The sequence below is a fragment of the Lolium rigidum genome, chromosome 2, assembly GCF_022539505.1.
Source record: "Lolium rigidum isolate FL_2022 chromosome 2, APGP_CSIRO_Lrig_0.1, whole genome shotgun sequence".
In the NCBI taxonomy this organism is placed as follows: domain Eukaryota; kingdom Viridiplantae; phylum Streptophyta; class Magnoliopsida; order Poales; family Poaceae; genus Lolium; species Lolium rigidum.
Window position 1 is genome coordinate 262,802,694 of NC_061509.1, and position 72,089 is coordinate 262,874,782.

At 49.8% G+C, this 72,089-nt stretch overlaps 1 protein-coding gene across 1 annotated transcript; it reads right to left on the reverse strand.

Annotated features, from left to right (window-relative positions):
* Positions 1 to 31,586: 31,586 nt before the first annotated feature.
* Positions 31,587 to 35,425, reverse strand: LOC124693360 (probable alpha,alpha-trehalose-phosphate synthase [UDP-forming] 9). Its single transcript, XM_047226839.1, has 3 exons — positions 33,418 to 35,425; positions 32,725 to 32,998; positions 31,587 to 32,239 (listed from the first exon to the last, which is right to left on the reverse strand). The coding sequence occupies exons 1-3, from the start codon at positions 35,346 to 35,348 to the stop codon at positions 31,913 to 31,915; spliced, it is 2,532 nt and encodes an 843-aa protein (XP_047082795.1). The 5' UTR covers positions 35,349 to 35,425; the 3' UTR covers positions 31,587 to 31,912.
* Between the last annotated feature and the right edge of the window lie 36,664 nt (positions 35,426 to 72,089).

Sequence of the window (72,089 nt, forward strand, 5' to 3'; positions counted from 1 at the left end):
TGACATGCACCACGGAGGGACCAAAAATCGTCGGCCATGGTACACCAGCAACCACGGCGCGACTTCAACTTCGTCGGCCATGGCAACTTTTCTTGTAGTGAAAGCGAAATATTTCGGTAAGTCTAGTTTATCTATATTGTATATATTTAGAAACTTTGAATGCATTGAGCCCCCGAGCGTGTCGAAAAATGAGAAGTATATCTCCACTATCTTTATTATATTGCAGCACCGCGAGCCCGTCTCATTAAAAACCTTTCCGGCCCCACTCGGTGCCCCGAAAAGGAAAAGAGTGCGTCTGAAAACTCGCGGGCGTTTCAGTACATTGTATTTTTACAAAGTAGGACTATATTTCGACTCTAGGCGTCGAACCGCCTGAGCTGTGCCACGTTCCAGGGGTTTTCTCGGGAACCCCTGTCTTCTTGTCCTTGATCCTGTACGCTCCTCCGTCGATGACTTCCGTGACGACGTAAGGTCCCAACCATGGTGACTCGAGCTTCTCTGTACTTTGCTGGTTGAGCCGTAGGACCAAATCGCCGACCTGGAAAGATCTCGGCCGCAATCGTCGACTGTGGTAGTTCTTCAGGTCTTGCTTGGTACTTGGTGACTCGTGATAGTACTTCATCTCGAGCTTCATCGAGTGCATCCATATCATCCTCCCGAACTTTTCGTGATGTTTCTTCGTCATACTCTGTTACTCTTGGAGAATCGTGCTCTATTTCAATTGGTAGTACGGCTTCGGCTCCGTGGACGAGGAAGAACGGGGTTTCTTGTGTCGCCGTATTTGGTGTTGTCCGGATGCTCCACAAAACACTTGGCAATTCTTCTGGCCAGGTGTGTCGAGCCTTTTCAAGCGGTCCTAGCAGACGTTTTTTAATGCCATTGCGGATGATACCATTGGCTTTCTCGACTTGACCATTAGTTTGGGGATGTGCAAGCGACGCGAAGTGCAATTTGATGCCTACTTACGCACGAGTACGCCTTGAACTCCTTTGACGTAAAGTTGTTGCCATTGTATGTGACGATGCTGTGAGGTACTCCAAATCGAAAAACGATGCCCTTCACGAACTTTATTGCTGATGCTGCATCTGGTGAATTTATTGGCTTCGCTTCTACCCACTTGGTGAATTTGTCGACGACGAACCAACAGGTACTCATATCCTCCTGGCGAAGCTTTGTGCAACTTGCCTACCATGTCGAGTCCCCATTGGGCAAAGGGCCATGACAATGGTATTGGCATTAGTTCTGCCGCCGGAGAGTGCGGTTTTGCGGCAAATCTCTGGCACGCGTCGCAAGTTCGTACTATCCCTTTTGCATCCTCAATTGCTGTCAACCAGTAGAATCCTGCCCGAAAGACCTTGGCTGCAATAGCTCGACTGCTTGCGTGGTGACCACATATTCCTTCATGCACATCCTTTAGGATTATTCTTCCTTCTTCGGGTGTGACACACCGTTGCAAGACGCCTGAAATACTTCGCTTATATAACTCCCCTTTGACCACTGTGAAAGCTTTGGATCGTCGAATAACTCGCCTTGTTGCAACTGGATCGTCGGGTATTTCCTTCCTGAGGATATACGATATGTACGCTTGCATCCAAGGGACTTCTACCATCATCACAAGTTCTTGGTCCTCTTCGTCCTCCACGGTTTCTTTGAGAGACACCGAAGTTTTTCTTCTTTTGCTTTTTCTGCATCTTCTTCGGCTTCGTTGATCTCTCCGCTATTTCTTCCCAAAATACGCCTGGTGGGATTGCAAGGCACTGCGACCCGATGTTTGCGAGGACGTCGGCTTCATCGTTGCTCAATCTACTGATGTGATTTACCTCGCATCCATCAAACAGCTTCTCAAGCTCATTGTACACCTCCTTGTATGCTATCATGCTATCATTGACTGCATCACATTGGTTCATAACTTGCTGAGCCACCAATTGTGAGTCGCCAAAGATTTTTAGTCGAGTTGCACCGCAAGCTTTCGCCATCTTCATCCCGTGTATGAGGGCTTCGTATTCTGCTTCATTGTTGGATGCGTTTGGGAACGTCATCCGTAGGACATATTTTAGCTTGTCGCCTTCAGGTGATATAAGTATCACTCCTGCGCCAGCTCCTTCTACTCTCTTGGATCCGTCGAAGTTCATGGTCCAAGTTCTCGACAAATCTGGGGGTCCCGTGTTTTGCAGCTCCATCCATTCTGCGATGAAGTCTGGCAAAACTTGCGACTTGATTGCCTTTCTTTTTTCATACGTGATCTCCCGAGGGGAAAGTTCTATTCCCCAAAGGGAGACACGCCCTGTAGCTTCTGGATTGTTCAGTATATTTGAGTGGGGTGCTTCATTGACTACTATTATCGGGTGTGCCGAAAAATAGTGGCGCAACTTTCTTGCTGTTGTAATCACTCCATATGCTAGTTTACGATGCTTCGCGGGTACCGCTGTTTGGAAGGCGATAAAACTTCACTAATGAAATATACCGGCCTTTGCACTCCATGGAGTTTTCCTTCTTCTTCTCTTTCGACAACTAGCACCGTGCTAACCACCTGGGGTGTGGCTGCGATGTACAACAGGAGAGGTTCCTTTTCCTTCGGCGCCACCAGGACTGGTGGTGTCGAGATTGTGCGTTTCAGATCCTCGAAAGCTCTATCGGCTTCTTCGTTCCACTGGAATTTCTCCCCTTGCTTTATCAAGGCGTAGAACGGTAGTGTTTTCTCTCCCAGCCTGGCGACGAATCTACTCAAAGCTGCGACTCGCCCAGTTAATTGATGTATTTCTTTTAACTTGGTTGGCTTCCTCATCGTTACGATGGCTTGTATTTTGTCGGGATTTGCTTCAATCCCTCTTGCTGAAACTAGGAACCCAAGAAGTTCTCCTGCTGGGACGCCAAAAGAGCATTTCGTCGGGTTTAGCTTGAGGCAGAATTTGTCGAGGTTATCAAAAGTTTCCTTGAGATCTTCGATCAGCGTCGTCCCCTTTTTTGACGTTATGACTACATCATCAATGTATACTTGCACATTTTTTCCAATCTGTGTTGCCAAACACTTCTGCATCATCCTTTGATACGTTGCTCCCGCGTTTTTCAAACCAAAAGGCATTGTTTTGTAGCAAAACACTCCGTAAGGTGTGATGAACGCTGTTTTTACTTCATCTTCTTCTTTTAATCTAATCTGGTTATAACCAAATACGCGTCCAGGAAGGAAAGACGTTCGCATCCTGCCGTGGAGTCGATAATTTGGTCGATCCTCGGGAGGGGAAAGTGATCCTTTGGACAATGTTTATTGAGACACGTAAAATCGACGCACATGTGAAGGACTTTAGTGTTTTTCTTCGGCACCAACACTGGATTTGCTACCCATGTGGCCTCTGTATGCAGCTGTTATCACCAGAATTTGACCGAGTCAGAGGTGGGCCGCGATCAAGATGGGCTTGAAGAATATATATAGAAGAAATACGTGAATCGGCCTTACATGCAAAGTTTGGGCTAGTTTGCCCTTGTATCTGTAACATATTAGATGACGTGTCGGTTAAGAGTTAGAGTTTTACCCGTGCACGGTTAGGTGCACACCCACGTTAGAAAGTCCCTTGGACTATAAATATGTATCTAGGGTTTATGGAATAAACAACAACCAACGTTCAACACAAACAAATCTCGGCGCATCGCCAACTCCTTCGTCTCGAGGGTTTCTCCCGGTAAGCACCATGCTGCCTAGATCGCATCTTGCGATCTAGGCAGCACGAGCCTGCCCACGTTGTTCATGCGTTGCTCGTGCTGAAGCCTTTTTTATGGCGAGCAACGTAGTTATCTTAGATGTGTTAGGGTTAGCATTGTTCTTCGAATCACATGCTTTCGTTATGCAACCCTTGCACATCTAGCCGCCCTTACACCTATTCTTAGGTGTAGGGGCGGCACCCCGCTTGATCATAGTTTAGTAGATCTGATCCGTTACGGTTGCTCCTTGTTCTGCAAGGATTAGTTTAACATCCGCGATAGTTAGGCCCTACAAAGGGTTGGAGGATCCAGCGGCGTGTAGGGTGACGTTTGCTAGCCCTAGAAAGGATGTTCCGGGGATCAACCTCGTGTTGGTTTTTAGGCCCTGTCTAGGATCGGCTTACGGTCACCGTGCGCGAGCGCGAGGCCCAATCGTGAGTAGGATGATCCGATTATGCGGTGAAAACCCTAAATCGTAGTAGATCAAGCAGGACCACCATATATTCGGACACCTTGTACGAATCATGGGTGGATCGGCTCTTTGAGCCGATTCACAGGATAACCTGAGAGCCGATCGAGGCTCGTATTTAATGTTTACGTGTATGCCATGCAGGAAACTAAGCGAGGCATCATCCACACCTTCCTGACCAGGTATAGGTCAGGTGGCACGCCCTTGCGATAGCATCGGACGTGCGACCAGGAGGCTTTGCGGGCCGTCGCTCTGAGGGACTAGGGCCAGCCGCAGCCCTAGTTGTTCCCGGCTCTACTGTGTTGCCCGTCTCTGCCCGCCAGGGGGTTTCTGACGTCAACACATTCTGGCACGCCCGGTGGGACAACCTTCGACATCCACCACATCGCCATCTACATCCGAGATGGCGGAAGGCACTCCGGTCAAGTACGAGGATCTGCCTGATGAACTCAAAAAGAAACATGACGAGATCAAGGCAACCCTCGAAGCCGAACTCATCGGCTCCTTTGAGAAGACCCGTCCGCACGGCATCAAGCTCGATAGAAACTCACGTCCGTTGCCTGGCGTCAACATGGTGGACCTCAGCCACTCCATATGCCAGCCAGAGTTCTCCTTTGGTGTCAACATGGCAGGGCTTGCAAGCCGCCATGGCAAAGATGAAGAAGAAAGCAGCCACTCCCGTGGCAAGGATAAAGGGGAGGCCGACCCGCGCGACCGGCCCCAAGATGATGACAGACGGTACCTGACAGAGGAGGAAGTGAGAAGCGTGCGGTATCAACGTCCACTCTCCGAGCATCTCCTCAACACATATGAGCAGCAGTACGACCGACGTCGGCGCTACGACGTAGATGATGAGAGAAATTGTCGGTCTGATGCAGAGGACAGGAGGTACCGTCAGCATGATAGAAACAACGACGGGTACAGTCGTCACGCTGAAGGAAGGTCGAGGGGGCAGGATGACATGGATAGGCACTCGGGACTGTCCTTTCTTCAAACATTGCTCGGGACTCAGGAATGAGCCGATTGCCCACAATCGGCAACTGCCGGAATGCAACCAGAAGAAAAAGGAGGCAGCCAACGTGTCCGTATTCAAGCGCCTAGGGCCTCTCCCGCCACAAAGCAAACGAGCTGAGTCCCCTCGGTTGAAAGATCTCGAAGATTCAGAAGACGAGGGAGAAGAAGAAGACAGGTACCACCGGCCAAGGTGGTGCCCTCGATGGACTCAGCCGTTCCCGGAAGCGCAGGGTTCAGCGATTGCGCGGCCCGGAGGAAGCCGAAAGGTTATACTTGCATACATTGAGGAAGGCAAGGCCTGATCTGGCTGCGAAGGTTCAGCGAACCCTGGATGAAGAGGGTTGTCCACGGAAAATGGAGTGGCGCCCCAAGCAAAGGAAAGCCGATGATGAAACATCGGCTGGCACAAACATGGTGCTCGTTCTTCCGACGAAGCTTAGTGCTCCACGATTACACGATGCACTCAAGGTGGACGACGACAAGCGCACCAACATGATAAAGTCGAGAGATTGGGCTGGTTTTATCTACCGGCCTCGAACGAGTAGCAAGAGCACGTCAATGAGCAAACGTGGCGAGGCTGATCCTTGTGATCGGCCCCAAAAAATTTATGAAGGGACATCACAAAACCTTCACCGAGCAAGCAACGTGGAGGCCGATTCCAGCAATCGGCCAAAATTATCCTCACCATCCATTCTGCCTGGGTTCAACATGTTATCCAACGTAGCCGATACCATCAATTCTCTTGACGGAATCGGCTCGGGGGGCACCCAGGTGGATAAAACACGAGGATATGCAGTAGAAGTGTCTCATCCTTTGGTGATGAGTATTAAAATATGGGGGCCGATGCATAAATCGGCCGTAAAAATTCAAAAAATTCGAAAATTTTTGAGCACAGCCGATGCAGCAGACATCGACTTAAGGATATAAAAGCCGATGCATGGCCATCGACTCAAGAGGTATAACTGTCAGAGGGTCAATGGAGCACGAAGAGAGACTATGATGGGAGAACTCCTCAATGGAGTGGTTCAATGGTTCAATGGCTCGGATCCTCTCTTCAAGAACAATGCCGAGAGCAGCGTGGATGCGCGAGATCGGGCCAAGGGTGGGTTGCCTCGGATCCACCGAAGGAAAGGAGCCGATCTAATCAACAAGGCGCAAGGAGTAGGCTGAAAAGCTCGGGGGCAGCTCACCCTGAAGGTTCTCTGCTCTGGGGAGCCGATTTTGTTGGAATCGGCTGGCTCTGCATTGTGGCGTGAGGTCAATGGCGACATGATTGGCTATTTCGCTACCTTTCTCGCCTTGACTAAGGCTCGGAGGGCCACTAACTTGGGAGGTGCTCTATTTTTGAGAGCCGATTGGAGTTGCATCGGGCGACACTGCATCATGATCTTCTCAGGGAGGAGCTGGGAAGGAAAAGCCGTCGTCTTGTACGAGGTTTGGACCGTGCTGGTGCTGCAAGAAAAGGAAGGAGACTGGTTTCTCAAATTAGCCGATGAACAGTCATCGGCTGTGGGATTGCAAAATACCTCGGTCAAGAAAAAAATAATAATCCGATTCGTTGCTATCGGTCTTGGTGTGGCAAGCGGAAGGATGGAAATTGGATTAATGGAAAGAGAAATTGAAAGAACAATTCTCATTAATTCAAAGGAGCGGCTTTACAAGAAGAGCCGATGGCTCTCAAAAAGAGGGATCTGGTGCCTAGTGCACTGCTACTGCTAGTCCTACTCTACTAGTCGTCGCTGTCCTCATCATCGCCGTCTTCGAGGTCGTCGGCGCTGCTCCCAGGAAGCTCCTCGCCGCTGCTGCCCCAGCCGTTGGCTAGGGCTTCCTCCTCCTCCTCGTCATCATCGTCATCCTCGCTATCCGCCCAGCTGCGGAAGCGCTTCGTTGGAGGATACCCAGCGGAGGAGGAGGAATCTTCTTCCTCCTCCTCATCTTCTCCTTCCTCGTCGTCATCGTCGTCCTCGCTGTCCGCCCACATGCGGGAGCGCTTCTTCGGCGGAAGCCTGGCGGAGGGGAGGCCTTGGTCTTCTCCGCTTCTCCTTCTTTCTTCTCCTTGTCGGAGGAGATGGGGTTCGCCCGGAGCGGGGATCATCCTCTTCCTTGTTCTTCGGCGACGATTGGAGAGAGAGGCCCGAAGCGGAGGAGGAAGAGGAAGACATGGCTGCGAGGGGAAGAGGGTTTTTGGCGTTGGTGGACAGAGCAGAGCAAGGGGATGGAGTGGTGAACCGTTTGGCACAGATAAATAAAGAGAGTGTAGTGGAGATTTAATGCCATGACGGTTCTCGAGGACGTGATGCCGAAATTGACAATTCGTACAGAGAAGCCCAGGAGGCGAGACGTAATGATGGAAGATTCTGCGGCGGTTCCGCTCGCCACGACATGACCCGACGAAAGAAGAGCATAATGATTTTGGAAATGTCATTTCCAAAACCAGGGGGGCATGTGTTATCACCAGAATTTGACCGAGTCAGAGGTGGGCCGCGATCAAGGTGGGCTTGAAGAATATATATAGAAGAAATACGTGAATCGGCCTTACATGCAAAGTTTGGGCTAGTTTGCCCTTGTATCTGTAACATATTAGATGACGTGTCGGTTAAGAGTTAGAGTTTTACCCGTGCACGATTAGGTGCACACCCACGTTAGAAAGTCCCTTGGACTATAAATATGTATCTAGGGTTTATGGAATAAACAACAACCAACGTTCAACACAAACAAATCTCGGCGCATCGCCAACTCCTTCGTCTCGAGGGTTTCTCCGGTAAGCACCATGCTGCCTAGATCGCATCTTGCGATCTAGGCAGCACGAGCCTGCCCACGTTGTTCATGCGTTGCTCGTGCTTGAAGCCTTTTTGATGGCGAGCAACGTAGTTATCTTAGATGTGTTAGGGTTAGCATTGTTCTTCGAATCACATGCTTTCGTTATGCAACCCTTGCACATCTAGCCGCCCTTACACCTATTCTTAGGTGTAGGGGCGGCACCCCGCTTGATCATAGTTTAGTAGATCTGATCCGTTACGGTTGCTCCTTGTTCTGCAAGGATTAGTTTAACATCCGCGATAGTTAGGCCCTACAAAGGGTTGGAGGATCCAGCGGCGTGTAGGGTGACGTTTGCTAGCCCTAGAAAGGATGTTCGGGGATCAACCTCGTGTTGGTTTTTAGGCCCTGTCTAGGATCGGCTTACGGTCACCGTGCGCGAGCGCGAGGCCCAATCGTGAGTAGGATGATCCGATTATGCGGTGAAAACCCTAAATCGTAGTAGATCTCATTAGCTTTATCTTGATCAAGCAGGACCACCATATATTCGGACACCTTGTACGAATCATGGGTGGATCGGCTCTTTGAGCCGATTCACAGGATAACCTGAGAGCCGATCGAGGCTCGTATTTAATGTTTACGTGTATGCCATGCAGGAAACTAAGCGAGGCATCATCCACACCTTCTTGACCAGGTATAGGTCAGGTGGCACGCCCTTGCGATAGCATCGGACGTGTGACCAGGAGGCTTTGCGGGCCGTCGCTCTGAGGGATCGGGGCCAGCCGCGGCCCTAGTTGTTCCCGGCTCTCTCTGTGTTGCCCGTCTCCGCCCGCCGGGGGTTTCGACGTCAACGGCAGCTCTTTGATAAAACCAGCTTCTCTTAGTCGATCGATTTCGACAGACATAGCTTTGCGGTTTGGTTCCGAAAACGTCGCAAAGGTTGTTTGATTGGTCTCGCTAGTGGATCCAAGTTTAGGTGGTGCTCGGCAAGTTCCCTGGGTACACCTGGCATGTCAGCTGGACACCATGCGAAGATTTTCCAGTTCTCACGGAGGAACTCGACGAGCGCGTTTTCCTATGCGAGGTCCATGTCATTTGCGATGGATGTCGTCTTTTTTGGATCTGTCGGGTGAATCTGCACCTCCTTAGAATTTTTCTCAGTGTTGAAAGTTGATTCTTTATTTGGCCTTCCAACGTCTGGCAGTACGTCGTAGTCAGTCATGAGCCTTGATGCCAAATACTCAGCTTGCATCCCGAAAGTTTCTGACAGTCGATGAAAATCCTTGTCACATTTATCGGCTTGGGCGAAGCTTCCTTTGATTGTGATTGGTCCCTTGGGTCCGGGCATCCTCCACAATAGGTACGTGTAATGTGGTACCGCCATAAATCTAGCATATGCTGGTCGTCCCAACAGAGCGTGGTATTGTAACGGGAAATCTACGACTTCAAACTCCAATTTCTCAATTCTGTAATTTTCTCGGGTCCCAAACTGAACGTCGAGATTAATCTTCCCCAACGGATAGCTTGGCTTCTCTGGTGTGATGCCGTGGAATCTCGTGTCTGTTGGTTTCAAGTTTGCTAGGGATATATTCATCTTCCTTAATGTATCTGCGTACATAAGGTTCAGGCTGCTGCCACCATCTATAAACACGCGAGACACGTCAAATCCTGCGATGACCGCTGGTAGTATGAGTGCTGACTGCCCTGGTCGAGGAACTTGCTGCGGATGATCTGCTATGGTGAAGCCAATGTCTTGCCCTGACCAATTAAGGTACTCAACTGTTGGTGGAGGCATTTTCTCTGCCATGAACACCTGTCGCGAGATTACTTTCTGAGTTCTATTGGATGGCCTTCCCTTCTGAATCATCGAGACCGCTCCATTAGAGTTGGGATCAACGTAAGGTGGTGGTGCAGGCGCCGCCGCTATTCTTAGCTGATGTCGATTGTCATCTGTTATCGCGGGAGGAGGTGGCAGGTGAACCTCACTTCTGGGTTCTCGAGGATTTCTTTGCGCTGCCTGAGCATTAGCATGCCCTGCATATCTCAGCATTGCCTGGAAATTTCGACAATCCTTCTGCAGATGTCCCGACTGTCTTTTTCCGTTGCTGTCGAGGAAAAAGTGCATTTGACACGGCCCGTTCATCATTTCTTCGGGAGACACAAAAGTCCTCTGGAACCTTGGCCCGCTATTTTGCCTATTGTGTCGAGATTCATCTCTATTGTCGCCTCGTTGCTCATTACTTCTCTGGTAATCATCTCTGTTGTTTCCTCCTGCACTTGCTCGGAAACCAGCCGAGATTTGACCTGGAGCATCATAACTCGAGTACTGCCGAGGAAATCATCGCCTTGGTTTATAATTTCGACCGCGGTCCTCCTCTGGCGACCTATGCCTTTTGTTGTGGACAGCATCTTCTCCATCTGCCCATCTGTTTGCTATTTCCATTAATGCAGATACTGTCTTTGGATTGGTTCTTCCCAAATCTTCGACAAAATCTCCACGCCTGATCCCTGCGACAAATGCATCTATTGCCCTCTCGTCAGATATATTTTCTGCCGAGTTTTTGATGATGTTCCACCTTTGGATATATTTTCTCATAGGCTCGTCTGGCTTCTATCGACACGCCCGTAACTCTTCTAGAGACGCGGGTTTCTTGCCGGTGGATCGGAAATTCTTGACGAATATGTCCTCAAAGCTATCCCAGCTGTCGATAGACCCTGGAGGAAGCTTTTTGATCCAAGATCGTGCGGCTCCACTTAAATGCACTTGGATGCTTTGCATGGCTGTTGCCCTGGTCCCTCCAGTTAACTTCACCGTCTCGAGGTAATCAACTAGCCAATGCTCTGGATCTTGCAGGCCGTCGAATTTCTTGAAATTATCAGGCAACTTAAATCCCGAAGGGACTCGAGTTTTCGTACTCTCCTTGTGAAGCACGGCAAACCGCACATATCCTCGTCGTTTAATTCTGGGGAATACCGATGTTCCCTTCTGCTTTGCCGTGCTCTGTCTACCCTTGCTTGTGCTGCCGTGTCTCTTGCTCCACTTGTTCCTTCGACATTTGCTGCTACTGTTGCCGCAGGTCGTGGACTATTTTGCCTTGCTGCTCCTTCTGGTGGTGTTGATGCAAACGCCGTTCCCATGGCTTCAGCTCCTGCCACTGCCATGTTGTACAATGCCTCCCTTGGATCTCCTGGAGGTGGCCTAGATGCGAGGATAAAGGCTTGTGTCGCCATATACCCAGCTTCTGGTGTCTTGGGGATAATGTTCCCTCTTGTGTCTATCGACATAAAAACCATGTCGAGATTTTGAACCAAGTACTCTCTTTCTCCTTCAGGTATGTGTTGCAATCTTGACCTTGCTCTGTTCCGAGCTTCTCTGTGGCTATCTCCCGAGGTTCCAGATTGTCGACTTAACTCCGCCCTTCGCCTGCTTGACGCGGAGGCTGCCTCCTTTCTTCTATTTAAAGCTTACGTCTGTTTTTGCAATTCCCTTGCAGCTCGTGCGAGCCTATATTGATATGCTTGCAACTCTGCTGGTGTGGCTGTTGTAGCCATTGGTTCTGAGCCATCCATAGCTTTTGCGGCTCTATCCCATGCTGCCTGCGGAAGCTGAACTCTATCGCGAGACTCAGGGCCGACGTATTTACTGCCTAGACCTTGTCGCAGATTAGAGGGATCAACGTATGGATTTCCCAAATCGTCGAAAGCCTCAGATGTTTCCTCCTGGTCACGGCTTGGCTCTCCGATAACATAAATCTGATGATGCTTTATATTCAGATCTATGTTGGGTTTGGTGACACCATCGTTTAGACTGGTGAAGACCTTGCCCATTGTAGTAGATTTGTCGATGAAGCTGTAGCTGTCGACACTGCTTGAGCCATCGCTTATATAGGAGTCCGCGAGATGACTCAAACGACATGTCGCCGAAGATCTTGGCGAGTTTTTCTCTTGCCCTAGTGCTGATGAAGCGTGACGACGAAGTTTATTCCTCTCCCTGATTCGGTTGACGATGTATAACTTGAAAAATCGGAATCGACCGCCGACGATCCCGACGAAATCGGAATTTCGACACGATACGATCCTTCTTTTCGACGCGAAAGTGAAACCTTCCGAACGTCACCTCCATAGGCTCCTCCAGATGTGTATATGCATCCAAACGGGAGGGTGGGTGAGGAACAAAATCGACAAGACCAGTTGCGATCTGTTTACCTCGATCCATTGCATTGTTTGCGGTTGATGAAGTCGACGATCTTGAACGTGCCATCGAGATCGGATCCTTGACGCCTCTAATTCCCACAGACGGCGCCAATTGACAAGGTATTAACTTATCAATGCCTACGAGTTGTAGACTAGGGTTTAGTTGGAAGTAGAGGGCAAGTAGATCTCGAAGGTTTCAGCCGAAAAGTACTCGACGATTACGAAACTAGGGTTTGAGAAACAATGATTCGTTGATCTCTTTGTCCCTCGACCCCCCCTTATATAGGAGGTGGTGTCGAGGGATTCATATTGTACAGGTTACAGAGTTCGGGTAGGTTTCTAACTCCTCCCGCAAGATTACAAATATTACTTCCTATTACAACTCTAGCTTTTCTTAACATCTTATTCTTCGAGTAGTGGGCCTTCAGTAAACCCCGGGTACTATCTTCGGCAGGCCCATTGGGGATGCCTATGTCAACACCCACACTCTATCTTTACAACCGTAAATTATTTTTATGTTAAGTAATTTTTTCTTACTTCATTAGTCGAGTAGAACATATGAAAAAATAGACTTTTCAAAAAAATTATGTGACATAGAAAAATACGACATAAAATAAGTATGTTTGTCCCTTTTACACTACAATTACTCACACAATGTGTTTTTATGTCTATTTTTTTTTGTTGTGGGTCAATATGAACGTAATTATTTATATAGAAAATATAATATTATGAATGTAACAACCTAAAATTATGTTGGATGCAAAATAAATTTTCTGCACCCTGGAAATAAAATAGCGTTTCTAAGTCGTTTAGGTGTTTTTACACAGTAAAAACAAATATAATGTGTTTTATGTTATTTTTTCCGAGTTAATATGAACATAATTATTTAAATACAAAAACATAAATTTATCTAAGTAACAATGTAAAATTATGTTGGATGCAAAATAAAATTTCTGCACCTTCTTTGACTCCCTGGGTGTAGAATAGTGATTTTACATCCACCCTATATCTTTGCAATTGTGAATAATTTTTTCATCATGTAAATATTGTCTTACTTTATAAGTCGATTAGAACATAACATTAAATAGATATGGTCAAATTTATTTTGTTTACATGTCGTACAAAAATACAACATAAAATACTTATTTTTGGTGTTTTTTACAATGCAATGGCTCATATAATTATTTGAATACAAAACATAATTTTATGTAAGTAACAGAGTAAAATTATGTTGAGCGCAAAATAACTTATATGCACCCTGAAAATCATATAACGTTTATTTATATTTATATTTGTATATGCAGTTATTTACTAATACAAAATGAACATAAAATGATTAATATGTTGCATGTCCATGTGTGTGAGTCACTCCGTTGATTTATTTTAAATATAAAATGGAAAAATTATACGCAAAAAATTCAGTTCATGAAGCCCATCGGTGCTCTTTATTTACTTATAACACCAGTGCCCTATTTCATCTTGTTCTTCGTCTTGTTTCCTCCTTCCCGCACTAATTTTACTCGTAGAATATATATATGGCCAACCTATGGCTATTCTCGAGAAGGCCTTCCACTAGTACTTCTGATCTGGGGGCTTAAGTCACGCCCTGTGTTTTACATGTTACCCATAGCACTTGGCCTACCATCCATACTAAACTTTTATAATTGATTGTAACCCATTTTGTCAATTCATGGTCATACTAATATGTTTTGCTAAACTAAAACTGTTTATTTTATAATAAAAGTTTTAGTTTTTGTATACATCCTTTAAATAAATATAAAACTGCATGTCTTATTTAATTAATTTATGCCACTTGCCTGAATATGGATGTAATTATTTGTATAGAAAACATAATTTTACGATTGTAACAACCTAAAATTATGTTGGATGCAAAATAAATTTTCTGCACCCTGGAAATCAAATAGCGTTTGTAAGTCGTTTAGGTGTTTTTACACTATAATGAAAAATATAATGTGTTTTATGTCATTTTTTGTTCCGAGTTAATATGAACATAATTATTTAAATACAAAAGCATAAATTTATCAAAGTAACAATGTAAAATTATGTTGGATGCAAAATAAATTTTCTGCACCCTATTTGACCACCTAGGTGTAGAATAGTTATTTTACATCCACCCTATATCTTTGCAATTGTAAATAATTTTTTCATCAAGTAAATATTGTCTTACTTTATAAGTCGAGTAGAACATAGATATGGTTCAAGTTTATTTTGTTTACATGCCGTACACAAATACAACATAAAATACTTATTTTTGGTGTCTTTTACACTGCAATGGCTCATATAATGTATTTGTGTGTCGACTTTTTTTGTTCTGATTTAATGCTAACATAATTATTTGAATAGAAAACATAATTTTATGTAAGTAACAAAGTAAAATTATGTTGAGCGCAAAATAACTTATCCACCCTGAAAATCATATAGTGTTTATATATATTTATATTTATATAAGCAGTTATCTAGTAATACAAAATTGACGTAAAATGATTAATATGTGAGTCACTCCGTTAATTTATTTTTAAAATAAAATGGAAAAATGTTATGCAAAAAAGTCAGTTCAACAAGCCCATCTGTGCTCTTTATTTACTTCTACTTCACCTTATTCTTCGTCTTGTTTCCTCCTTCCCGCACTAATGTTACTCGCTGAATATATATATAGCCAACCTACGGCTCTTCTCGAGAAGCCCTTCCACTAGTACTTCTGATCTGGGGGCTTAAGTCACGCCCTGTGTTTTACGTGTTACCCATAGCACTTGGCCTGCCATCCATGGCCCAGAGGCGATTCAAAACAAATTTAATAATTATACTAAACTTTTATAATTGATTGTAACCCATTTTTCAATTCATGGGAATACTAATATGTTTTGCTAAACTAAAACTGTTTATTTTATAATAAATGTTTTAGTTTTTATATACATCCTTCAAATATTTAATCCCAATCTAGTCAAATATCAGTAAACAAATAAATATAAAACTGCATGTCTTATTTGATTAATTTATGCCACTTGCCTGAATATAGTGTACATGTCTATGTTTGTATCCGCGCATATCTTGATAGATATCTCTAACTAGCTTGTATATTACAAGAAAATCTTGAAAGAAGTTTTTATGGAAATGAATATTTTGTAAGAAAAAAAGAGGATAAAGAGTAAACTTTCATCAAGGTAACATGACACAACATTTTACGCGCACGAATTGTTACTACTAGTATCTTTTCTTTTTGGCCGATAGAATCATAGTCATCACGCTAACCTCTATAGCTAAACTAGACGTGATGGTGAAGGAAGAAAAATGTGCCTCACCTAAGTGTATCTCCAGCCTATAACGCGCTAAAATAACTGCTAATATAGAGTGCACGTGGACATTTTTCCCCTCCATCAGCCGCTATACTTCCTCCAAGAATCAAGACTTTTGCTTGGAGACTGATTCGACGGGCATTGCCTTCAGGTTCGAGAGCTTCTCGCTTCTCATCTCATATTAAAAAAGAACTCTTTAGATGTGGTCTTCCGGAGACTGATATTCATTTGTGTTTTCACTGTTCCTTTGCTAGAGCAGTGTGGTTTACTTCTCCTTTAGGCTTTAGAACTGATAGTTTTGATCCTAGCTGTTATCCCTCAAATGTCGTCCAGTTCTTGCTCGCAAGTTCACATGCTGTAGTTTCTTTACAATATGTGTTTGCAATCATGTGGATGATTTGGAAAGCCTGAAATAATCTGCTCTTCAATGCGAAACATTGGTCTTTGTCACAGGTTCTTTGTGCTGCCAACGCTCTTCTTACTGTAGGTAATGACGGACAGAAAATATTGGCTGCCAGCAAGCAGTCACATGTTCCTTCTGTTCCCATGCCACATCCTACGCAACCGGTTTTCTCTTTGCCCGCAGGACCAATTGCCTACTGTGATGCAGCATTCAACCCTATAATGGACACAAGGACCGCTGGACTGGGTGTGTACTTGCACAATCCTGATCGTAACGCCAAGATCTTCATCCAGGTCGTCTCTTGCACGGCTTCTTTAGTGTTACAGGCAGAAGCACATGCCTTATTGCTGGCTGTTCGGGTGGTACATGCGCTGGGATCTGACAACAAAATACTTGTTGACGCAGCCTCAGCAAATGATTTACTCTCTGCTACAGGCCACTGGTCTCCTTGCTGATGTGTTCAATCGCAGGAATCAGTTTGCTGAAAGAATTATCAAAGTTCCTCGCTCCGAGAACAAGGTGGCTCATGCGCTTGCTAAGCGCGCCTTTCGGGATCATTCAGATTCCCGCAGTTTGTTCAGATGTAAATCAAACCTGTTGTCTCCTTCGCTTTGTTTATGCAGGACTTCTCTTTGTAATCTTAGTTATCCCTCTGGGAGGCTGCTCGCAGTTCACTGCCAGGCGTATTAAATAAAGCATCAGTTTGCCAAAAAAAAAAATCAGCCGCTATAAAATCACGCGCGCGTGCGGTATATTTCCTCCTTCCGCGCCCCAAAATTGGCGCTTCCAATGAGTACCTCGCTCTCGCTTGAAGCACACTTCTTTCGTCCTGAAATTCCTGATGTAGAGCCGCGGCTGCCGCGCCTCCCCAAAGCGTACCCGAGCTCACCGCCACACCATGTTCTTCGCGTCATTGCTTCCATGCCCTCTTCTTCGGTGTCGCCTCCGCTGCGCCCTCTTCTTCATGTCCTCGACAAGCCTCGTCGCACGGTGGCGCACTGGTGCGCAACACGCTCGGCGAAATCGCCGCAAGGTATCTTTCCGCCTCCGCGCCTGCTATTTTTTTGTTGAGAAATTTGGATTTAGATGGATAGATGAAATGAATACAATTTGTATACCTTCTATAGAGATATGATTCATCTGATGATGAATTTGATATTGAGGAATAAGAGGACATGATGATGCTATTGGCTTTGCGTGCTCGCGCGAACAAAGAACCGAAGCGCGGCGGCTCTGTTGCTGGTAGGCAAAAGTTGCGGAGGGAAAGAATCAAAGAACAAAGTAAATTGATGCAGATGTATTTCAATGAACATCCAACATTTCGAGAGAGCTACTTCCGGCGGCGTTTTTACATGAGCATTTCCTTGTTCAAGCGCATCGCTAAAGAGGTGACCAACTATGACCGATTTTTTGAGCAATGGGGAAATGCTGCCGGAGAACTTGGGCATAGCACCTTCCAAAAGGTGACCGCCGCCTTGCGTATGTTGGCATACGACATACTGGCGGATCTAGTTGATAACCATTTGTCTATGAGTGAGAGTCAAGCTATTGAGTGTGTCAAACGCTTTGCCATTGCAATTGGCGTGTTTGGTGCAACCTGTCTCAGAGCCCCCAATGAGACAGACACGGCTAGGCTATTGGAGGAAAGGCTCGGGGATTTCCAGAAATGCTTGGCTCTATTGATTGTATGCACTAGAGTTGGAAGAATTGTCCTACGGCTTGTCATGGACAATTCAAATGCAATAAATATTCTACTATCATCATTAAAGCCGTGGCCGATTATGTGACTTGGATTTGGCATGCTTTTTTTTTATGCCCGGATCATGCAATGATATCAGTGTTATTTAACGATCACCACTTATGAACACGATTGCATTGCGTGAAGGGCAACAAGTAGAGTTTGAAGCAAATGGGCATAAGTACAATTAAAGCAACTATCTTGCCGACGACATCAACCCAAAATAGCAAACATTTGTGAAGCCAGTGGTTAAACTCTCATGTAAGAAAGAAACCAAATATCACAGTATACACGCGGCGTCTAGGAAAAATGTGGAGATACCATTTGAGATTTTGCAAGCCCAACACTAGTAGGAAACTAGCTATATGTGGGATGCTATTATGTGGCGCATCAGTTTTGCGTGCACCACAGATATAATTTATTTCTATGGCGCAGCAGACAATGTGTGCCACTGAAATAGCGTATTTTTGTGGCGCACCTGCCACACATGCGCCATAGAAATAAGGTGGGCTCCACCCCTGCCAGCCCCAATCATTGGTTTCACTATTTCTGTGGCGCACACGACCACGTGCGCCATAAAATTAACACATTTTATGGCGCACCAGCTAGGGTGCGCCACAAAAAATAAGACTTTATGTGGCGCACATGAGCTGGTGCGTCACTGAAAATACACATTTTATGGCGCACATCAACTTCATGCGCCACAAAAGAAATAAAGAAATTTAAAAAAAAAATCCTTCGAGGTGCCAATGTATTATGTCATCTAGTACCAGTGAGAATTAATAACCATAAATTTCTACTTTTTGCAAAATTGCGTTGCAAAATTATTAAACTAGATTTTTGGTTGCATACGAACTCGAAAAAAAACGCAAAATATATCAAAATGTTCCCATGAAAATTCTACATCCGAATTCACCGCAGTTTACCCGGTTTGCCGATTTTTAGATTCTCCAAATTCGAAAAGAGTAAAAAGATACGACGAAGTAAAGATTTTTTCCTGCAAAAATAGAAAAATCGAAAAAAAAATCTGTGGCGCATGGAGCTGCCCATGCGCCACAGAATGTTACTCAGAAATTTGAATTTTGTAGAGACCTCCTCCATCCCCCTCTCCACTTTTCACTTTATTTTCCACTTCTCCTTCTCTCCTCCACTTCTTCGTATCTCCTCCACTTCTCCTCCTCTCCTCCACTTCTCCACTTCTCCTCCCTCCTCTCCTCATCCCGGCGAGCTCCTCTCCTCCTCCGCTGACCTCCTCCTCCGGCGACCTCCTCCTCCTCCTCCGGCGATCTCCACTTCTCCTCCTCCTCCTCCACCCAATTTGGCCGGCCTCCTCCTCCTCCTCCTCCACCCAACTCCACCCACCTCCACCCACCCACCCTCCTTTGGCGACCTCCAGCAAATTTTAAAAAAATCTAGCGAAATTCTGGCGGCCCCAGATGTAGATCTAGATCTGGCCACCATTTTTTGTTTGAAATTCAAAAAAAAATCTGTGGCGTGATACGTCTCCGACGTATCGATAATTTCTTATGTTCCATGCTACATTATTGATGATATCTACATGTTTTATACACATTATATGTCGTATTTATGCATTTTCCGGCACTAACCTATTAACGAGATGCCGAAGAGCCGACTGTCGTTTTCTGCTGTTTTTGGTTTCAGAAATCCTAGTAAAGAAATATTCTCGGAATTGGACGAAATCAACCCCAGGGTCCTATTTTTGCACGAAGCTTCCAGAAGACCGAAGGGGAAAGGAAGTGGGGCCACGAGGCGCCGCCACACTAGGGCGGCGCAGCCCAGGTCTTGGCCGCGCGGCCCTAGCGTGTGGGGCCCTCGTGTGGCCCCCGCGTTGCCCTTCCGCCTACTTAAAGCCTTCGTCGCGAAACCCCCGGCACCGAGAGCCACGATACGGAAAACCTTACCGAGACGCCGCCGCCGCCAATCCCATCTCGGGGATTCAGGAGATCGCCTCCAAGCACCTCGCCGGAGAGGGGAATCATCTCCCGGAGGACTCTTCACCGCCATGGTTGCCTCCGGAGTGATGAGTGAGTAGTTCACCCCTGGACTATGGGTCCATAGCAGTAGCTAGATGGTTGTCTTCTCCTCATTATGCTTCATTGTTGGATCTTGTGAGCTGCCTAACATGATCAAGATCATCTATCTGTAATACTATATGTTGTGTTTGTCGGGATCCGATGGATAGAGAATACTATGTTATGTTAATTATCAAGTTATTACCTATGTGTTGTTTATGATCTTGCATGCTCTCCGTTATTAGTAGAGGCTCGGCCAAGTTTTTGCTCTTAACTCCAAGAGGGAGTATTTATGCTCGATAGTGGGTTCATGCCTCCATTAAATCTGGGACAAGTGACGTGAAAGTTCTAAGGTTGTGGATGTGTTGTTGCCACTAGGGATAAAACATTGATGCTATGTCTAAGGATGTAGTTATTGATTACATTACGCACCATACTTAATGCAATTGTCCGTTGGTTTGCAACTTAATACTCGGAAGGGGTTCGGATGATAACTCTGAAGGTGGACTTTTTAGGCATAGATGCATGCCGGATAGCGGTCTATGTACTTTGTCGTAATGCCCAATTAAATCTCACTATATTTATCATATCATGTATGTGCATTGTTATGCCCTCTCTATTTGTCAATTGCCCGATCGTAATTTGTTCACCCAACATGCTTTTATCTTATGGGAGAGACACCTCTAGTGAACTCGTGGACCCCGGTCCTATTCTTTACATCGCATACAACCTATCGCAATTGTTCTTTACTCGTTTTCTCGCAAACAATCATCTTCCACACAATACGGTTAATCCTTTGTTACAGCAAGCCGGTGAGATTGACAACCTCACTCGTTTCGTTGGGGCAAAGTACTTTGGTTGTGTTGTGCAGGTTCCACGTTGGCGCCGGAATCCCTGGTGTTGCGCCGCATTACATTCCGCCACCATCAACCTTCAACGTGCTTCTTGGCTCCTCCTGGTTCGATAAACCTTGGTTTCTTTCGAGGAAAAACTTGCTACTCGTCTCGCATCACACATTCCTCTTGGGGTTTCCCAACGGACGTGTGTTAACTGCACGCATCAAGACTGTTTTCTGGCGCCGTTGCCGGGGAGATCAAGACACGCTGCAAGGGGAGTCTCCACTTCCCAATCTCTTTACTTTGTTTTTGTCTTGCTTTATTTTATTTACTTACTTGTTTGCTGCATTATATCAAAACACAAAAAAATTAGTTGCTAGTTTTACTTTATTTACTGTCTCGCACTCTATATCAAAAACACAAAAAAATTAGTTACTTATATTACTTTACTTGATTCATCATGTTTCCTTTTAATTTTACCGTAAAAGACATACCGGTAGGACGTGGGTCTATAGTTGGGAGAAACAATATAGAAGAATTTTTCAATCATGTTAGTACAGTTGAAGATTTTGAAGATAGACACTTGGTAGAACTTGCTCCTACTTATGAAATTGCTGCTGCTGCTTTAGTTTGCATGTTGGAAACTAAATTTGTTAATCTCAATCCTATAATCCAACACATGTTTCTTACACTCGGTGATATGGAAGAAGGGGAAAAGAAAGATTTTGTTTTAGAAACCCTTCTTAGAGAATTTGGTAGTATAGCGAGAGAGGCTAGAAAGGTCTTTATTAAATATAATATGCTTGGTTCTTATACCAATTTTGTTAGTATCCTTGAAAAGATGGACATGGAGAGAGTAATGTACACTAATAATATTAATGATGGTGGGGAGATCAAAGCACCAATACCATGTAAGCTCCTAGCGATGAATGAAGCGTTAGAAAATAACTATGCTTGGCTTGTTCCTGAAAATTTGTTTGATGAGAGTAGCAAGCCCAAGACTAATGAAAAGGGAGCCGCTGAAACTTATGTATCCAATATACTATGCATGGTTGAGAAAACTCCAAACCCCGCTGAAGATGCATCACTTTTTGATAACACTTGATATACACTTTCTGCGCCTAGCTGAAAGGCGTTAAAGAAAAGCGCTTATGGGAGACAACCCATGTTTTTACTACAGTATATTTTTTTTATATTTGAGTCTTTGAAGTTGTTTACTACTGTAGCAACCTCTCCTTATCTTAGTTTTGTGCATTGTTGTGCCAAGTAAAGTCTTTGATAGTAAGGTTCATACTAGATTTGGATTACTGCGCAGAAACAGATTTCTTTGCTGTCACGAATCTGGGTATAATTCTCTTTAGGTAACTCATAAAATTATGCCAATTTACGTGAGTGATCCTCAGATATGTACGCAACTTTCATTCAATTTGGGCATTTTCATTTGAGCAAGTCTGGTTCCTTGATAAAATCCATCTTTACGGACTGTTTTGTTTTGACAGATTCTGCCTTTTATTTCGCATTGCCTCTTTTGCTATGTTGGATGAATTTCTTTGATCCATTAATGTCCAGTAGCTTTATGCAATGTCCAGAAGTGTTAAGAATGATTAGGTCACCTCTGAACATGTTAAATTTTATTGTGCACTAAGCCTCTAATGAGTTGTTTCGAGTTTGGTGTGGAGGAAGTTTTCAAGGATCAAGAGAGGAGTATGATACAATATGATCAAGGAGAGTGAAAGCTCTAAGCTTGGAGATGCCCCGGTGGTTCACCCCTGCATATTTTAAGAAGACTCAAGCGTCTAAGCTTGGGGATGCCCAAGGCATCCCCTTCTTCATCGACAACATTATCGGGTTCCTCCCCCGAAACTATATTTTTATTCGAGTCACATCTTATGTACTTTGCTTGGAGCGTCCGTTTGTTTTTATTTTTGTTTTTGTTTGAATAAAATGGATCCTAGCATTCATTGTGTGGGAGAGAGACACGCTCCGCTGTTGCATATGGACAAATATGTCCTTAGGCTTTACTCATAGTATTCATGGCGAACGTTGAATCTTCTTCGTTAAATTGTTATATGGTTGGAATCGGGAAATGCTACATGTAGTAATTCTAAAATGTCTTGAATAATTTGATACTTGGCAATTGTTGTGCTCATGTTTAAGCTCTTGCATCATATACTTTGCACCCATTAATGAAGAAACACATAGAGCTTGCTAAAATTTGGTTTGCATATTTGGTCTCTCTAAAGTCTAGATAATTTCTAGTATTGAGTTTTGAACAACAAGGAAGACGGTGTAGAGTCTTATAATGTTTACAATATGTCTTTTATGTGAGTTTTGCTGCACCGTTCATCCTTGTGTTTGTTTCAAATAACCTTGCTAGCCTAAACCTTGTATCGAGAGGGAATACTTCTCATGCATCCAAAATCCTTGAGCCAACCACTATGCCATTTGTGTCCACCATACCTACCTACTACATGGTATTTCTCCGCCATTCCAAAGTAAATTGCTTGAGTGCTACCTTTAAAATTCCATCATTCGCCTTTGCAATATATAGCTCATGGGACAAAATAGCCTAAAAACTATTGTGGTATTGAATATGTACTTATGCACTTTATCTCTTATTAAGTTGCTTGTTGTGCGATAACCATGTTCCTGGGGACGCCATCAACTCTTTGTTGAATATCATGTGAGTTGCTATGCATGTCCGTCTTGTCTGAAGTAAGAGAGATCTACCACTTTAATGGTTAGAGCATGCATATTGTTAGAGAGGAACATTGGGCCGCTAACTAAAGCCATGAATCATGGTGGAAGTTTCAGTTTTGGACATATATCCTCAATCTCATATGAGAACACTAATTGTTGCCACATGCTTATGCATTAAAGAGGAGTCCATTATCTGTTGTCCATGTTGTCCCGGTATGGATGTCTAAGTTGAGAATAATCAAAAGCGAGAAATCCAAAATGTGAGCTTTCTCCTTAGACCTTTGTACAGGCGGCATGGAGGTACCCCTTTGTGACACTTGGTTAAAACATGTGTATTGCGATGATCCGGTAGTCCAAGCTAATTAGGACAAGGTGCGGGCACTACTAGTATACTATGCATGAGGCTTGCAACTTGTAAGATATAATTTACATAACTCATATGCTTTATTACTACCGTTGACAAAATTGTTTCATGTTTTCAAAATAAAAGCTCTAGCACAAATATAGCAATCGATGCTTTCCTCTTTGAAGGACCATTCTTTTACTTTTATGTTGAGTCAGTTCACCTATCTCTCTCCACCTCAAGAAGCAAACACTTGTGTGAACTGTGCATTGATTTCTACATACTTGCATATTGCACTTGTTATATTACTCTATGTTGACAATTATCCATGAGATATACATGTTATAAGTTGAAAGCAACCGCTCAAACTTAATCTTCCTTTGTGTTGCTTCAATACCTTTACTTTGATTTATTGCTTTATGAGTTAACTCTTATGCAAGACTTATTGATGCTTGTCTTGAAGTGCTATTCATGAAAAGTCTTTGCTTTATGATTCATTTGTTTACTTATATCATTACCATTGTTTTGATCGCTGCATTCATTACATATGCTTACAATAGTATGATCAAGGTTATGATGGCATGTCACTCCAGAAATTATCTTTGTTATCGTTTACCTGCTCGGGACGAGCAGAACTAAGCTTGGGGATGCCGATACGTCTCCGACGTAGCGATAATTTCTTATGTTCCATGCTACATTATTGATGATATCTACATGTTTTATACACATTATATGTCGTATTTATGCATTTTCCGGCACTAACCTATTAACGAGATGCCGAAGAGCCGCTTGTCGTTTTCTCGCTGTTTTTGGTTTCGAAATCCTAGTAAAGAAATATTCTCGGAATTGGACGAAATCAACGCCCGTGGTCCTATTTTTGCACGAAGCTTCCAAAAGACCGAAGGGGAAAGGAAGTGGGGCCACGAGGCGCCGCCACACTAGGGCGGCGCGGCCCGAGTCTTGGCCGCGCGGCCCTAGCGTGTGGGGCCCTCGTGTGGCCCCCGCGTTGCCCTTCCGCCTACTTAAAGCCTTCGTCGTGAAACCCCCGATACCGAGAGCCACGATACGGAAAACCTTACCGAGACGCCGCCGCCGCCACTCCCATCTCGGGGGATTCAGGAGATCGCCTCCGGCCCCCTGCCGGAGAGGGGAATCATCTCCCGGAGGACTCTTCACCGCCATGGTTGCCTCCGGAGTGATGAGTGAGTAGTTCACCCCTGGACTATGGGTCCATAGCAGTAGCTAGATGGTTGTCTTCTCCTCATTATGCTTCATTGTTGGATCTTGTGAGCTGCCTAACATGATCAAGATCATCTATCTGTAATACTATATGTTGTGTTTGTCGGGATCCGATGGATAGAGAATACTATGTTATGTTAATTATCAAGTTATTACCTATGTGTTGTTTATGATCTTGCATGCTCTCCGTTATTAGTAGAGGCTCGGCCAAGTTTTTGCTCTTAACTCCAAGAGGGAGTATTTATGCTCGATAGTGGGTTCATGCCTCCATTAAATCCGGGACGAGTGCAGAAAGTTCTAAGGTTGTGGATGTGCTGTTGCCACTAGGGATAAAACATTGATGCTATGTCTAAGGATGTAGTTATTGATTACATTACGCACCATACTTAATGCAATTGTCCGTTGTTTTGCAACTTAATACCGGAAGGGGTTCGGATGATAACCCGAAGGTGGACTTTTTAGGCATAGATGCATGCTTGGATAGCGGTCTATGTACTTTGTCGTAATGCCCAATTAAATCTCACTATATTTATCATATCATGTATGTGCATTGTTATGCCCTCTCTATTTGTCAATTGCCCGACTGTAATTTGTTCACCCAACATGCTTTTATCTTATGGGAGAGACACCTCTAGTGAACTGTGGACCCCGGTCCTATTCTTTACATCGCATACAATCTACTCGCAATTGTTCTTTACTCGTTTTCTCGCAAACAATCATCTTCCACACAATATGGTTAATCCTTTGTTACAGCAAGCCGGTGAGATTGACAACCTCACTGTTTCGTTGGGGCAAAGTACTTTGGTTGTGTTGTGCAGGGTTCCACGTTGGCGCCGGAATCCCTGGTGTTGCGCCGCATTACATTCCGCCACCATCAACCTTCAACGTGCTTCTTGACTCCTCCTGGTTCGATAAACCTTGGTTTCTTTCTGAGGGAAAACTTGCTACTGTCTGCATCACACCTTCCTCTTGGGGTTCCCAACGGACGTGTGTCAACTGCACGCATCATGGCGCACCACCGTCGGTGCGCCACATAAATAAGAATTTCTGTGGCTCATGGGTCTGTGCGCCACAAAATTCATATTTTTGTGGTGAAGATTCTGTGGCGCACCACCCATGCACCCCAGAATAGCCATTTTGGTGCACCACTAATGAGCATTTTCCTACTAGTGCAATTTTCTATTGTGAGAGGAGCGGCTAGTTTTTTGGACCAACATTGCCTTTGGTATATCATGACGGCTTGTGTCATCATGCATAACATGATCATAGAAGACAATGCGGCAAAGATGTGGACTACTCCCGTTTTGACTTGATGGGAGTTCCTGTGCATATGCATAGGAGCGAACATAAAGGGACGCATTTCATCCCATCATATCATGCCATTCGTTCTAATGAATCATATCATGAGCTTCAAAAAGATCTCATTAAAGAGTGGTGAAAATGGAATGGTCAACAATAGTGCAGATTTTCTTTGTTTGTTTGTTCATTCGTCGCAAAACAATTTATTGTATTTATTGGTGAATAATTGTAATATTTGTTGTATTATTTCGATTTGTTTGATTTTGCTGATCCTATTGTTGTTTGAGAAATATGTTTGTGCCATCGCTCGCTCGCTGCATTTTAACGCATCTACTAGTGTTTCTGTTTTTGACGCGCGGAAATATAGCGTTTCTGTTGGAGGAGAAATGCTCACAGCGTGCTAGTATATGTAAATAACCCACACTACAAAACCGTTTAGCGAGCGGCTATATAGCACATCTGATCTCCTGATTCGATCCAATTGAGGCAGCCAGCCCCAGCACCGTTCCTCTCGGGCGTGTTTGGTAGGGTGGGTCGAAATCCTTAACCACTGGCACAGTGAGACGGATGCCCCTGCGCGTCGCGAACGGGCCACGGACTACTTTCAGCCTTGCATCGGCACGAACATAAGTGCAGGTTGTTTGGATGCCTGGACAAAGTGTTCCATCTCTATTCAACCACATCACATGTGTTTGGTTGCCATTTTTGGCACCTAGGCTGTGCTTCTCCTCACCACATTCAAATATTGTGACCTTACCATCACACAAGAGCTCAAACACAGGCATAAGCACATCACACAGTTATACACAACGAACATGGTACTTAGTACCTAATCCTAGCGTTAGATCAGTGGTAAGACGTCTACTTAACCCTTGGGGCAGACTACCCAGGTACATGAAAATGTGAGTCCATAATGAAGCATGGCAATGTGAAACAACGACATAGATTTGACATTGCCAAGCTCCATGATGGAGCATGCCAATGTTAAGCTCCATGACATGCTCCATCATGGACTTGCCAATGTCAAGCTCCATGATGGGGCATGCCAATGTCAAACAATGTCATGGACAAAAGCAATGTTCAATAGCCTCTATATGGCAACATTACAGTCACATATGCACAAAAAGAAGTGTTTAACCGCCTCCCGGAGGCCAGCACAACAACTAAGATCTCTACAGCACCAGAGACAGGGATCAAACACATAACCTTAACGGCGAGGATCAGCATAAGGGCCCTCGCGATGCCTCCAGCGGCTGAAGATGCTGGAGCACGAAGTCTCCTTCCTGAAGATGTCGACCTTGAAGCCATCGTCCTTAGGGGTGAAGACGATCGTGTCATCGACATGGAGGGTAACCATGTCAACGAAGTCGCTCCAGGACTTGATGAAGCCGACGTGCTCGGCCCTCCACTGGAGCTACACCTTCCACTCGCAGCGCTCGCCCATGTAGAAGCACACCTTCACCGGCGGGCCATTGTTCTTCCGCTTGTACTTCCTGATCAGGTGTGGCTCCATGTAGGGCGGCACGGCGAGGGAAATGAGGTCATGGATCTGCAGCTGCACGAAGAACGCCGGCACCCGCACCCTGGGTCTGTGCCCAAGATCATAGGATGGCCGGCGTGAACCCTTGGCGCGGTGATCTACCGGTGCGCTTCCATGAACCCTTCATTGGGGTCACGAACCTGCACCCGGACGACTATGTCTGTTGCGTCCAGCATGGGTCCTTCTGAGAAGGTTTCCAGGAAGAGCCAGTTGTGCAGATGCAATGACAATCCAAAGTGTTAGCCATACTTGCGTTGTTAGCACCAGAGACGGGGATCAAGTCCATGATGGGCATGACAATCACAAGATCGTCATGCCAATACCAATGTCAAGCACTGTCATGGACATGACATTGTCAAGTCCATGATGAAGCATGGCAATGTGAAGCAACGCTATAGATTTGACATTGCCAAGTTCATGATGGAGCATGCCAATGTTAAGTTCCATCATGGACTTGCTAATGTCAAGCTCCATCATGAACATGATACATTGTCATGTCCATTACATGCAGCGCTTAACACCTCACATGCAGCGCACATTGACACGAATCCTATCTACATGCACATCAATCGGAGCAGCTGGACAACAATCTGATCTACAATGTCATCGAACACATCTACATTAGCATCTATCAGATAGGGAGGTATTGGTAGTGCTTACGATGGGGTGGAGTGAAAGCGGCCCCAACTGAGGAGGAGGCCGTGCATCGGCGCCGGCATGTCCTCGAGGATGTGCAGGTGGAGGTGGAGGCGGAACAGGAGTAGGAGCACTGGTCGCTGGTAGGGCGCGAGAGACACGGTGGGGAAGCAGGGCGCTGAGGGATCTGTCGGCTGCCGACGAGCACGTGGTCGGCCGAGCGGCAGCGGCGCGAAGTTCGGCGCGCCATTCTAAGCAGCCGGCCGTGGCATGCCCCGTGGCACCGGCACGTGCATTGGAGTCGACGTAAACCCCGGAGGGGGCTCCATCTCCCTGCTGGAGCCCGCTGCACCTGCCGCCAGTGCCGCCGCCCTCACCAACGGAAACCCTAGGGGCAGGGCTAGAAACCCTCGGAGTCGAGGGATCCTCCGATGGAATCCCGGCGGCGTGAAGAGCAGCCATGGCCGCGCTGCGAGTTTCCATGCCAGTTGGCGTGGTCACGACCGACGACGGCCGATTCAACACCAGTACGTGATCGGTGTTGATCTGCGACGCTGAATCGCGGCCGCCGGCCTCGTACTCACGGACGATGCGCATGAGCGCCTCGTTGGACCTCGTTACTGTCGGTCGGACAGCTGGATCCATTGGCGTTGCAGCGGAAGGAGGTGGAGGAGGCGAGGAGGCCATGGGCGGCGGTTGATGCGACATCGCTTTGTGTGTCAGTGAGAGAGTTGAATGGGGAGAAAAGGAGCGAACCGGTGACTGAAAGTGGGGAGCGAGGACCAAGACAACGCGGTGTCTCCTACGCTTCTCCACGTGTGCAACCGTTGCACGAGGGTGTGCAAAATCGAACGACAATCAAAGACTGTCCCAGGGTGCTTTCAGAACCAGTTGGACCACAATGCGAAGGGCTTCCAGACAACCAAACGGCCCGTTGCTGCTGGGCCGATGCAAGCCAGGGCCACCCAACCAACCAAACGCGCCCCAAGTCTGGACCCGGCCGGGAGAGTGTACACGGCACGTCCCGATACTGACAGTGCCTAGCCTTGGCGCTCGCCATCGGTTCTTTCTCCTTGGCGACATCGACTCAGCAGGGGGCGCTGGTCCATATCCCTTCCGTCAGGTTGGCCGTCGCAAAACATCTGAAACTCAAACTCAAACTGCAACGCAATGGACCGATCACGACGCGACCGACAACGCTGGAGAACATTGCAGTTGGAACTCGGAGAATCTGGATAGTTGGCAGTGTGGCACGTACCATCTACTTCCTAGTTTGGTGGTGGTAGCGCATCGCTGAGGAGTAGGTATTGCGTGCGTGCATCGTCTTATGCTTTGTTAATTTGACCCTAGTTTTCTGAAAGAGAAGATTCGTGTAAACCTTCTCCGATCGGAGAGAGGAAGAAGGTCGTCATTTCGGTGTCAAGAGGGAAGCAGAGCAGATTTGGTGCACATTAGTACTAGTGCTTTCAGTTTTCAAAATATTTATAAATTATATATCTATATTTTAAAAAATCATCACATCTATTCCATTAATACATAAACATGACCTGAATACCCATATAAAGTTTTGGTAAAAATTGTATTGTATTTTGAGCTATAGGAAAAAACAAATTTTTAGCTACCTAAAGGGTAGATATTTGTCAGGAATTTATCTTTTTTATAGCTTAAAATACAATATATTTTTCTCCAAAATTTCTATGTACCTTCGAAATGTTTACATGTATTTGGGTATTTAATTTCAAAAAAATTAGAATCTAAAAAAATATATAATTTTAAAGAATCAGAAGCACTCGTGCTTATATGTCAAATGCACTTTTTGTGAAAGAGCTCCTTTTCCAGCCGGATGGAGCTCTCCATGTTCCACCTGGAAGAGCTTCACCGAAGCTTCGACGTTGGAAAATGAGTAATGAATTTCCAAATTGATGATGCTCGGCTCATGGAGGCTTACATTATCCATGCTCAGGTCATGGCTTATATGCATCCATTTTGCAAAAGAAAGAACAAGGTGGCCGATATGTATGTCGCAGGATGTGTTTAAGGAGATATAATAAAAACTGATAAGGTACCTTGGCTTTAATAGTTCATAACTTTTGGGGAAATGCATAGGAGCTCTTGGGTGCTACACACCTCCATATTTAGAATAATAAAAAAATTCAAAAAAGGTCTAAAAAATTCAAACATTTTTTAATACTTGTATAAAAAAATTCCCTATTGAATTACTTTCACTGTATTCTGGGTAAAAAAAAGGAAACTCGAAACGCTCCGTACTATTCACTATATATTCTTCATTTTTTTTTGTCCTAAAGATCATGGAAAGTATTTCTTTTTACAAACATTTTTTTACGAGTACAAATTGGATCGTCCTTGGTTTCCAGGAAGGTTTTATTTCTTTTTAAAATTACAGCTAGCTACCTCTATCTATAAATAGACGTCGGAGCTTTTCTAAATCTGAATCAGATTTAGACAAACATCAGATATCTATATCTATTTATAGACGGAGAAAGTATATTTTTGGGGTGTTTGGGGGTGTGTAGCACCCAAGAACCAAAATCTTATCTCATTTGAAAAGAAAAATATAGGCCATGGCATCGGTATTTGACTAAGGACGAGCGACAACCTGCAAAAGATGCTTGATTACAGGAGATAAGTGATGATGATCCGGACTTGACCTGGCAACCAAGGTAGGGGTGCAACAGCTATTTCCCTATCCGAGGAGAAGTCGCCGGGGAAGAAACGCTACAGTGGAGCGGATAGGCACGCACGGTTACCGACAGATTGCGGCTGTGCGCTGAAGCAAGACAGACATCTGAATCATGGATCCTAAAGTGGCTTGCCGGCATGCGAGAAGAAAAGATGGATCACCTGTCCTGACCCCAACCATGCACGCACGCACGCGCAGGTGCCATCTTTAACGTGTACCGCATCAACTGTGCTCGTCCTACCACAGCACATCTATCTTGCTGTCCTTCACCAGCTAAAATTCCACCCTAATCATGCCATAGAGAAGAAAAACACTCTCTCCTTTACCGATTGAAGTAGTCCTAGGAAATGTCACATGTCTGCATCAGCAGCACAGAAATAGAATCACTGTAATGTGCAGTGATTTGGCAAAAGTTGGTTAGGGGTAGCTCTTGTTGCTTTACCAGAAACTTGGAAATCTCATCTCACCCCTCAAATGCTAGGAATGGTGGAAGAAGATAAGCAACACCTGATCTGGACGCCGGCTCTATCCGGCGGTGGGCATCCAGATGGACCAGATCTGTTCGTGATAATGCAGCCAGCAAAGGTGAAAAGCATGGCCGAATGGGACTGCCACCTAACTTGCATAGCGCGGAAATTAAACGGCAGTGGGGAGAAAAAGGATAGTACTTCATGTAGCACGGCCGAAAGAATCATTTTTCTTCTTCATCTGATTTCATCGTCATCGTCAACTACATATACAATGTGACTGAAACCTTCCCACCCTTATCATACGGGCATATGCATACATATATGCGCGAAAGAAGAAGGTTGGAAACATAAAACCAAAAAAAAAACAAGAGAGAACAGAGAAAGAAACCTGTTTATCCTGTAAATGCTGCATCCTAGTCCTAAAACCACACGAACTGAATCATTCTTCTTCTTCCTTCATATTGGTTATTGACACCCCTCCATTGGTTGGTTGGTTTATACTGTGCAGTGATTTTTTTTCCTTCCTTCTGTCACGCCGTGCTCTCGAAGGTGACCCGGAGCTGCACCGGCCATGGCCGCTGTTGCGATGGCGCATTGGCGAGCCCCTGCAGCATCTTAATCACGTCCACCGTGTCGTCGAGGTAGTACTTGGCCATGCTGGGCTTCTTCCCGACCGTGCAGGCGAAAACCTCGCTGGTTGGAGGGAGCTTCACGCCATTGTTCGCCGGACACACGATGCTCTCGAACATGTCCTCGTCGGACCGGTCGTCTCCGATGCAGAGCACGAAATCGGGCGGCTTCCCGCTGCGCACCATGGATGACAGGATTCTCTCCACGACCACACCTTTGCTGATGCCCTGCACGACGCACATGGAGATATTTGTTGCATGTCAAACAATATTGATACTATTTTTAAGTGGTTGCGGGCAAATGACAAATGGAACTAGTTATCCAATTGAGACACAAGTCGCTCTTAGGTAGAATGGGACAAAGTTATAACGACCGGGTGTTCTTCCGGCGAATTTTCCTGTCCACACCGGGGAATGGCCCACGCGGATTCACAATCTGTTTCGTGGAGAAGATAGTAGATTGTTTGTTCCGGGCAATCAAGCATGTGGTGGTCTGGTGGGTGAGGACTGGATCGGATTGGATTGGATCAATCCTTATCCGTTGCCTTTAGTTGGACAGCTACGTTTGGTTGTTTAGGTGGTGTTCAACATGTTTTTGTACAAGTCTACAAGCCTAATTAATTAATTTTCTTTCATTTGACCGACTACGAGCAGCCGAATTAATTAAATCTTGAACTACAGGAACAGCCAGAGGGAAGCTTGCACGCGCTTACCTGAGGATTAACCTCCACGATGTGCTGGCCCCTCTTCACGACCACCGGCTCGTTCGCTAGCACGCTCTCCAGATGGTCAAGCAGCTCTTTAGCCTGGCATGAGCCAAAATCTGGATCTGCCTCATGGTGATGCCAAACTATTGCGCTTTCTTTATGCTCGATATATGAACCATCAGTTGCCTCTGTGTAGAGGCTCATCACAGGTTCAGCGGTCTTCTTCCAATCGAAGTCTGCTACCAAACCACAGGTCTCCCATGGAGAGTCCCTGCTCCACCTGCAATCGCCAAGAGTTAATGGACCAAATCACACTATTTGAAACTGAATGCATTCCTTCTTGTACTCTAAAACAACACTAGAACAGTCTGGCTAATTTCATGGACCAAATCACACTCTTCACCACCATCCTTTCTAAGTTTGTTATTGAAGCAAGAATGTCAGTTAGAAGCTAAATTCAGAGCTATATGCCCTAGCTTAGCATCTACTAGTAGATCTGTTGGTTGCTCATTATCTATCATAAAATATTTTCTCAAATGTACTGGGGTTCTAAAACCATTGCTTAGTTCACATGCTTTCTAAGATTTGATGCAAATCTAAAGCAGAGCAAAGCAACATTGTACCAAATCTAAAGCAGATGTTTCTAATAGTATCATAGCTTAGTTCACATGCCAAGTAGCTAGTGTCCAGAGATCTCACCTAGTGAAGTAGCCATGCTCGGCCGCGATTCCAAGCTTCTCACACGGCGCAAACCACTTGCTCAATTCATCTTTCCCCCGACCGCTGACAATGAACACCCTGTTCTTGGGGTCTTCGCAGAGACGATTCAACACAGAGATGACCTCGCCGCTGGGCGCCTTGTCAATTGAGCTCTCAGGCATCACGGTTCCGTCGTAGTCCAAGAGAATCAGCCGGTTGTCCGTCTTCCTGAACAAGGGCACAATGTGCTCGACGGAGAGCCGCCTGAAATTGGGGCCGAGCGCGACCACCTTGAAGCTCATCCCGAAGCCGATTCCCCAATGCCGGCGCGAGAAATGGTCCTTGCAGGCGCGCTGCAGGTCCTGGTCAAAGGACCTGGCCCAGTAGGCGACGTCGTGCGTGCTGACGTACTTGTAGTGCTTCTCGTGCCGCAGCCGCTGCTCGGCCTCGGACATGACGAGCGCGGAGTTCATGGCCTCGGCCACGGACTCGACGCTCCACGGGTTGACCCGGATGGCGCCGCTGAGGGACGGGGAGCAGCCGACGAACTCGGAGAGCACGATGACGCTCCGCTTGGGGGCGTTGCTCTCCTGCCGGCAGACGGTGTAGATGTAGGGTATCCGGTTGAGCCCGTCGCGGACGGCGCTGACGACGCAGCAGTCGGCGGCGGCGTAGTACGCGGCCTTCTCGTGGACGGAGACGGGGCGGTTGATCATGACGATCGGGGTGTAGCCGGGGGAGCCGAAGGTGGCGTTGACGCGGGCGCTGATGGCCCCCGCCTCCTCCTGCACCTCCTGCACGTCGCGGCCCTCGCTGCGGGCCGGGTTGACGATCTGCACGAGCACGGCGCGGCCGCGGAGCTCCGGGTGCTCGACGAGCAGCTGCTCCATCCCGAGGAACTTGAGCCCGATCCCCTTGAAGAGGTCGACGTCGTCGACGCCGACCATGAGGCGTTGGTTTCTGTAGGTGTTGGTGATCTGGCGCACGAGGTCGGCGGTTTCCGGGGCGGAGACGACGGAGCGGAGCTGGCCCATGTCGATCCCGACGGGGAGGATCTTGACGGTGACGGTGCGGCCGTAGTACTCGATCCCGATGTACCCCCGCTTGGACTGGTAGTCGAGGCCGAGGAGGCGGGAGCAGGCGGAGAGGAAGTGGCGCGCGTAGTCGAAGGTGTGGAAGCCGACGAGGTCGGCGTTGAGGAGCGCGCGGAGGAGGTCGTCGCGGACGGGGATGGTGCGGAAGATCTCGGAGGAGGGGAAGGGCGAGTGGAGGAAGAAGCCGAGCCTGGCGCGCGGGAAGCGCTTGCGGAGGAAGGTGGGGAGCGCGAGGAGGTGGTAGTCGTGGATCCAGACGAGGTCGTCGTCGGGGGCGAGGACCTCCGTGAGGCGGTCGGCGAAGGCGCGGTTCGCGGAGAGGAAGGAGTGGTAGAGGGCGCGGTCGAAGGGGAGGCCGCCGAGCGTGGAGGGGGTGAGCGGGAGCAGGTAGTGGAGGAGCGGCCACATGTAGTGCTTGCAGAAGCCGTGGTAGAAGCGGCGGTGGAGGTCGGGCGGGAGGTAGACGGGGAGGCAGGAGAAGGTGGTTAGGAGGTAGGTTGCGAGCTCGTCGGAGGCGGCGGAGGCGGCGGATTCCGGGAGGGTCCCGACGTGGAGGATTGGGGTGGAGGGGGGCAGGCCGGAGCGGAGCTGGTAGGCGACGGTGGTGGAGTCGACGGTCAAGGAGAGGCCGAAGGGCGCGGAGGGGTCGGGTGTGGCGCGGAGGGGGAGGCGGTGGGAGACGATGACGCGGCGGGGAGGGCCGGTGGGGGAGGGTGAGGCCGGGGAGGAGGGGGAGCCGGCGGCCATGACGCGCGGGAGGCGCAGCGGCGAGGGCGGCGGGAGAGGAGGAACCTCGTCGGCGAGGTCGAGGAGGTTGTGGCAGGAGAGCGACGGCATGGCGTTTGGTCCTCCTACCTGTGGGTGTTGCAGAGGGCGAGGAGGTGGGAATGGCGCATGAAGGAGAGAGTGGTACGAAAAGGAAGGAAATGGGAGGAGATGAGGCGGTTTGGCGGAAGGTTCTCTGGGGATAAGAACGGAGAGGTGGGAGGCGGGTCGGGGTATAAATACCACCGCCGGAGCTGAGCAGCCGGGTCGGGGTTGGATAGGTAGCTTGGACCAGGAGGGTGGATGGAGGTGGAAGAAGAGTAGAAGAGAAGAGGCACGAGGGTGGGGGCGGGGGGCTTATCCAGATCGGAAAAGATGGAGACGTGCCGGAACTGACGGTCCTATCCCCCGACGCGTGGGACGGCTAGATAGACGAGCGAGCGTCGTGGTCGTGTAACGGCTCTGCTGGGTTGGGTTTATCTATCCATCCGTGATCTATCCCTGACGTCGCTGCCTGCCTTGGCCGCTGCTGTTGTTGCACACGTATTCGCCTGCCAATGCCACCCTACGCACCGCGAAAACGGGAAGCAGCTACTCGTCTTTGCTGGGTGGGGTCCTATAAAAATTGTAATAATTCTCCGATACCTAATCCGTATTAATTATCTTCAATACAAATGTATCTACACATATTTTTGTTATGCTAGACTACAAATATAATAATAACAAGTAATATGAATCGAACAAAGAACTAACTATCTACTATAAAAATATGGGTTAGTTTTTGAAAAGTGTGTAGGCTACCCAATGGATGGATCACATAAATAGTTTCTCTCCAATTTAAAATAATTGCGCAAAAGTAAATACATCTACACGCTAAAATATGTCCAGATACATTCATCTTTAACAATTATCTAAAACCGGAGTAAGTATTATACTAAAAGTAAACTCATTTCTCTAAAATGATTGTAACAGGCAAAGTTAGTCTTTTTTACTAAATAAGATATAATAATGTTCCATTCTAAAAGTAGACCGGGGTTCATGTTTCAGCTCAATAGCAAGCTGGAGAATCTCCTATTGTGTCCCCGATAGGTCGTCCAGCAACAACATCCGACAAAACCATACTGGAGCGCCAGCCTATTTCTCGAAAAATTCTTAGGAAGTTCATAGATTTGATTAAAAAAATTAATTTAGATAACCTAAACTAAACCCCATATCTAGCCATACCGGTCGTAGGTGTTGTAGGCGAGCTCGTTAGCGACATCGTCGTCTCCGCCCTCATTGTCGTACAAGACATTGATGATGTCTAGGTTCTACGTTGTAGCATGCTCACCAGTGGTCGATGACATGATGTATGTCGACTAGGGCAAGGTGGTCACGAGTATGTTTAGGCCCTACTCCTTCTTTAGTGGCGACAGAGGGTTCTTCGATTTCTTGGGCCACCGTAAGGAAGACAACCCCGCGACGACCAGGGTGGCTCCTTCGCCACCTCTATCTTAATGTCCTAGAATCCTAAAAGACAATGCTGCTACATGCCACCATATAGTCTTGGAATTTGAGCCGAGCTAGATCGGCTTGTCACGTTACAACTCCTTTAACTAACAACTCCACAACCGAAACTTGGCGGGAATCGCAAAATTCGTGAGTCTCGGCATTTAGCACGATAAAACTGTCAAAGGAAACAATATACTTTGTCAAGACAATTGTTTCTAAACATTTGGAAATGTTCATTGCAATCATCGCCATGATAAATTATATTGTGACGTCATCAAGTAAGTAATATGTAATGATAAACTACAATAATCAGGAACAATTTTTCACATAGACAAAAAAAAATCATTGCTAAACGAGTACTCGGTAAACTCGGCTTCTTTATCTTAAACTTGTTTAAACACTAAAACTAAAATTTGATCTGGCGCATTTTATGCCAGTTCTAGTCGAGACGCAGTTAAGTTGCGAGCTACTTGTTTAAATCGCAACTCTCTAGTTTTAGTTCCAGGATCAACGTCTCGGTACTGCCTAAGAGCAAGTCCAGCAGGGACCTCAAAGCTCCCCCGATAGGAAATATAGGGGAGAAGGAGGGGGGAAAAGGTCTCCAGCAGGTCCCCTACAGCCACCCCCAGCAATCCGCTTCCCCTATCGAGACCCCCTTCTCCCCCTACACATCGGGGTGGTGGAGGCGTCCCCTATCCATCCTCCTGCCACCACGCGCTCCACAAGGTACGTAGTTGCCTTCTTCTCCTTCGATTCCACTTGAAATCGAGCGTGAATCGACCTCCACATCGGTCATGGTGGGGAACCATGGTGGGGAGAGGGGAGAGGAGAGGTTGGGGCGGTAGATCAGGTGGAGATAGAGCTCAAGGACGGTGGTGAAGGAGCATGGAGGGGCCGCTCTTCGCCGGCGGTTGAGGAGCAGGGCGCGGCCGCGCTTGTGGAGGGAGTGCTGGGGCTTGGGGGCCGTTGGTGAAGGAAGTCCACAGTGCTGTTGTAAACTAGTACTAGCATATTGATGCAGATTACTCTGATGATGTATTGATTGCAAATTTTGTTAATGTTTGCTATCAAATTGCTGTCTAATTTCTGTCAAAGTGATATAGGGGAGAAAACATAAGGAAGCTGCTGGAGATGCACATAATATAGGGAGAGAATCTTTATAGGGGAAGCCCCTACATGGAGATATAGGGAGAGAAAAATTGGGGACCTGCTGGACTTGCTCTAAGACAATGTTGCTGCTGCTCTTCCCCTGGGACGAGTGTGTCTCCTCCGATCCTTCACCTTTGGCTTAGGACGGCGAAGAGGGACCACGGTGCAAAACAGGAATACTTTTTAAACATAAGGCACAAAGTGCCCAGCTTTAAATTAATAAATCCCAAACGGCTGATGATACAAGAATGCTGAAAACAGCTTACAACATCCAAAACCACAGCAAACACAAGAAAAAACAAGAAACCCAGCTGAAGTCCTCGATGTCCTCAAGCGAGAACGAAGCACCCGGGAGCGACGGAGGTGAAGCGAGGTAGAAGCATCGAAAGCGAAGCAGCGGAGACCCGCCTGCCCCCAGATCCATCTGTCGCCTGGCAGTACTCCTCCATGGCCGGAGAGGGTCCCTACCCCCTCGTCCTGGCTCGAAAGGACGCCGAACCGCCGGCAATGGAAACGCTCCCTGATACGTCTCCAACGTATCGATAATTTCTTATGTTCCATGCTACTTTATTGATGATACCTACATGTTTTATGCACATTATATGTCATATTTATGCATTTTCTGGAACTAACCTATTAACAAGATGCCGAAGAGCCGTTCTGTCGTTTTCGCTGTTTTTGGTTTTCGAAATCCTAGTAAGGAAATATTCTCGGAATTGGACGAAATCTTCGCCCGTGGTCCTATTTTTGCACGGAGCTTCCGGAAGACCGAAGAGATAACGAAGTGGGGCCACGAGGTGGCCGGACCACGGGGCGGCGCGGCCCGGCCCCCGGCCGCGCGGCCCTGTCATCCGGGCCCCTCGTGAGCCCCCCCGACCTACCCTTCCGCCTACAAATAGCCTCCGTCGCGAAACCCCCGAGCACCGAGAGCCACGATACGGAAAACCTTCCGCAGACGCCGCCGCCGCGAATCCCATCTCGGGGGATTCGGGAGATCGCCTCCGGCACCCTCGTCGGAGAGGGGATTCATCTCCCGGAGGACTCTTCATCGCCATGATCGCCTCCGGAGTGATGAGTGAGTAGTTCACCCCTGGACTATGGGTCCATAGCAGTAGCTAGATGGTCGTCTTCTCCTTGTTGTGCTTCATTGTTGGATCTTGTGAGCTGCCTAACATGATCAAGATCATCTATATGTAATTCTATATGTTGTGTTTGTCGGGATCCGATGGATAGAGAATACTATGTTATGGTGATTATCAATCTATTGTTTATGTGTTGTTTATGATCTTGCATGCTCTCCGTTATTAGTAGAGGCTCTGGCCAAGTTTGTACTCTTAACTCCAAGAGGGAGTATTTATGCTCGATAGTGGGTTCATGCCTTCATTGACACCGGGACAAGTGATGGAAAGTTCTAAGGTTGTGATGTGCTGTTGCCACTAGGGATAAAACATTGATTCTATGTCTAAGGATGTAGTTGTCGATTACATTACGCACCATACTTAATGCAATTGTCCGTTGCTTAGCAACTTAATACCGAATGGGGTTCGGATGATAACCTCGAAGGTGGACTTTTTAGGCATAGATGCAGTTGGATGGCGGTCTATGTACTTTGTCGTAATGCCCAATTAAATCTCACTATATTTATCATATCATGTACATGCATTGTTATGCCCTTCTCTATTTGTCAATTGCCCGACCGTAATTTGTTCACCCAACATGCTTTTATCTTACGGGAGAGACACCTCTAGTGAACTGTGGACCCCGGTCCTATTCTTTACATAGCATACAATCTACTGCAATTGTGTTTTACTGTTTTCTTTGCAAACATCTTCCACTCGATACGTTTAATCCTTTGTTACAGCAAGCCGGTGAGATTGACAACCTCACTGTTTTGTTGGGGCAAAGTACTTTGGTTTTGTTGTGCAGATTCCACGTTGGCGCCGGAATCCCTGTTGTTGCGCCGCATCACATTTCGCCACCATCAACCTTCAACGTGCTTCTTGGCTCCTCCTGGTTCGATTAAACCTTGGTTTCTTTCTGAGGGAAAACTTGCCACAGTGCGCATCATACCTTCCTCTTGGGGTTCCCAACGGACGTGTACATCTACGCGCATCAAGCCTGTTTTCTGGCGCCGTTGCCGGGGAGATCAAGACACGCTGCAAGGGGAGTCTCCACTTCTCAATCTCTTTACTTTGTTTTTGTCTTGCTTTATTTTATTTACTACTTTGTTTGCTGCACTAAATCAAAACACAAAAAAATTAGTTGCTAGTTTTACTTTATTTACTGTCTTGCTCTCTATATCAAAAACACAAAAAAAATAGTTACTTGTCTTTACTTTATTCGCCTTGTTTACTTTTTGCTTATTGCATCATGTTTCCTTTTAATTTTACCACAAAAGACATACCGGTAGGACGTGGGTCCATAGTTGGGAGAAATAATATAGAAGAATTTTTCAATCATGTTAGTATTACTCGAAGATTTTGAAGATAGACACTTGGTAGAACTTGCCCCTACCTATGAAATTGCTGCTGCTCGCTTTAGTTCGCATGTTGGAAACTAAATTTGTTAATCTCAATCCTATAATCCAACACATGTTTCTTACACTTGGTGATATGGAAGAAGGGGAAAAGAAAGATTTTGTTTTAGAAACCCTTCTTAGAGAATTTGGTGGTCTAGCAAGAGAGGCTAGAAAGGTTTTTGCTAAATTTAATATGCTAGGTTCTCATACCAATTTTATTGGTCTCCTTGAAAAAATGGACATGGATAGAATAAGGTACACTAATAATATTAATGATGGTGGGGAGATCAAAGCACCAATACCATGTAAACTCCTAGCTATGAATGATGCACTAGAAAATAACTATGCTTGGCTTGTTCCCGAAAATTTGTTCGATGAGAGTAGCAAGCCTAAGACTAATGAAAAGGGAGACGCTAAAACTTATATATCAAATATACTATGCTTGGTTGAGAAAACTCCCAACACCCCTGGTAATGATGTTGATGCTTCATCTCTCGATGTTACTTGATTTGCACTTTCTGCGCCTAGCTGAAAGGCGTTAAAGAAAAGCGCTTATGGGAGACAACCCATGTTTTTACTACAGCAATTTTTTGTTTTGTTGAGTCTTGGAAGTTGTTTACTACTGTAGCAACCTCTCCTTATCATGTTTTTGTGCTAAGTAAAGTTTCTATGTCAAAGTTGATGTTATATGTGGGATCGCTGCGCAGAAACAGCATTGCTGTCTATCACGAATCTGGGCACAGGCCTCTGTAGAAAATTCGAAAAAATCTGCCAATTTACGAGCGTGATCCTCAGATATGTACGCAACTTTCATTAGTTTTGAGTTTTTCCATTTGAGCAAGTCTGGTGCCAGCTTTAAATTCGTCTTTACGGACTGTTCTGTTTTTGACAGATTCTGCCTTTTATTTCGCATTGCCTCTTTTGCTATGTTGGATTCATTTCTTTGATCCATTAATGTCCAGTAGCTTTATGCAATGTCCAGAAGTGTAAAGAATGTTTGTGTCACCTCTGAATGTGTGAATTATTAATTGTGCACTAACCCTCTAATGAGTTTGCTTGAAGTTTGGTGTGAAGGAAGTTTTCAAGGGTCAAGAGAGGAGAATGATATACTATGATCAAGAGGAGTGAAAGCTCTAAGCTTGGGGATGCCCCCGTGGTTCACCCCTGCATATTTTAAGAAGACTCAAGCGTCTAAGCTTGGGGATGCCCAAGGCATCCCCTTCTTCATCGACAACATCATCGTGTTCCTCCCCCGAAACTATATTTTTATTCAGTCACATCTTGTGTTCTTTACTTGGAGCGTCGGTTTGTTTTTGTTTTTGTTTTTGTTTGAATAAAATGGATCCTAGCATTCACTTTGTGGGAGAGAGACACGCTCCGCTGTTGCATATGGACAAATATGTCCTTAGGCTTTACTCATAATGTTCAAGGCGAAGTTTCTTCTTCGTTAAATTGTTATATGGTTGGAATTGGAAAATGCTACATGTAGTAATTCTAAAATGTCTTGGATAATGTGATACTTGGCAATTGTTGTGCTCATGTTTAAGCTCTTGCATCATATACTTTGCACCCATTAATGAAGAAATACATAGAGCTTGCTAAAATTTGATTTGCATATTTGGTCTCTCTAAGGTCTAGATAATATCCAGTATTGAGTTTTGAACAACAAGGAAGACGGTGTAGAGTCTTATAATGTTTACAATATGTCTTTTATGTGAGTTTTGCTGCACCGGTTCATCCTTGAGTTTGCTTCAAATAACCTTGCTAGCCTAAACCTTGTATCGAGAGGGAATACTTCTCATGCATCCAAAATCCTTGAGCCAACCACTATGCCATTTGTGTCCACCATACCTACCTACTACATGGTATTTCTCCGCCATTCCAAAGTAAATTGCTTGAGTGCTACCTTTAAAATTCCATCATTCACCTTTGCAATATATAGCTCATGGGACAAAATAGCCTTAAAAACTATCGTAGTATTGAATATGTACTTATGCACTTTATCTTTTATTAAGTTGCTTGTTGTGCGATAACCATGCTTCGGGGAACGCCATCAACTATTGTTGAATATCATGTGAGTTGCTATGCATGTCCGTCTTGTCCGAAGGATCTATCATTTTAGTGGTTGGAGCATGCAAAATTGTTAGAGAAGAACATTGGGCCGCTAACTAAAGCCATGAACCATGGTGGAAGTTTCAGTTTTGGACATATATCCTCAATCTCATATGAGAATAATAATCATTGCTACATGCTTATGCATTTAAGAGGAGTCCATTATCTCGTTGTCCATGTTGTCCCGGTATGGATGTCTAAGTTGAGAATAATCAAAAGCGAGAAATCAAAAATGCGAGCATTCTCCTTAGACCTTTGTACAGGCGGCATGGAGGTACCCCTTGTGACACTTGGTTGAAACATGGCATGCAAAGATCCGGTAGTCCAAGCTAAGTAGGACGAGGTGCGGGCACTATTAGTATACTATGCATGAGGCTTGCAACTTGTAAGATATAATTTACATAACTCATATGCTTTATTACTACCGTTGACAAAATTGTTTCATGTTTTCAAAATAAAAGCTCTAGCACAAATACAAGCAATCGATGCTTTCCTCTTTGAAGGACCATTCTTTTACTTTTATTGTTGAGTCAGCTTACCTATCTTCCTCCACCTTAAGAAGCAAACACTTGTGTGAACTGTGCATTGATTCCTACATACTTGCATATTGCACTTGTTATATTACTTTATGTTGACAATATCCATGAGATATACATGTTATAAGTTGAAAGCAACCGCTGAAACTTAATCTTCCTTTGTGTTGCTTCAACACCTTTACTTTGATTTATTGCTTTATGAGTTAACTCTTATGCAAGACTTATTGATGCTTGTCTTGAAGTACTATTCATGAAAAGTCTTTGCTATATGATTCACTTGTTTACTCATGTCATTACCTTTGTTTTGATCGCTGCATTCATTACATATGTTTACAAATAGTATGATCAAGATTATGATGGCATGTCACTTCAGAAATTATCTTTGTTATCGTTTTACTCGCTCGGAACGAGCAGTAACTAAGCTTGGGGATGCTGATACGTCTCCAACGTATCGATAATTTCTTATGTTCCATGCTACTTTATTGATGATACCTACATGTTTTATGCACATTATATGTCATATTTATGCATTTTCTCGGAACTAACCTATTAACAAGATGCCGAAGAGCCGACTTGTCGTTTTCTCGCTGTTTTTGGTTTCGAAATCCTAGTAAGGAAATATTCTCGAATTGGCCGAAATCTTCGCCCAGGGTCCTATTTTTGCACGGAGCTTCCAGAAGACCGAAGAGATAACGAAGTGGGGCCACGAGGTGGCCAGACCACAGGGCGGCGCGGCCTGGCCCCTGGCCGCGCGGCCCTGTCATCTGGGCCCCTCGTGAGCCCCCCTGACCTACCCTTCCGCCTACAAATAGCCTCCGTCGCGAAACCCCCAGTACCGAGAGCCACGATACGGAAAACCTTCCACAGACGCCGCCGCCGCGAATCCCATCTCGGGGATTCAGGAGATCGCCTCCGGCACCCTCGCCGGAGAGGGGATTCATCTCCCGGAGGACTCTTCATCGCCATGATCGCCTCCGGAGTGATGAGTGAGTAGTTCACCCCGGACTATGGGTCCATAGCAGTAGCTAGATGGTCGTCTTCTCCTTGTTGTGCTTCATTGTTGGATCTTGTGAGCTGCCTAACATGATCAAGATCATCTATATGTAATTCTATATGTTGTGTTTGTCGGGATCCGATGGATAGAGAATACTATGTTATGGTGATTATCAATCTATTGTTTATGTGTTGTTTATGATCTTGCATGCTCTCCGTTATTAGTAGAGGCTCTGGCCAAGTTTGTACTCTTAACTCCAAGAGGGAGTATTTATGCTCGATAGTGGGTTCATGCCTTCATTGACACCGGGACGAGTGACGGAAAGTTCTAAGGTTGTGATGTGCTGTTGCCACTAGGGATAAAACATTGATTCTATGTCTAAGGATGTAGTTGTCGATTACATTACGCACCATACTTAATGCAATTGTCTCGTTGCTTAGCAACTTAATACCGAATGGGGTTCGGATGATAACCTCGAAGGTGGACTTTTTAGGCATAGATGCAGTTGGATGGCGGTCTATGTACTTTGTCGTAATGCCCAATTAAATCTCACTATATTTATCATATCATGTACATGCATTGTTATGCCCTTCTCTATTTGTCAATTGCCCGACTGTAATTTGTTCACCCAACATGCTTTTATCTTACGGGAGAGACACCTCTAGTGAACTGTGGACCCCGGTCCTATTCTTTACATAGCATACAATCTACTGCAATTGTGTTTTACTCTTTTCTTTGCAAACATCTTCCACTCGATACGTTTAATCCTTTGTTACAGCAAGCCGGTGAGATTGACAACCTCACCGTTTCGTTGGGGCAAAGTACTTTGGTTTTGTTGTGCAGATTCCACGTTGGCGCCGGAATCCCTGTTGTTGCGCCGCATCACATTTCGCCACCATCAACCTTCAACGTGCTTCTTGGCTCCTCCTGGTTCGATTAAACCTTGGTTTCTTTCTGAGGGAAAACTTGCCACTGTGCGCATCATACCTTCCTCTTGGGGTTCCCAACGGGCGTGTACATCTACGCGCATCACTCCCCTTGAGCAGAGCACATAGCAGGAACCGAGCCTAAACCTGGGGCTGGAACAGAGCCCCAAAACTCGCCGCACGAGCTCACCTTGCGAAGCCAGCCCGCCAAGGGTTCACCCACGCAGAGCCGAAGCCGCGGACTTGGTCGTTGATGTAGAAGGACAATGTCCCCGAGCAACACCGCCACCACCCAACTGCACGAAGGCAACATCCGCGCACCCCGAAAGGTCCCAACAGCAGCGCCTCCAAGGAGGACACGACGCCCGTGGCGCCGCCGCCGCCCAACAAAGTTAGGGTTTTCACCCCGGGAGCGCAACAGGGGTGGGGTGAAGGGAAGGGAGTACCTCGATGGCGCCACCAAGGAGGAAAACGGCGCCACTCGGGCGTCGCCGCCGTCGCAGCCAAGACCGGCAAAAAGGATTTCTCCCGGACTCCACTTCCAGCCACCAGCACCACCTCCAGCCATGGAACCGGCGGCACAAGGCCCTCGAGTTCCAGATCTGGCATGGTGGGATGCGCCTAAGAGAGGCTGAGAGGATACTTCAGATCTGGTGCCGCCAGCCACTAGAGCAGCCCCGCGCCACGACTGCCGTCCGCCGGAACCTCGCCGCCCACGCGGCCGAGATGCCGGACCGCATCCGCGCCCACCGCTCGCCGTCGAAGCCGGTGGAGCCTCACCGAGCAATGCCGCCGCCTCGCAGTCCCGAGCCCCCACCGAGGGAGCCGCCGGACCAACTCGTCCGCGCCAGCCGCCGAGCCAGAGGTCGGCCGTTGGAGATGAGAGCCCGTCGCGCCGCCTCCTTGGTCATGGCGAGCCCGCCGCGGAGATCCTCCACCTAGCCACCGCGGGGGGAGCCGAGGGCTCAGATCCCCACCGCCCCCTTCACCGGCGTTGCGGGCTTAGCCCGGCAGCGCCTCTGGGAGCGGCGGAGAGGGGAGGGAGGAGGGGAGGGGGGCGGCGGCGCGCTTTAGGGTTTCGCCACCCCGGTCGCCAGGAGGGGGCGACGCGAGGAGGAGAAGGGGACCTCTCGATAGGAAAACTTCCCGTGAAAAAAAAACAGGAATACTGGAGGACGACGAGCCACGGAGGCGAGCCCTTGAAGCGGCCATGCGCGCGGTCGAGTTGGATCATGACGTTTGGCAGCGTGTGGCTGACATCAGATCCCCACCACTCTTTTGACTTTGAGTCGGCAACATATGTGAAACCCGCACAACAGTCACCGAAGTCATTGATCAATGACACGTTTCCTACCACTTCATGTACGAGCATTTCGTGATTCTCATGTTCATGTCAACAGTACCAAATTACTCATGCAGCACTTGTCAGCATAAGGAAGCTTTTTTTTTTCTCTATCGTATGAGGCCAAATGTAAGTATCAGAATGAGATTCTGTCAAATTCATTCACAACTTTGCAAGTTGAAGTGGGAGGAAACATGCCGCTAACCTACCCGGCCGTGTTTTGATACAGCACAGGTTGAGGTAGGAGTATGAATGTATGATACATCACGTGCGCGCCTGGGTCACTGCACATGCCCAAATGAAAACTGTTGTTCCTCCACTTCTGCACGTCCTTCGCCCCTCCCCGATCAACTGCCCGCACGGCAAGGTCAACTCCCGGTCACCGGTGATAGGATAAGCTCCCATCATAATCCAGGCTGGAACGTAGGGCAAAGCCCGCAGCAGCCCAACCTCAATCGACCACGCAAGTGCGACGCCCACGTGGCCCAGTCTCTGGGCCAGCTGCTGGGCCACGGGCCCCGGCTGCTGGCTGCGCTCTCGCGACGCGCCTCGTGCTCGTGCTGCCGACCTCCACAAGCTAGATATAAGCACTCTCAAAAAAAAAAAGATAGATAAGCTCTCACCGGTTTCTTCTGAACTGAAATTAGAGGCGTGTTTGGTTTTGGCGCATTTTTAAAGTGGACTATAGTTTCGAGAAAAATCATTTTAAAGGGAAAATCAAGCTATTCTTTGTTGTCTGGACGGAGTTATGCCAAGGGAAACATTTGAAAGTTGCGCCGAGACTTATTCTTGGCTCTGGTTTGAAATAGTTTTTCCGCAGGAGAGTTAAAATTGAGCACCTTAGTAGGGAACACACTACTAAGAAACATGGTAGTAAGAAAGCCTTCATCCTAAAAAAATTAATCCGTAGAAGCAACGGTAAGGAAGTTGAGTCCAACGTCAACAACATGACGATGCTTTATCTCGGCCGAACTATTTTGTTGGTGAATATGTGGACATGACACACTTTGCCTGATGTCCACATTCTGGAAAAAGAAACATGGACTTTTTCGTATTCATCACCTAATCGCTTGCATTGTAAGGATTTTACGATAAAATTTAAGTTTAACAAGTTGCTGGATATTAAAAAAGACCTGATATACATCAGACTGCTTTAAGCGAATAGAGCCATGTGAATCTACTATAATCATCAATAAAGTTTACATAATATAAATGATTACCAACAGAAACACGAGAAACGGTAGTAGTACCCAGAGTGTACACACTAGTGAAAATAGGATAGGGCAACTGATGTCATCTTCCCGGTGGGCAGGGCCGGCTCTATCTTTTGTGTGGCCCTTGGGCGAGGTGGTGAAAGAGGCCCCTAAGACTACTGCTAATCTTTATTTGCACTTGCTATGCTAGCCCTTTGATGGTATTCTCCACAATTTGGTTTAGCTAGTTTTTTTCTAATCAATATGCAATCAACATAACAATACATTTATTTTAGACTGGTCTTAGTGTTTTCTTATATTAACTTAAGAAATTATTGAAAATTTTAGATTCTCTTTAGTAAGATCATGCATCATTTGAGAATAATCCTAGACAAGAAGGATTCTTCAATGTTACATGATTACCCATACATACTTCTTTGTTGGGAATTTAATTCTAGCTAGAGGAGACTGGTAATGATTTTCTTGGGATGAAACAAAGCATCGCAGTTTGTAACTTCACAATTTATATGAAATGTCTCATTCAGTGCTATAGAACCATCCTGAATTTATTGTGTCAAAAAAAAAAGATGACCATTCATTTATAGGAAGAATATACAAGAAGATTCATCATTTCAAGGAGAAGTAAGCAGTTCGTTTAGTTTGAATAAATTGTAGTCCATTCCCACTAGACGGATCCATCCGACCATGAAGAATAGCGATCCCTCTCTTGTGCGGCTTCTGGGAGACGAACCGATGGCGAGGAACGTGCTGCAGACTTCGTTGTCCATGGTCTCGTTCGTTTCCTTCTCTGGCCTCGTTTCTCGAATCTGCTCCCGCTAGGCCTTTGGCCCTTTTCCAGAAACAATTTCCAGCAGAACGATATAGGAATGAAGAGAGATGCTTCGATGGGGGCCCCACCCAGGCGGTGGCCCACGGACGTTGCCCATGGTCGCCTAGGGCCAGAGCCGGCCCTGCCGGTGGGCCACACAACTGGCCCTTCAGCAGACCGAGACCTAGCCTGCTCGTCCACCAACTCCCGAGCGGTGGAGTAGCGCATCATCGTCTTGAGCAACAGCGCCGACTTCGGTAACAGAGACCACTCCCTATGGCTTTGCGTCCCGCGCGTGCGGCCTATTCCGACCTCCGAGTGGAGCCGGTGACCATCGTCGCCCAAACGAGCAAAACGAGGGTTGTTGCCACCTGAGAGCAAAGGTTGATATGCACCAGTGCCGGAGAGAGCCCCCCTCCCCCAGCTCCTTTGCCAGCGCGATATAGCCATCCAATGTGACCTGCCCTGACGATCTTCTAGGAGATTAATCTTGCAACGAGGAGGGCTCCTCCTACCCAACCTCTGAGGTCCGCCGCCCCTAAGACGGACGTTTGAGGAGGAGCGAGGCCCCTCCACCTCTCGTGTGGCATCCCTGGGCGGCGGCGGCGTAGGTCTGGCCAGGGAAGTAGCCGCCGCCTCCTCGCAAGTTGAATGTCAAGAGCCCGTCTCAAAGACACTACACGAATCGTTATTCATCATACCCCCAAATGATTTTTATCTCGCAACCATTTCCAGCCCATTTATTTCAACAGAGACATCATGTACGTGTTGTAAAATAATTCTGTAGAACTTGGTCTACAAATTAACCCACATGCATGGATCAACTTCAGCAGCAACTGACACGTGACATGTTTCACAGTTTATAACTTAGAAGACAACTAAATCTTATATTTATCTCGTATACACACGTGTGAGATGCTAGAGTTAATCGGGTGAGAAATTTATGGGCCTCCGCTCAGGCTTGGGTCACTATCCATCCATCTTCCCCCTCCCCGTCTCCCATCAACTACGCGCAGGGCATGGTGAAGTGCCGGTGACCCGTGACATGATAAAGCTCCCAGCACACTCCAGGCTGGAAGGCAGGGCAAGACCCGCAGCCCAACCAAGATCGGCCAGTCAAGTGTGGCGCTCACGTGGCCAGTCTCCGGGTCAGTCACTGGCACGCGGGGCCAGGCTGCTGGCAGTGCTCCACCGCCGTGCCACGCGTGAGGCGGCGCTAGGGTCGTCGGCGCGCCTTGCCGACCTCGGCAACCTAGATAGATAGGCAGGCTCTCACCGGTTTCTGAACTGAAACGAGGCGCGTGGTTCAGAGATTTGGCATGGCGTCCAGACATTTCTGGCACTACTTTGCGTGTCGCGAAAACTTGCGCTAAATATCCGTCATCGTCCGATCTATGGCCTAGTACCAACCAGAGATTATGTTATCGGATCTACCCCGTCACATGAATCACGACCATTCTGGGGTGCAGGTGCAGACGTGCTGTACTATTTAAACAGATTTAGTTAGGAGATGAATTATGTTTGCCACTGACGCGCGCGCAGTAGTTTCGCGTGTGCGGATGGTGGTAGAAACGTGCGTAGCAAGACACATAAATACGGTACGTAGAGCAGCGAAGGTCAACCAAGCGCGTGGCGTGGGACAGATGTCACCCGCATACGCACGGTGGACAGCAGCAGTTCACGGCGGGCGAACGAACCCCGGCGTGCGACGCGGTCGCGGCGTGTTGATTGATCGAGCGACCCTTTATTACTCTCCGGTGGTACGCGTCACGTAGGAATAGAACGGGCAACTGCCACCCACCGGAACCCGAGGCGCTATCCATTGTCGGGCGGGCTCCCTCAACATACCTCGGATGCACCACACGTCACCGTCGTAGCGGACTGACGTGAGCGGTGAGCTCCGTCCCCCCGCCCGTCGCCCGGCGTGGGACAACCGATCGACGGACTGATGGCGACCCCGGCGGCCCAGGGCTCACCGCGCGCCCATAATTCTGGTTCACCCATGCACGTTGGCAATAATCCTAGCACTGGATGGAACTGGTTCTCGAGGTGGTTGCTAAAATATCTCCCGCGTCCATTCTGCAGGTGACACGTCAGTCCGTAAGAAAATTTCTGTAAAAGTCTCCCCGTAGATGTAGCATTATATTACTGCTGCCCAGGCGTCGCGGACACAGCAGATCAACTTTTTTCCATCATTATGTTCTTCCCGCCATATCCAACGAAAGCCCGCAAACAAATAGATTATACCGGTTACTGTTTTCAGCACGGGCTTGCAATGCCCAACGGCCAACACTCCGACGGCCACTCGTAAATGGACCTTTGCGGTTGATTCTGTCTGTTTGACCCTAAATTTTGGTTGGCTCTTCGGTTAGCTGACACATCCGTGCTTGTCCTCCCTTCATCTTCCTGGACCCATTCATCAGCGGTCGAGGGAGGGGAATGTATGTGGGTCCACACATCGCACCCATCCGAGCGTCCTTCCTAACGTGGATCTGCTGCACTAGTTGACGGGTGACGACATGCCGGCAAGAGTGTCGGGGGGAAGACCCCGGGTAGGGCAATGGACGCGGAGCGGCCGGCTTGAGGTCGGCCGGCTCGCGGCAAAGGCCGGCTGAGGAGCAGCCGGCCGGAGCCGTGGCCGGCTGCCTCGGAGCCGGCTGGCTCTAAGTCCTAGTCGGTCCAGCTGCGGCCTTCAACGTCGTAGCCGGGCCGGCTTCTACAAGCCATATCCGACGGGGTCCGTACCTCGGACCGACTCGAGGCCGGCGAGTCTTGCCCCGGAAGGAACCGGGTAGGTGAGCCGGGTTCAAAGGTCCACGCCGACCTCATCTCCCGTAAAGTACGGGCACCGTAGAGCAGACAGTGCCACGCGCCGGACAGAGCCATCATGGCGTACGTCGAGCCGTACGCGCTACGCAGCATGATGACGACAACGACAGCACCTCCACGTCGCCGACCGGAGCGAGGCGGATGGGACGTGCCACTACGCTCAACGGCTCCCTGGCGTCAGCACCTCGGGAAGGGACGGGAGCCGAAGCCGGCCCATGCTGTCCACTAGACTCTATGGACTTATATGTAAAGTGCCGGTGCCTATATAAGCCGGGCTACCCCCCTCGTGCGGGGGACGATCGATCAGTTGCCATTCACTAGTCTTAGAGCTGCCCTAAGAGAGAGACCTTCGTCCACCTCAGAGCAGCCGGACACAGCTCAAGGAGCACCATTGTACTGTGTTACACATCATATACACTCATAGCAGGAGTAGAGGTGTTACCTCCATCGGAGGGCCTCGAACCTGGGTACGTCGCCGTGTCGCTCGTGCCCATACCCGCTTCCGGATACCACCGTGAGACCACTAGGAACCACCTCGATTAGCCACCCTATGGCATATGTCATGACGATACCACGACATTTGGCGCCCACCGTGGGGCCTTCAGCGTCCGCGGCCGGTGTCTCCATCCGGACGGGCCTCACCACCACCACCGGCGAGAGGGTCGCTTCAGGCTTGGTCTGGAGATTCGGCTTCCTCGACTGCGTCGCGCAACAACGCCGGCTGCTTCGCCGACCGGCCATTCCTCGCCGGCGGCAACATCATCAGCCTTCGGCGGCTTCGACGTCTACGTCGCCACCGTCGCACCACCGCGCTACCCGCGTGAGATCGTGCGCTGCGCAAGCCCTCCCCCTGGAGCCGGCGCCAGCCTCACCACCACCGGCCCTTGCATCATGCAGGAGGTCATGGCCACCGGCGAAGACGCCGGAGGCAAGTCCACGCGCATCCGTGGGCCAGTGCTGGAGCGCGAAGCCGCTGCCGGCGCATCCGCCTCGGGCGCAAAGGCGCCGCCACCACCATCCCGGCTGGACGAAGTCCGGGCCAAGCTGAGCACTCCGCTCACGCCTGGTGCCGACCCCACCACCATCGAGAAGGACCTGGAGGAGCACCGCCAGCTCCTCCTCAAGCAAACGGAGAGCTGGCTGCCGCAAAGCGCCGGTGGGAGATCTCCCGGCCGCGAGTTCAACCGCGCCCACGGCCTCACGCCCGCCGGCGACAACCCGAGCCGAGCCGGCCAGATCCGCCGCAGAGGAGGCGGCCCGGGCGCGAGATCGCCCGGGACGGCGCAGCATCGCCGGCTCCGTCTACGGAGCTACCCATCTACAACACCCCCGACAAGAACATGCTCGCGGCCGAAGCTGCCGCGGAAGAGCTGCACCGCCTCGAAGGCGCAGAGTTACGCCGCCAAACCGAGCGGGTGACCGAGGCTGCCGAAGGCGGCCAACCGCCTGACCAAGGACCCCAGGTACGCCCATGCCCCCAGAGCTTCTCACGCTCATGGCGCTGCAGGCAAGGACCGAGACGGTCCGAGGGACACGGCCGAGTCCACCTCGCCCGCACCAAGCCGGCGAGCCGACAGCCGGAACACCCACGCGAGTTCCGGCCGCACAAACCGGCCGCCCGGCGGCAACGGCCGGCCGCAGCCGGCCATCTTCAAGCCGGCACGACGACGAGGAGTACGAGTACGAAAGGCCATCCACCATCAAGCATCGCGCGGCTCCGAGGCCGGCGGCCGGCCGCCAGCCCGGCCCGCTCCCGGCTGGGCCCGCGCGTCGAGCCAGCAGACGCCAGAGATCGCCTCGACCGGCTGGTCGAATCCCGCATCGCGGAGGAAGAAGGGCCAGCCGGCCCCAAGTGCTTCGGGCCACGGATCATCAACGAGCCCATGATTGACGGCTTCCAGCTCCCCCGCGACACGCCCAAGTACGACGGCACGGCCAAGCCGGAGGACTGGCTGCAGGACTACTCCACTGCAGTCGGCATCGGCAAGGGCAACAAGCGCTGGGCCGTGCGCTACTCCCCCCTCATGCTGCTCGGCTCCGCCCGCACCTGGCTCGAACAACCTGCCGGCCGGCAGCATCAACGGCTGGCTCGACTTCGAGGCGGCTTTCATCAGCAACTTCACCGGCACCTACCGCCGGCCGGGTCGCCCCCAACAGCTTGAGATGTGCAAGCGGGCGCGGACGAGACGGACCGTGCATACCCGACGCGCCGGTGCGAGATGCGCAACTCCTCGCGAGGGAGTGCACGAGATCCAGGCAGTCGGCTTCTTCATGGCCGGCTGCCGGCCAAACACCATGCCGTGGCACAAGCTGCGCCGCGGTGACCCCAAGACGATGGCTGCCTTGATGGCCATCGCAGACAAGTATGCGCTGGCTGAAGGAACCAGCAGCACTCCGGCTGAGATTTCGCCGGCTCCATCCAGGCGGGACAACAACAAGCCGGCCGAGGCCGGCCACCATGGCAGCCGGCGGGACAACTACCGCGGCAAGAGGCACAGCGACCAGCCGGACCGCCGGTACGGCTCGGCCCACGTAGCAGCCGTGTCAGACCACGCGGCGGCTGGCGGAAGCCGGCGCCAGAAGCAGACGGACCGGCCCTGGAAGCCGAAGTACACCTTCGAGCAGATGCTCGACTCGCCGTGCAAGTACCACAGCGGCAAGAACCCCTCCAACCACTCCACCCGCGACTGCCACTTCATGAAGCGGCTGACGAGTGGCGAGCCCCTTCCGCCTCCACCCCCACCTCCACCAGCCGGCGGGTCGGGTGGCCAAGCCGGCGCAGAAGCCAACAACCTCGAGCACCACGAGGCTAACCAAGTGCACCATGGCGGCCGGTACCTGGCTGAGGATGCCACGTACATCATCTTCACCACCGAGCCCGAGGACAAGACGAGCCAGCAGCGCCGTTCCCTCGAAGTCAACGCGGTCATGCCGCCGGTCCCCCGAGCACCTAAACTGGTCAGAGCAGGCCATCACTTTTGATCGCCGCGACACACCGGCTGTCCTGCCAAAGCCGGGCAGCTACGCCATGGTCCTCGACCCCACCCTCGGCACAACCCGGCGCAGCGTGCGCTTCTCGCGTGTCCTCATCGACGGGGCAGCAGCATCAACATCCTCTACCGCGACACCGCCCGCAAGTTGGGCATCCAGGAGGCCGAGTTGCGCCCCACCCCCACCGTCTTCCATGGCATCGTGCCAGGCCACCGCTGCCAGCCGATTGGCCGGATCACCCTGGAGGTCATGTTCGGCAAGCCGGACAACTTCCGCACGGAGAACGTCGAGTTCGAGGTGGTGGACCTCGTGAGTCCCTACCACGCGCTCCTCGGGCAGGCCGGCCCCGACCAAGTTCATGGCGGTGCCCCACTATGGGTACCCGAAGATGAAGCTACCCGGCCCTAAAGGGGTCATCACCGTAGCCGGCGACTACCGCCGCTCCATGGACTGCGCCACGCGAGCTCCAAGATGGCCCGGACGCTGGTCATCGCCACCGAGAAGCAGCTCATCCACGACGCCGTTGCCTTGGCTAAGGCCGCGCGAGCGGACATGCCGGCCGTGGGCAACCCGGCTGGGACGACTCACTTCCAGCCGGCCGACAACACCAAGAGGATCCTGCTCGACCCGGCCCAGCCGGACAAGTACGTCACCATCGGTGCCGGCTTGAGCAGCAAATAGGAAAGCGAGCTCACCAGCTTCCTCCGTGAGAATCGGGACATCTTCGCATGGTCTCCAAGGGACATGCCGGGTGTACCGAGGGAGTTGGCTGAGCACCACCTCCACGTCGGGCCCGAAGCCAAGCCGGTGAAGCAGCCTCTCAGGCGCTTCGCCGAAGAACGAAGGAAGGCCATCGGTGAAGAAATTGCCCGGCTCCTAGCTGCCGGCTTCATCATGGAAGTGCTGCACCCGGACTGGCTAGCGAACCCAGTCCTGGTTTTGAAGAAGAACGGCTCCTGGCGCATGTGTATCGACTACACCAGCCTCAACAAGGCGTGCCCAAAGGACCCCTTCCCCCTGCCGCGCATAGATCAAGTCATAGACTCGACTGCCGGCTGTGAACTGTTGTCTTTTCTAGATGCTTACTCGGGCTACCACCGGATTCCTTTGAATCCGGCTGATCAAATAAAGACTTCGTTCATTACCCCGTATGGGGCTTATCGCTACACGACTATGCCATTCGGCTTGAAAAATGCAGGCGCCACCTACCAAAGGTGCATGCAAAAGTGTTTGCGGGATCAAATCGGCAGAAATGTTCACGCATACGTGGATGATGTCGTTGTAAAAACCAAGGAGATGCCTACCCTCCTTGATGACTTGAGAGAAACCTTCACCAATCTGCGAAGATTCCGGATGAAGCTCAACCCGGCCAAGTGCACGTTCGGCGTGCCGGCCGGCCAACTCCTGGGCTACCTCGTCTCTCAGCGAGGAATCGAAGCCAACCCGGAGAAGATCAGTGCCATTGAGAAGATGGAGCTGCCGCAGTGCCTCAAGGACGTCCAGAAGTTCACCGGATGCCTGGCCTCCTTGAGCCGCTTCGTCAGCCGGCTGGGGGAGAAGGCACTGCCCCTATATCAGTTGATGAGGAAGTCGGACAAATTTGTCTGGTCACCGCAGGCAGATGAAGCCTTTCGTGACTTAAAGCGCGTGCTCTCAACCGCGCCAATCCTTGCAACGCCAGGTTCAATGGAGCCGATGCTGTTGTACATCGCAGCCACCAACCGAGTGGTTAGCGTTGTCCTGGTGGTGGAGCGCAAAGAAGCAGCCAACAGGGAGCAGCTGGTTCAGCGCCCAGTTTACTATCTCAGCGAGGTGCTGTCCCAGTCGAAGCAAAACTACCCCCACTACCAGAAGGTCACCTACGGCGTGTACATGGCGGCCAAGAAGCTCAAGCACTACTTCCAAGAGCACCCCATTAGAGTGGTGGCCACAGCGCCCTTGGCGGAAATCATCGGCAGCAAGGATGCCAACGGCCGGGTTGCCAAGTGGGCCCTGGAGCTAGCCGCCCACACCATCCTCTACGAGCCGCGCACGGCCATCAAGTCGCAGATCCTCGCGGACTTCTTCGTCGACTGGGCCGAGATGCAGTACCTGCCGCCTGTGCCTGACTCCACGCACTGGAAGCTGCACTTCGACGGCTCGAAGATGCGAAACGGCTTGGGAGCCGGCATCGTCGTCACTTCCCCCAAGGGAGATCGGCTGGACTATGTCCTGCAGATCCACTTCGCCGCATCCAACAATGTGGCGGAGTATGAAGCGCTCATCCATGGGCTGAAGCTGGCCAAGGAGATTGGCGTGCGTCGCATCCTCTGCTTCGGCGACTCCGACTTGGTTATACAGCAAGCATCGGGCGACTGGGACGCGAAGGACGCCAACATGGCCTCATACCGCTTCCACGTCCAGCAGCTATCCGGCTTCTTCGATGGCTGTGAATTCCACCATGTGCCACGAGCAAACAACGAGGCGGCAGATGCCCTATCCAAGATTGGCTCGACCCGGCAAGCCATTCCGCCGGGCGTTGCCCTGGCGATTCTCAAGAAACCGTCCATCATACCGTCACCGGACTCGGATTCCATATTCGTGCCGGCCGACCCGGGGGCTTCTCAGCCGAACCCGGGGGCTTCATTGCCCAAGTCGGGGGCTTATCAGCCAAACCCGCCGGCTTCTCAGCCGAACCCGGGGGCTTATCGGTCCAACGCGGGGGCTTCTCAGCCAAACTCGGGGGCTTATCAGCCAAACCCGCCGGCTTCACAGCCGAACCCGGCGACCACGCAGTCGAAACCGGAAGCTCCGAAGATGGAGGCCTTGGTGGCTAGCGTGTTTGAGATAAAATGCGTACCATCATGGGCACAAGAATTCCTCTCCTACCTCACCGATGGTGTGCTGCCCAATGACAGGGTTCGAGCTAGGCAGATTGAGAGAAGGGCCAAGGCCTATACAATCATCAACCACGAGCTGTACAAACGCAGCGTAAGTGGGGTGTTCCAGCGGTGCGTCGAGCCGGCTGAAGGGATTGAACTCCTACGGGAAATCCACCAGGGAGAGTGCGGCCATCACGCCTCCTCCGGAGCCATAGTGGCCAAAGCCTTCCGGCATGGTTTTTGTCGGCCGATTGCGCTCGGAGACGCAGAAGACTTGGTGAAGAAGTGCAACGGCTGCCAGCGCTTCGCAAAGCAAAGGCAAACGCCGGCTTCCGCCCTAAAAACCATCCCCATTACCTGGCCGTTTGCCGTATGGAGCTTGGATATGGTGGGCCCATTCAAGACAGCCCGAGGCGGCATGACGCATCTCTTGGTGATGATTGATAAATTCACTAAGTGGATCGAAGCCAAGCCGATCAAGAAGCTGGATGGCTCCACAGCCGTCACGTTCCTCAAGGAGATAATCGCGAGATACGGCTACCCGCATAGCATCATCACCGACAACGGCAGCAACTTCGCCGAAGGCATTTTCAAGCGCTATTGTGGGGAGATGGGGATCCGAATGGACCTGTCGTCCGTGGCACACCCGGAGACCAACGGCCAAGTGGAGAAGGCAAACGGCTTGATCCTAGCCGGCATCCGGCCTCGGCTGGTGGAGCCGCTTGAACGCTCAGCCGGCTGCTGGATTGAAGAGCTGCCCAGCGTGCTCTGGAGCCTGCGCACAACACCAAACCGCTCAGTCGGCTTCACGCCCTTCTTCCTCGTATACGGGGCTGAAGCCGTCCTGCCGACTGACATCGAGCACGACGCGCCAAGGATCAAGCTATACACAGAAGCTGAAGCCAAAGAAGCTCGCGAAGATGGAGTCGACCTTGTTGAAGAGGTCCGGCTGATGGCCGAATCCAGGTCTACCGTATACCAGCAAAGCCTCCGTCGCTATCACAGCCGGAAGGTCAAGTCCTTAGCATTCCGAGAAGGAGACCTAGTGCTCCGGCTGATCCAACGGACAGCCGGACAGCATAAACTAGCATCCCCATGGGAGGGTCCCTTCATCGTGAGCAAGGCAGTAGGCAATGATTCCTACTATCTCATAGATGCCCAAGAGGCCAAAAAGAACAAGGCGAGCAAAACTGACGAGGAGACAAAACGTCCCTGGAATGTCAGGTTGCTTCGACCATTTTACACTTGAGAAGAGGAATGTATGTATCCCTTGTATCCCTTTTGTAAGCTATGAAAAAGCATGCGCCAAGAGCGCCGTTTCCGACAAGTTTTTCGCGCACTCTATTTCGTTTCGCCAATTGGCTTGAACCCTTTCACGCGACGGCTTAGTAACGTGATCTGATTTCCGACAGCCGGCTTCCGACCAGCTACGAGACCGCAACCCGGCTGTCCGGCTGGCGGGAGTAAGGCCTAGGGAGCCGGCACGTAAAAACGGCAAAGGAAAGAGTAAAAGCGAGTTGACTTGCAACCTTTCATAAAAGTGTCGGACTGCCGAAATCGACTCGTTCGGCCGAAATACTATCGGCCTCACCCAGCGGCACGCTCTTGATCCGGCGACGGACCGCAAGTCGGACGTACGACCGGCAAGGGCACAGCCAAAGAGTGGGGCGGATGGGAAAAAGCGAACAAGTCGAAAGAAAGCAAGCCGGCACACAAATGATTAACAAACACATTAAAGTGCGTCATAATAAAAAAGGAGATAATATTGTCTTTACATAAGCACCCGGCATTCCGGGGATTTAATAAATTGTCTTGGCAAAAGCAAAGCTGCATAAACAGGAAAGCCTAAGCACCGGCTGGAGGAGGAACAGCCGGATCAACGGCAGGCGGCGGAGAATCCATCTCGACCCCTTCATCTTCAAGCTCCTCCTCCTCATCAGAGTGAGGGTTCGGATCTGCGATGAAGACGCGCTTGTCGACGAAGTCGGCGATGGTGCTGGCTCGGGCAAGCCGGGCGGCCTTCTGATCGGCTGAGAGCTCCTCCTCCACGCCGGCTCGCCGGTACTCGAGCTGCCCCAGGTCCACCTCGTTGTACCAGGAGAGGACGAAGGACAGCGCCATGTCGGCGCCAGCACGCGTGGCAGACCCCTTCCAGTCGATGAAGCGGTCCGGCGCCTGCTCGATCAAAGAAGCGAGGCTGGAAATGTCTTGCGGCGCCTCCTTGTCGGGCCACAGCATCGGAACCAGCTCCTCAGCCGCCTTCCGGAGCTCCCAGCCAAACTTGGTGATGGGCTCGACGCGGGCAGCCAGGGACGACAGATGGTCCTCCATGGTAAAGGTCGCTGAGCTGCCCTCGCCAGTCGCCCGCCCCCTGGCCGCGCGCGCATCGCCAACAGCCGCCAAAGCGGTATCCTGCGTCTCCGGAAAGGCCGCTGCAAGAAGGAAGCATGTCAGAGGTCATAAAAGCCGAAATAAGCTGAAAAATGCAAATTTTCGAAGTCCTAAAGTAGGACTGGCGGCAGCCGGCACGAGCCGACTGCCCCCAGCCCGAAGATGGAGATTCCGAAGCTCTAAAGTACGACTGGCGGTAGCCGGCACGAGCCGACTGCCCCAGCCCGAAGATGGAGATTTCGAAGGACAAAGAAAAGGCGGCGGCGGCCGGCACGAGCCGACTGCCCCGGCCCGAAGATGGAGATTCCGAAGCTCTAAAGTACGACCGGTGGTAGCCGGCACGAACCGACTGCCCCCAGCCCGAAGATGGAGATTTCGAAGGACAAGAAAAAGGCCGGCGGCGGCCGACACGAGCCGATCGCTCCCGGCCCGAAAGATGGAGATAGCGAAAAAAGATAAGTTTCTGCAGCCGGCTACCAGCGGAAGCTGGCAGCCGACAGCCGAAAGCCGGCAAAGGGGAAGGAAACATAAACTCACCCGAGAAACCGACATCGATCGCGCCAATCATGTCCGTCCAGTGCTTGGCAGTAGCCGTCAGCTCCGCGGACTTGGCGGTGACTTCCTGCTGAAGCGCAAGCCGCTGCTCCTCCACCTCGGCCAGCCGCCGGCTCAGATCCTCTACCTTCTCCTTCTCCGCCGTCCTAAGGGAGGTGAGCTCGGCGAGATGGTTCTTCTCCAGCGCGCGCAGCCGCGTCAACTCCCCATCAGCCACCTTGAGCTTGGCGGCTGCAGCACGGCCCGCCTCCTCGCTCTCGGCGCATTGAGCGCGAGCAACCCGGAGGTCCTTCTCCAGCTGCGGGACCCTGGCGGCTTCAACTGTGAGGCAGCCAGAAAAGAGATGTCAGCCAACAGAGACAAAAGAAAAAAGACATTAAGCCAAAAGAAGCAAGAGCTTACCCTTGGCGGCTTCCAGCTCACGAGCCAAGGCGCCCCGCTCAATCTTGGCCTTGTGGTAGCTGGTCACCACCTTGTTGTACAAGACGGTGCGCCGCTCGTCGACCATCTGAAAAAAGAGTCAATCGTTTAGGCGAAACCTGGGCCGGCTCCAAGCAGCCGGCCCATGCCTCGGAGGGCTACCAAGATAACAGTAAAATCGCAGAAAACAAGATGAGACGCCACCTACCTTGTCAGCTTCCTCCAGCGTCGCCAGCTGGGACAGGGCCTCGGTGGCTTTGCTCTTGAGGCTGGCGCGGTAGCCGGAGTAAAGCATCTTCAAGGGCGCCGTGCCAGGCTGCCCCTCCCGGTTGTATATCTCGCTGGAGTCCGCCTGGTGCCAGGCTTTCTCCATGGTCCCAGCCGAGCCGAAGCTGGAGTCCGAGGCGGACGGCACGCTCACCATCCGGGCACCCTTGGCCACGTGAAGACCAGTGGGCGACACCGCCGGGCCCTTCGACCTCACCAACGCCTGGGAGTCGGCGTCCCTGGCGCGCGCCGGCTCCTCCCGCTGCGGTCCCTTCCCAGCAGGCTCCGCCCTCGTCGGCTCTGAAGCCGGAGGCGGCGCGGCCGGCTCGGTGGGAACCACTTCCGGCCCCTCAGGTGGCGCAGCTCCGCCAGCTCCAGCTCCCGCCGCCGGTGGCGCACCTCGGCCGGCTCCAGCAGCCGGCCCCAGCAGCGGCGCGCGGTGCGGAAACAGGTCGCCGAGAGTAGGCCTCTGGGCCGACTCACCCTGGGCGCCCTGGCCCGGCGCTGAAGGAGGCGCAGCAGAAGAAGACGCCCCCGCGGGAGGCGGCGAAGCCGCAGGCGGCGTGACCACAGGCGGCACAACGACAACGGGCGGCGTGCGCGCACGTGTCGTAGGCGGCGGCGTCGGCTCCCTCTGCCGACGGAATGGCGGCGCAACGCGCGCAGCCGGCCCAGAGCTGCCGCCCTGAGCGAACTTGATGGCGGCCCTAGTCGAACAAACAAAAGAAGATAAGTGCAAGGAAAGAAAAGGAATCAAACAACGAAGAAAACAAAAAGGACTCACCCGGCCATCTCAGGGACCTTCTTCGGCCCTTGCTGGCGCTGCCTCTTGGCTTGGCCCTCCAGCCTGGCCGTGCTCCCGCCGGCGGCCCGCTTCTTCTTCGGCGCGGAAGTCGCCGAGGCGGCAGGCGGCCTCGTGCGCAAAGGCACCGCCCGGATCGGTCCCGGCCCCGTGGTGGACGTGGCCGGCTCCGCCTCCTCCTCCTCCAACTGCTCCGGCGAAGGCGGCGGGTTGTACTCCCCTTGGCCGCCCTGGTCGGGCACCGCCAGCAAGTCGTCATCACCGGCTTGGTCGCCGGCCTGGTCGTCGGCTTGGTCAGCCGGATCCACTAGATCCGCCGTCCAGACCTTGCGCGCCAAGTCGCCGTCTTCGGTCTCTTGGCGGGGGAAGATCTACAAAACAAGAACAGATGAGTAAAAAGCGAGCCACGCAGCCGCAAGCCGAAAGGCACAAGCTAAAAATACAACTTACCCGCTCAGGCGGCGCGGCCCGGTCGTAAGGCGGCAGCCCCCACGCCCAGTCTTCCGGCATGTTGGCCTTGGTGATGTTATTCACCCGGCGAGCGACTTGGGCCTTGGTGAGCGCTATCCTCGACGTCCGGGTCGGATCCAGCCGGCCGGACATAAGCCCGATCTTGTGGACACGGAGCTGGAGCGGGATCACCCGGCGCTCCATGTAGGTGCAGAGGAGGTCCTCGGCGCTCAGCCGGCCCTCAGTGACGCACTGCCCCAAGAAATCCCAGAGGAGGTTGACCTCCGCGTCCGGATCCGCCGACTTGGCGTTGTGGCCCCAGTTGAGCCGGGTGGTCGGAGGAGCCGGATCGAACTCCGGCAGGTTGATCCGGTCGAAGGCTGGGTTGGCATTCTTCACGTAGAAGAACGTCATCTGCCGGTTCTTCACCGAGTCGACGGTCGGTATCTTCGGGAAGAACGAGCCGGCGCGGGGATATATGGAGGCGCAGCCGCAGGTCCTCAGGCGGCCCTCAGTCATCTGCGACTTGAGGTAAAAGAGCCGGCTCCAGAACTCGACGTTTGGCCACAAGCCGGCGTAGCCCTCCATAAAAGCCACATAGCAGCTAAGGAGGACGCACGCGTTGGCCGGCAAATGGTGGGGCTGCAGGCCGAAGAAATCCAAAAACCGGCGGAAGAAGGCCGAAGCCGGCAGACCTAGCCCGCGGTCGAGGTGCGCGCCGAAGACGACGCGCTCACCGGGCTCCGGCTTGGGCGCCACCTCCGCGCCGGGCGCTCGCGTGACCACCTCCCGAGGAATCCGGCGGAGGCGCACCAGCCGCTCGATGTCGTCGTCGTTCATGAGCGAGCCCCTCCAGGACCCGCTGGCGGAGGCCATGGACGAAGAGGAGGAGGAAGAAGACCAATTGAGATCAAAGGGAGAAGAGGAACCGCTCCTCACCGGAGGAGAGCGCGGCGGCGATGAGCGCAGCGTCGAGCCGCGGGGCCCCGTGGCGCCGGCTTGGCGTGCGGACGGCTGCCGAACGGCGGAGGACTCCGGCCGCGAAATGTCACCAAGGTTCGCCAGGAGGTCGCCGGAGAAAGATCGACGGCGTGCGAGAGCGCGAGAGCGAAGAGAACGAGAGAGAGAAGGGCGAGTGGCGCAAGGAAGAAGAAGAGTGCCTCGGTACCGTGCGGGGGCATTTATAGCCGTCCCGCGCGCCCGTTACGCAGCCACGTGGCGATCGTGGGCCACGATGGGATTAACTGCGCCGAAACCGCCCCACACGACGCCGGCGGTTACCGAAACGGTCGCCCCACTTCGCCCACGACCGCAGAAAATCCGGAAGGGGACAGTGATGTGACCATACGAAACGGCCACGCTGACGAAGCCGTCAGAGCGGTCAAGTCGGGCGCGGGACTCGAGGCGGCGGAGTTGTCGTTGCAATCCAAGCCGGAGCCGGACGATAAAATCGACCCGGCCCCAGATTCTGGCAACAAGCCGGAAACGTCTTCGACACTTAAGAAAAAGTGAAAACGACAGGAGCAAGAAAGGCGTCCGGCTGTAGGAAGCCGGACGGGGCGAGCCGGACGAGGGCGCAGCCGGTTGAATGAAAATTCTCAGCTGGCCCCTCCGGGAGCCGCCGGAAACAAGCGAGAAATATGCAAAGCCAGGGAAACCTGCCTAGGTCCTCCCAGACGTAGGACCTTGCCAGCTTCGGGGGCTAATGTCGGGGGGAAGACCCCGGGTAGGGCAATGGACGCGGAGCGGCCGGCTTGAGGTCGGCCGGCTCGCGGCAAAGGCCGGCTGAGGAGCAGCCGGGCCGGAGCCGTGGCCGGCTGCCTCGGGAGCCGGCTGGCTCTAAGTCCTAGTCGGTCCGGCTGCGGCCTTCAACGCTGTAGCTGGGCCGGCTTCTACAAGCCATATCCGACCGGGGTCTGTACCTCAGACCGACTCGAGGCTGGCGAGTCTTGCACTGGAAGGAACTGGGTAGGTGAGCCGGGTTCAAAGGTCCACGCTGACCTCATCTCCCGTAAAGTACGGGGCACTGTAGAGCAGCAGTGCCACGCGCCAGACGAGGCCATCATGGCGTACGTCGAGCCGTACGCGCTACGAGCATGATGACGACAACGACGAGCACCTCCACGCCGCTGACCAGAGCGGGCGGATGGGACGTGCCACTACGCTCAACGGCTCCCTGGCGTCAGCACCTCGGGAAGGGACGGGAGCCGAAGCCGGCCCATGCTGGCCACTAGACTCTAGGGACTTATATGTAAAGTGCCGGTGCCTATATAAGCCGGGCTACCCCCTCGTGCGGGGGACGATCGATCAGTTGCCATTCACTAGTCTTAGAGCTGCCCTGAGAGAGAGACCTTCGTCCACCTCGGAGCAGCCGGATACAGCTCAAGGAGCACCATTGTACTGTGTTACACATCATATACACTCATAGCAGGAGTAGAGGTGTTACCTCCATCGGAGGGCCTCGAACCTGGGTACGTCGCCGTGTCGCTCGTGCCCATACCCGCTTCCGGATACCGCCGTGAGACCACTAGGAACCACCTCGATTAGCCACCCTATGGCATATGTCATGACGATACCACGACAAAGAGCTAACATGGGAAGAGGACGAGGACATGCCATCGGACGATCACGACTACGAGCCCATGCAGGACGACATGCCAGCGCCGACGGAGGAGGTGGCGTTCCAGTGCGCCATCGAGCTCCCCAAATTAACAAGATGAGTCGCGCGAAGTGGGATGCCCTCGACCAGCTACAGGCACAGCAGGCCGTGGCGCCGCCGACCAACCATCTCCCCCTCCTCTGGCGGCCTATGTGTGGCTGCCACCGCGGGTCTGCATCGTCATCGTCATCGGCGAGGACTAGAACCTGTCGGCAGCGCCACCAGCTGCACGATTTATCCAACTGCATTTTCTTTTTTCTAATGTAAGATGTTTCATTTTTTTCTAGTAATATGTAATTAAGTTTAATTTTATTTTGTTGCACCTACGTTTTTTTTTGCCGAGGCTGCCATTGGGTGTAATGCTACCCGCAAACGGTCTTGGGCCGATGGCCTGTTCGCGGGTTAGCGCCAACAGTCTTACTACATGAACAGCCGTCGATCTGAATTTTTTTTTGCGTCAACAGCATGGCCCGTCGTCGATTCGAATTTGGAGCAAAACGTAGTATGTGCATGAACGGCAACGAATATCCCTTCCGTTGGGGGATTGCGCTGCCCATGGGAACGGGACTGAAAATGGGCAAGGCACCAGCGATAGGCAGGCTGGCCCTGATCCCACTACCATCTCAATCTTATCCACTGGCCTAGCCACAGCACCATGGGACCAAAGTAGAAGAAGCAAAGGATTATGGGACAGGACAGTAGGATGGGGTCGATCCCACGCACGTTATCCGCAACGCATGGGCCCGTGTTCCGTGCCGCGTAATCCTACAACTACAACTGGTGCGTACTTGCTGTCCCCACGGCGACGTGGCTACAGCTAATTTCTAGTACCGACCATCGCGGTCCACAGTCCTCAACTCCTGTGCTCCATCGTACGGATCGGCCCCTCCCATGAACAACTTGCACAAAATTAGATCTCGTCGAAGTAATTGGCACTCTTTGAGATGGACCTAACGCAGTACGGGAAGGAGTGTAGCACTGGATCACTGATAATTGCTCTCAACTTCAACTTCTGTACCACCGCTCAGTTAGCAATGCCCTCTGACTTGAGTATTCCTGCACTGCAGCTGCTAAACGTGTAGCCGTATTTATACTGTATGTCGTTCTACACGTCGGTGAGAGTGAAACGGGGAGCGATCCACGTCCGGATCAGTCGACCTTTACCGGAAGCAAAGTAAAGCGCGCAGAGATCTGCAGCGGCCAAATCTGAAGAACGGATAACATTATCAAATCGGGCATGCGTGGAGCATGACGGATTAACATCCCACCGGTCGGTCCTTCTTTTAGCTGGGCTAGCTAGCTATAGCTAGGGACCATGCTATTAGTTTTTAGTTCTGTTTAGTCTCTGGTTTGCTTGGTGATCGAGTTAGGTAACGAGAGACCGTCTTCTAACATTTTTTCTAAATTAAAATTATTTTCTACGTACATCTAAATTTAGATGAAATCCGAGCTAGGTACCTTTTCTGGACGGAGGGAGTATTGACACGGTGTGGGTTCTGGCGGGCTGCGCATGCCCAGAATGTGAAGGCGGCGTCAGCCCCCGCTTCCAACGGCCACCAATTTGTTCTCGGACGCAGAATTTTCCTTTTTTTTTTTGACCACATACATGTTCAACAAGGTTTGTAGATTGATGATATCGTGCTTCCAGCACAATCGGACGCAGAATTTCCATTTCTTAAAAAAAAACTTGATTTTATACCTCAAATTGGAATTTATAAAAATTTCGATTAAACTCTTCCCTTCGATCCACATTAATTGACTCAACTTTGCATATACACAGATGTATTTAAATATGTTTATTAACTAGATACATCTGTATCTCGACAAACTTGAGTCAATTAATATGAATCGAAAGAAGTACATTAAACATAGTTCGACATTCTACATAATTGAGCAAACTAGAACAATTTGGAACAAACTAGATAAAATAAAGCAAACTAGATCTAAAACTTGACGTAGAAGATCCTACATGCGTTCTAGTCGGAGTTGATGTACACGACCTCCGCCGGTGGTGGTCCCGTCGGCGCTGCTATGGGCGGCGGCGGCCTACATCTAGGACAAATGATCCCCGCAGGAGTTTAGTGCTCCTATGGTCGGCAAACGTAGAAATCGGCGTCGCACTGCGCTACATATCTCAAAATCATCGGTATCACGAAATCATTGGAGTTGGGTGAACTCCCCTCCTCATGCCCCCACGACTCTGGCGGCTCCATTGCAAAGAAGGATTGGCAGTGGAGTGTGTGCTCGTCCTTCAAGATCTCCTCGGAGTAGGGCGCTTTGATGTCGTACCAAGGTAGCCCGCATAGTTTCGGCAGGAGCAGCTGACGGTGGTGGAGGATGTTGCAGAGACACTTCTCTCCCTCCGGCAACGGTGCCACGCGAACTTCGTTCGGGTTAAGGTGCCACCCGTCTCTTAGAGGGTCGTGAGGCAGTTACGCTTCTTCAACTCCACCGGCGACGCGCGTGGGCCGGCACGGAACAAGCCGCAGTTGTGGGCTGGTGCCGAAGAGGAGCCCGCTTCGTGATCATTCTGCAAGCGGTACTTTGAGGATGAGTAGCGGCGACAACGCGATGAGGACCCTCTGTTTTATCATTCTGCAAGCAGTGCTTTGAGGATGAGTAGCGGCGACAGTGTGATGACCCTGCATACCACTGCATGTTGTAGTATGCCAGTCGTTGATATAACATTCACGAAGTACCATTCCGCAAATATTACATCCCTCAGAGTAGTACAACAGAACATAGCAGGGTCCATAACTCATTCACTTATTATTACAAGCATCAAACATATATTGTCTTGGAGCTCCTCTTGGGTCCTCAGAGGAATACTCCTGGGTTCGAGGTGAACCCAACTTAGCTTACAACATAGGAGTCTCATTAAACTAAACATTTATTGCCTCGAGCGGTAAAGTACTAAGGGTTCGTACTGCTCGGTTACTACTACTACTGCTTAACAGCCTAAGCTTGTCCTTCTCCGGAAGCCTCCCCGGTTCCGTAGACTATGAGGTAGTCTACGCCTTCAACACCTCCAGAGAGGTCTGGTTCTTCATAGCCGATGAGGTCGGCTCCTTCAGGGTTGTTGTAGTCCTCCTCCAGATGATTCGGACGAGTCTAAGCGGGGATTTAAGAGTGGTATGAGTACGAGCGTACTCAACAAGTTCATATTAGGAAAGAGGTGTTTAATGCTCTAACTACGGCACCGGACCGAGAAAGTACGATACCATGCAAGTTTTGATAACCATTTCTTCAAAAGGTTGTTTTTATTCGAAGAACTATGTCAGTCGGCCTTCACCGGTTTACTAGAACTTCATGGAGTTCCTTTCCGGCGGCGTTCGCGATTCCAAATCCCGGAACAAGGAGTGACTGGTCACGATTCGTTACACTCTGCAGAGGTGTGTTTCTTTACCCATAAGAGATCTTAACCTTGGTGCCAACCGGGCAGCTTTCCCGTCCACACTTCCTTCGGTGTGAGGCCCGGTATAAGGTCCTAGTCAATCATGTTCCTCCGCTACCTCGCACACCCACCCGTTGTTGCATGCGCCGACCACGGGTCCACGTCGGTCCCATTATTCCCGTAATTTCAGGGTGGACCCCGACCACGACAACGATGCTTGGGCTCTACCATACACTCCTACGCCGGTGGCTGCAACCCATCATAGACCGCAATACCGTGGGGAACTTCAGGCTTCCCCGGCCTACGCTTGTTCCTCGGGCGACAAGTGTCTACGGACTATGCCGTGGGGAACTTCGAGGCTTCCCCGGCCTACCGCTTGCCCCAGACGGATACAAGTGTCTACGGTAAAGCGCGTCCGTTGATGTACGAGAGGTGGAAACACTTTTGACTACTCCGTCCCACTCCAGGATCTTATGGTGAACACGAGTTATACGGCACAAGAATCAGCTGGACGACATTTGTTGTTTAATCCTAGATGGATATAAACCCTTGCAATGGAACCTCCACCATATCAACACAATCCATGGTTCCATTGCCCACCACATAGTCATATTCATAGTTATGAAAATAGTGGTTTTGCTTTTTATGCAATAATGATAAACATAGTACTTTGCAAGTAATTTGGTAAAAATACTCAAATGACATGAGCAAGCGATGAACTTGCCTGAATACTGCAAAGTGTTGCAGTTGGATGGTGTGGACTGACCCTTGTCCTCTTGTTCTGAAAAATAGCATCATTGTCCAGATAAGGGCAATGGTTAAAGAAGCAATTATGCATGATTCCATTTTTAGGGTTTGTTCCCCCTTCCGATATCGTTATTATTTCATGTAAGAGGTTAATACTAAGAATAATTTGGGGATACATGATTTAAAGTGAAATACAACCTTGAAATGTTGTCAAGGTGTTTTTGAAGTCCTAATTCATTAATGGACTTATTTTTATTATTGAAAATTTTATGTGTGATTTAAATGATTATTTAAATCCTCAAATGAAGACTTATTCTAGATTATCTTCAAAATCTCTCTTTTGTATTTTATTATGATAGAGAATTTTATGCTGATCTATTTTCATATTTTTAATTATTTTTTTAGAGCTTTTATGAATTTTCTATTGAATTTTCAGTTTCCTGGTTTTTAATGGAATTTGGAAAAGTCTGTTTTGCCCCTGGGCCCACCAGTCAGTGGAGCCCAGTGGTTTGGCTAAACCAGCTCGGGTCCAACCGACCCGAGCGGTCGGTCGCTCACTCCCTCACCACGCGCCGCTCGTCCTAACCCTGATCCCCTCCGCTCTCACTGGCGACCTTCGTCGCCCGCACCGTCGCCGGCCGATTCCGGCGGTCACTGGCCGCCATGGCCTATGCCATGGGGCGCAATCGAACCGCCAGTCGACGGCGATTCGTTCTCTCCGCGTCGATCTGACGCGGGCGACCCGATGCTCTCGGCCTCGACCCCCTCTGGTGCTAGGGTTACGGGATCCGTTCGATCCCGCCGCTCCTGGCGCTCCTGGTGCTTGGGCTTCGCCCTGGCTTCGCCGCCGTGGTGCGGGTGTTGCCACGGTGCCGCCCTGGCCTGGCTTGGCCTGGCGCCGCCGCGCTCCGGTGTGCGCCGCCGTGGTCGCCATGGCCGCGCCTGTCTACTCGTCCACGGTAAGTGCGCCACCCCTCTTCTTCTCCTTGCTCTGCTTCCTCTCTTCCTTCTCCTAGCTTGGTCACTGGCCTGCCTCTACTCACAGAGGTGTGGCCGTGCCGTGATGTTGCTTGCTTGCTCTACCTGTGCGTAGGCTGCTATGCTCGTTGCTGTTGCCATGCGTATGCTGCTGCTGTGCAATTGCTATGAATTCTGGCTGCTGTGCTATGCTATTGTGCTCTGTAGCTGGCTGTTGCAACTCATGGTCTCTTGCTCATGAGCATGCTGTGATGCTCTATGTGATTTTAGTAACTCCTGCTGCTGCTCTGTATAATATACCTTTCGTGTATATGCCATGGATTGCCCTTGGCTTGATCATTCAGTGATGATCCTTGCCTTTGGCAAGTGCCAGAGCTCTGGATATAGTTATGGAGCTCTATTCATTTATCTGTGATGCAATTGTTTAATTAAATGGTTCATGACTTGATGCCAGTGATGCCTTAGCATGCCCTGGCATGCTCTAGCCAACACCTGATGATCATATGATCATCAGTTGCTTGTAACTGCTGCTGTGTTGTGTCTGTGCCTCATGCTACACAACCTGTGATGTGTGTGTGTCACACAGGTTTGCTCTGGTGTGTGCTGGTGCTGGTTTAAACAACTGCTGTTGCTTGCAGTGGTCCATTGGATCACTGCAAAGCCCTGGTGCTTTGATTTGTCTGTTTAGTTCACTTATCTGTGTTGGCCTGAATTTATACTGAAGTGGATAAGTGATGTGAACTGCTTTGCAGTTGTGATCATCCAATTGATTATGACAGGGCTAGATGGATGCCAACACTTTGTTGTGTACCCTAGCCCTCAACTGAATCCAAATGGATAGTGATGTGTGGGTTCTTGTGCTGGCTGTAGGTTGAGGTAGTCCTGGCAGCACTATATTGCTGTCAAGGATAGCTCCCTTCTTCTGTGGCTTTCTGTGATGGATAGATGCTTTCTGGCTGATCATGTTTGACTGCCAGAAGCCTTTTGATGTTGACAAAACTAGTAGAAACATGTGTTTCTACCATTCTGATGGTGTAGCTAAACTATTAGGTGCTTGGTAGCTTGGTAATGGCTGATTGGGATCAAATCCATGATGGATTTCTCTGGTTGTGTCACTATGTTGACACCACCGGTGTTCCTTGATTGTTTCCTTGCTAGCCTTTGCTTTAGTCACTGGCATCAAATGGTTTTGCAACCAAATGATGCTTTATCCAGGGTTTCCCACCCTTATTTGATTCTGTGATGCAAGTGTATGCTTATTTATGGGCAAAACAGATGTTTGCCCATGATTTCTTGTGTATACCTCACTCCAGCTCCTAGATTTATTGGTTGGTGTAGAGGATTCAGCTGTTGGTTGAGTTCTTGGCTTGCCCTGCTCCTCCTTGCAAGCTTGATCTCTTGGTTTATTTTCTGGTGAGTGGAAATAGATGCAACAGCTCTAGCTGTTCATCTGTTCTTGGTGTTCTTGGCTGTTCTTGATGAACTTACCACTGCTGCTGTCGATGGATGAACAAATGACTAGGGTTTGGCTCTGAAAAGGTTATATATGGTGCTCTCTTGCCTCACTGGTCGACAGCTCCTGCTTGCCACCCTTGTGACTCACTGTGTGTGTGTGCAGCATGCACACAGCCCTGTGAGCAGGCTGTGTGTGTGTGTTGTCAAGTGCTTGTGCACTTGGACCTGGAACTTGGCTTTGGCCCGGATCAGCTCGGCCACATTGAGCTTATCTGCTCATTTCACCTTTCCATTTGATTTCTCACTTGCCAAGTGGCTTTGCCACTTGGCATAACTTCTCTTTGTTGTGTTTTTGTGCAGGGATCAACCATGGCTAAAAATGGATTTGGAATTCTTCAAGTTCAAGATCAAATGAAGATGATCTTGTAGAATTTAGACTAGGATCATTAACTTGTAATTTTTCTTTATTTTTCTTTCTTCTATTCTGCCCATTTATGTAATGTGTTGTAATTCATTTATTATGAATAATGTAAAAACAATGTATCTTGTGTGTTATTCAATAAAGCTCAAGGTTTTCCCTCATGAGCTCCATTTTATTATAATTGTTCATCTTGTTTATTATTGATTTTTTATACTTAATGAATTTCCTCAATTGAATTATTTAAGGTAATTATTTAGTGTTTGAATTTGAATTTCAAATTCAACCTTGGTTAGAATTCAACCATGTCATATCATTTAAAATCCAACCAAGCAAACTCTCCCCTCTCTTCTCAAAACCCTAAACTAATGAAGTGAGATACAAGTTTGTCGCACTCTCGAAACCCTAACCCTGTAAGGTGTCGAGAGAGAAACTTGTCCCCCTTCGATGCAGTTTTTGTTTAAAAGCGCGAAATTTCCCCGAATTTACTATGCAATGCACATCCC

Bases quoted from the DNA above. Each gene is read 5' to 3' on its own strand.
- LOC124693360 (XM_047226839.1), bottom strand. From the start codon at position 35,348: ATGCCGTCGCTCTCCTGCCACAACCTCCTCGACCTCGCCGACGAGGTT. The intron at 32,999-33,417 runs GTGAGATCTCTG...TGGCGATTGCAG, and splicing joins GAGCATGGCTACTTCACTAG to GTGGAGCAGGGACTCTCCAT. The intron at 32,240-32,724 runs GTAAGCGCGTGC...TGCGTCGTGCAG, and splicing joins TCGTGGAGGTTAATCCTCAG to GGCATCAGCAAAGGTGTGGT.